Consider the following 53,379-nt stretch of genomic DNA (forward strand, 5'->3'; position numbering starts at 1 on the left):
AGAAGATTGAAAGAAATCAAAGAAGAAAAAAAAGACCTAATGGACTCCAGGTCACCTGCCCCGCCCACCAATGGGGTAGAAATGAAGGCCTGGATGCTTCAGCAACTAGGGATGCTCGGAACAGGAGAACAAAAGGTTTTGGACAAGAAACTCAACAAGATGTGGCAGAAATGGCAGGACCAGGGATTCATCACCAAGACCCCAGATGGCCCTCTACCAAGTCCCCAAGACATCACCAGTATTGTTATAGTAATGAAAGGGTTACACAAAGAAGCAAAAACAGTTTGGGAGGATGTTGGTTGGCATTTTTGGGGTCATTGAAGAAGGCAATGGAGAAAGAAACGGCCAGGGCTGAACTGAACATGTCCATCTGCATCCTCATGACAAAAGTAAAGAAAGCTCATTCCAAACCAGTAGGTTTTACCCCCTACAAGAAAACACAAGGTGAAGACGCCATTCACATCGAGGCAGAAAAACCAGAAACCCCACCTCATTCATCAGGGCCGGGGGCTTATCCACTTCTGCTTCCACCCTACAGCACAGAAAACTCCACCGTCAAAGATCCCGGCAGCGATCCTTCCATCATGGCCGCTGAGGATTCCTGGATGTAGAAGAGGAGTGAGATGAACAGATGAGGAGACAGGTCAACAATCCGACCTCAAGGGCATTGGAGGAAATTGAACGGCGACTCTTCCTGGACCCTCAGAACCTTTCATTGACATACTCACAGGAAAAAAAAAAGGAACTATTGTAGATTGTAGGCGGAGGCTCCTGGGGCCTCATTTATCAACTGTGCGTAGAAAAGGTTCTAAATTCTGTCGTAGGAATGAAATTTAGAATGCGTGTAAGTACAAAAAAATCTGAATTTATCAAACGTGCGGACACCGGTCGTACGCACACTAGTAAGTAGTCAGTGAGTATAAATCCCACCTGTTCTTAACTGCCGTGCTCGTGCATGGTTAGCGTAATTTGCATTCAGAAACGCCTCCAATTGACCATATATGGAGCAACAACAGCTCCTGCTAGGAGGTTGTTTTTTTTTCAAACTTTATTGAACAAAATTCTGTAGGGTTTACAATAAAAGGCACATAGAAAACGACGTGGCCTTTATTGACAATTGGGAAACGTTCTGGGGAAAGCCCGGTCTGATTAGAAGAGACGGCATTCATCCCACCCGGGATGGTGCTGCTCTTGTCTCTAGTAATTTGGCCTGTTTCATTAGACCCTCTCCCTGACATCGCAGGGTCCAGGCCAGGATGCAGAGCTGTAGTTTAACACACTTCTCTGCTGCTTCTCGAGGACCAACGCCTGCCAACAAAACTATAAGATTACGTGATGTAACTGGTAACTCTAACCAGGTGCCTAGCAAAATAGAAGTAGTTGCAGTTCCCCGCCCTCCACTAGTTCACCAGGTGCGGCGTTATAGAGGCGTTAACCAAAATAATCTTGTAAAAATTAAAACCAATGCACATTTGGTACCAATAAGAGACCAAAAAATTAGATGCGGACTACTAAATATACGATCGTTAAGCTCCAAGTCTCTGTTAGTAAACGATATAATTACAGAGAGCAGGAGTGATGTTTTCTGCTTAACAGAAACATGGCTACAGGATGAAGAGTATGTTAGTTTGAATGAATCAACTCCGCCCGGCTACTTTAATCATCACATTCCTAGAAACACGGGCCGGGGCGGAGGAGTCGCAGCAATTTATAACTCCAGTCTCCAAACAAAAATTGAACCTAAGTGCAATCATAATACGTTTGAAAGCCTCACGCTTAGTCTGAAATTTCCGAGCTGGAAATCAGAGAAGCCAGTTGTGTTAGTGGTAGTGTATCGGCCCCCTGCTGGCGCTTATCTAGAGTTTTTGTCTGAATTTTCAGATTTCCTTTCTGGATTATTGATCAGTACAGATAAATTCATCATAGTGGGTGATTTTAATATTCATATGGATGTTGAAAGCGATAATCTTAAATTAGCTTTCAATTCTCTTCTAGAATCAATGGGTATCTCACAAAAAGTGGACGGGCCGACGCACTGTTTTAATCATACTCTCGATCTCGTTCTCACCTACGGTGTTGAAACTGATGGTCTGTTGGTGTCACCTGTTAACTCCCTTTTATCCGACCATTACTTAATAACGTTGGAATTGAATGTTGTTGATGTTGAAGTGCAGGGCAGGAGGTATTATTTTAGCAGATGTTTGTCTGATGAAGCTATTGCTAAATTTAAGGAGACCATTGCTCGTCTTGCGACAGTGGAAAATAGTGAAGCCTCTACTGAAGCAATAGAGGCCAGTGACCTGGGTTCTACCTCTGATGTTGATGTTGATTTTCTTGTTAGTAACACTGCTGATCTGTTGCACTCAGCTTTAGATGAAGTTGCTCCTTTGAAAAGGAGGGTTTCTAGCCACAGGAGCTTAACTCCCTGGTACAATTCAGATATTCGCATGTTGAAACAAAGCGTGCGTAAAATAGAAAGGAAGTGGTACTCTTGTAAGTCTGTAGACTCTTATCGTGAATGGAAAGATATTCTAATAGTATATAAAAAAGCCATTCGCAAAGCAAGAACAGCTTATTATTCAACGTTGATAGAGGATAACAAAAGTAACCCACGTTTTCTGTTCAGCACTGTAGCCAGGCTGACAAAGAGTCACAACTCTGTTGAGCCGTGCATTCCTGCAGCTCTCAGTAGTGAAGACTTTATGAGCTTCTTTAACAGTAAAATCACGAGAATTAGAGAAGAAATCAACCAGCCGGTTGTAGGCGTTTCTTCAGCTTTAGCGACTTCCCTAGGCTCTGACTTGTCTCTAGACTGTTTTGATCCTATAGACCTCCCTGAGCTGACTTCACTCGTTAATAGAGCTAAGTCAACCACATGTATGTTAGACCCCATCCCGACTCGACTATTCAAAAATGTTTTTTCTCTTATTGGTGTGACAATACTGGACCAAATCAACCTATCCCTAAGCTTAGGATATGTACCACAGGTTTTCAAAGTGGCAGTAATTAAACCTTTACTTAAAAAACCTTCCCTTGACCCAGACACCTTAGCTAATTATAGGCCAATTTCTAACCTTCCATTTGTATCTAAAATTCTGGAAAAGGCAGTTTCAAGCCAGTTATGTGACTATTTGTATAGAAATGATCTGTTTGAAGTCTTTCAGTCAGGGTTCAGAATGCATCATAGCACAGAGACAGCACTGGTTCGAGTTACGAATGACCTTCTTATGGCCTCAGATAAGGGATTAGTGTCCATATTGGTTTTACTGGACCTAAGTGCTGCTTTTGACACTGTAGATCATGGCATTTTACTGCACAGGTTAGAGCATGTTGTTGGGATTAAAGGGACAGCTCTACGTTGGTTTAAATCATATCTATCTGACAGGTTCCAGTTTGTTCATGTACATGAGGTTTCTTCAGAACAGTCGAGGGTCTGTTATGGTGTTCCGCAGGGTTCAGTGCTAGGGCCAATCTTGTTCAGTTTATACATGCAGCCATTGGGAAGTATAATCCAGAATCACGGCAGACACTTTCATTGTTATGCTGATGATACGCAGCTCTATTTGTCTATGAAGCCGGATGAAACAGAACCGTTAGTTAAACTTCAGGCATGTCTTAGGGACATCAAGGACTGGATGTCCAGAAATTTCTTGCTTCTAAATTCAGATAAAACAGAGGTTATCATTCTTGGTCCAGAGCATCTTAGGAAGGGATTAGATGGTGTTGCGATGGCTTCCAGTGCAACTGTGAGAAACCTTGGTGTTGTTTTCGATCAGGATTTGTCGTTTAAACCATATGTTAATCAGGTTTGTAAAATAGCGTTTTTCCATCTCCGTAATATTGCAAAAATTAGGAAAATCCTCTCGCAGAGGGATGCAGAGAAACTAGTTCATGCGTTTGTATCTTCTAGACTGGATTACTGTAATGTGTTGTTAGCAGGATGTCCAAGTAATTTGCTGAATAGGCTCCAGCTGATCCAGAATGCAGCAGCACGAGTGCTGACAGGAATCAGCAGGAGAGACCACGTCTCTCCAGTGTTAGCGTCGCTCCATTGGCTACCTGTAAAATTCAGAATTCAATTTAAAATTTTATTACTTGCATATAAAGCCCAAAACGGCTTAGCTCCGCAGTATTTACAAGATTTGATAGTGCCTTATGTTCCTGGCCGAGCTCTCCGCTCCCAGGGTGCAGGTTTACTCGTAGTTCCTAGAGTATCTAAATGTAGATTTGGAGGGCGGGCGTTCTGCTATCAGGCACCACTACTATGGAACCAACTTCCAATCTGGGTTAAGGAGGCTGACACCACCTCCACCTTTAAAACTAAACTTAAAACCTTTCTGTTTAGTAAAGCTTATAGTTAGTGTTTAGTAAACCTCTAGCTGGTGTTGGTAAATCTCTAGGTAGTGTAAACTTTAGTGTGTTAGAGTCAGTAGTCATAGTCGCAGCTATAGAACAAAACTATAATAGTTAGTCTCAAATATAGCTTCGCGGTAGATATGCTGCTATAGGCCTATGCTGCAGGGGGCACCGACATGATCCGCTGGGCGGTGCCTCTCACCCTTCTTCTCCTCTCCTTTTCCCTGCCTCTCTTCTCCATTACCATTTTTATTTATTATAAATATCTCATAGCTATCATTTTTGTCCATCGTTCCTGTAGTTTCTTGTGCCGGCCCCCCTTTTCTCTCTTTTGTGTATGTTTGCAGGCCGGAGCCTCAGGAGCTGCGTTCTGGCCTGTGTTCCCGGCCCTCCCCCCCCTCTGGTCATCCCATTGCTTCTTCCACCTGCCTACGTGGATGTCTGCTGTTGCTGCTTCCACCTGCCTGCTGTGTGCTGTCGATGTCCCTGACTCCCCCAGTCTGGCCTTCGGCAGGAGGGTCCCCCCTTATGAGCCTGGTCCTGCTCAAGGTTTCTTCCCTCCTAAAGGGGAGTTTTTCTTGCCACTGTTTGGCTTAAGGCTTTTCTCCCACTAAGGGAGTTTTTACCTGCCATTGTTTATATAATAATTGCTCGGGGGTTTATGTTTATGTTTATGTTTATGTTTATGTTTATGTTCATGTTCTGGATCTCTGGAAAGCGTCTAGAGACAACATCTGTTGTATTAGACGCTATATAAATAAAATTGAATTGAATTGAATTGAATAGAGCGAAACAATCAATTATCTACAGATATTCAACATTTGGGGGGGTTGAGAGCAAAAAAAAAAGATACATTTACTGACAAGCTATGGGAAGTGTATTAATAAAAATGAAGAAACATAGACATCGTTTCATATAAGCTTTTGGCAATATCGTTTTTTTCACACATCAGATTTAGAGACGCTAAGTACAGTTTACATTTATTTTTCAGATGTACAATGGAGGGTTTGCTGTTATTCCATTTGCATTTATGTATGTAGTAAAATAGTACTAGTACTAGTAAAATAATTATGTTGACCATGTTTGATATATTTCTTGGAAGATTATCCATATAAATTAAGATTTGGTTGGAGTCAAAAGCTCCTGCTTGGAGGTGCAAACACCAACAGAGCTGTTCTGCAGAATAAATGAGTGTTGCGTTCCTCCAGGCCACCAGGCAACAACGTTTGACAGAGACAGATTATTTGTGCATTGATTGAATGAAATCCTTTCATGTTCACGTAACTGAATTCGTTGTGTGATGGTGCTTTTATTGCGATTTGGGTGCAATCTATAGCTCCAATTATGTTTGGGAATCCGACGATGGCATGAAATCCTCGTTTAATTTCGACTTGGTGATGTGTGGATGGAAACTGGGTGTACATTAGGTCTAGAGAAATTATTGCATCCAACACTGCCGGCATGATTCTGCTTAGTGTCGGCTGCGAAATGTTGCATATGTCAAAATGTTCCGGTGGCAAAAAATCCCAGGGTGGACAGGAGCTGGATGTGCACTGGGATGGCTTTGGTGCATTTGATCTCTCGCTCCAACATACGGTAGGTTGTAAATCACGGCATAGACCCATCAGAATGTTTTTGTGGAAGCGGTTCCTGCTGAGCAGCCACTCTGTCTCTCACTGAACAGATCAGCTCTTTGAAAAACGCGCTCTCTGCGGAACGTGTTTTTGCGGAGCGCACAGATCTCCAAATCCTCCAACAGTGCAAGATAAGCCATGGTACTTGTATTTTCTTTTCAGGTCGTCCTGCCACACCTGTCTTTTATAGCTATCACACCAATTATTCAAATGTCTGCTAAATTACTAATGGAGTATTTTTATTAATTAGAGGAAACGGGGAACATGTGTGAAGTTTGAGATCGCTGAACACTTTGACTCTTTTAATGGGTTCTATTTGTAGTTTCACTGTTCTACCACTAGGTTTTGTATGTACGCATGGTCATAGTTGTGCTTAAATTTACACACGTTCCTACGCACAAGTACAGGTTGATAAATTCCATACTTTGCGTGGGAATGTTCTTACGCACACATTACTCACATATCTGTGCGTACGCACGGTTGATAAATGAGGCCCCTGGACTGAGAGCCCAATGCCATCTGCTCAAGAAACCCACACCATCAACTTACAAGGACAAGACACCAGTTTTGGTGGACCCAGGAAGTCCACCATCCACATCTCTTTTGGATTGTGGCCTTCATGGTGTTTTTAAAGGACATTTCCAGCCTTCTCCCAAACAAAAGCCTTCAGGAGATGATGGCCCGGCTAGACCACCAAGGCACCACCTTGTGGAGCTGACCTTGGAGCAAGAGGCAGATTTCCTCTAAGAACAACTGGAATTGGAGACAAAATGTAGGTCCCTTTTGGATATCGAGACATAGGAAGACTGGTATAGCGTTTACCGCCACTTATATCTGGAGCCGACCTTTGGACCTCTGCATTTGAAGATTCCACTGCAGGGCAGGTAAAGCACTTTGAATTACCTTGTGTTGAATTGTGCTATACAAATAAACTTGCCTTGCCTTTGTGTCTTGGAGACATTTGAGCATTGCTGTCCAGAGCCGAAGGGCGCAGACTGAGCAAAAGGATCCTGAGCAACGTTGGAATTTCTGAGGCTCAATCAGACACTGAAGAGGAAGATAACCGAGATCTGCTACGAAAACAAGAATCTTACCTGGCTGGATGCCCTACCATTGGCACTGATGGAATGTCAATTAGGAATTCCACTAGTGACAAAACTAACTTGATTGGGACTGGATATGCAGATAGAAATACCTGGTCAACAGAGTAATAACATCAGCTTTGTCTAAGGGTCAGCAGGGTCCCCCTCCCTATCAACTGCCTTTCTCAGATGCTGATGGGATAAGAAACGGTGCAGGAATTGAGGAAGGATGAGAAGAGGAGACCTGTTCAATCTGCGACCATAGCATATCCTTTAAGATTGGTTTTCACACCTATTACTGAGAGGTGCCCATCACCCCTCCTTCTCTCCTCTTCTTCTCTTCTATTTTAATTTATTAATTATAAGTATCTCATAACCATAATTTTTGTGCATCGATCTTGTAGTTTGTTGTGCTGGCCTGCCCCCCCCCCCCCCCCCCTTTTCTCTTTTGTGTATGTCTGCAGGCCAGAGCATCAGGAGCTGTATGCTGACCTGCAGTCCCCCCCTCTGATCATCCCACTGCTTGCTTCCACCTGTCTATGTGGATGTCTGCTGACATCCTGACCCCATTGAATTGAATTGAATAGATATACATTGACAGATAAAGAGTAATATTTTCTTTTATTTAAAATTTTGAACATACATTTTCTGGTAGCAGGTGAATTAAAAAGCCAAATCTCTCTTCTATCATCTAAACATTGCTTAAAATCATCTGTTAACGAGTATTTGCAGTTATGAGGAACACACTTTATTGTTTTCCAGCTGTTGTTGAAATCTCACTCAGGCTGGTCCTCCAGTGTTTCCAGGAACTTCTGGATTTCTTCCGACCTCCAGAAACCACGTCGCTTGCTGATCTTCCTCAGCACACTGATGCTGTTCTGCCTGGAGGAGGACTCCAGAGGGACCTCTGCTGTCTTCATGTGGTAATCGATGGACTTATTCGGCTCCTGCTGGACGAAGTGTAAGTAAAAGGCGTAGCTGTTGTAGACCAGTTGCTTGTCTGCAGGTCCCAGGTCCCATTTCATCAGATGCTGGTAAATCTTATCTGCTCTCTCTTGATCCCCGCTTTTTTCACATATTTCTGCAAGGTCAATCCTCTTCCTGATGAAACGGCGATTGGGGTAAAGTTTAATCACCTGCTCATGCAGGCTGATGGCTCGTTCCATCATGCTTCTAGATGGGTTTGGACGTCTGTCCCATAGGACAAGGATTCTCCATTTGTAGCAGAGTGCGGCGCACACCTTCAAGTATCGATTATCAGGATGATTCTTCAGGACCTTCTCTGCCAAATCGATTGCCTGGTCGATGTCGCCCAGCTGTCTGTACACATTGAGCAGGACATTGATGCCGCTGTAACTGCTGACAGGATTCAGTAAAATCTTTTCCTCCAACTCACGAGCTTCATCCTTGACTTTGTCTACTGTCTTGAGCAGCTCCATGGCAGCGAGGTACGTGTTATCTTTGATAACTGTCTTCAATTAAATTCAGACAAGACAGAAGCCCTTATAGTTGCTCCTGAAAATCATATCCCAAACATAAAACAATATATGGGGTCTTTAAGTGCCTGTGCTCAGCATAAGCTAAGAAACTTAGGTGTCATCTTGGACCAATCTCTGTCACTCGACAATCATGTCAGTCATCTGGTGAGTTCATGCTTTTTCCAATTAAGGAATATAGCTAAATTAAGATCCGTGGTTACCAAGGTTGAGATGGAGATGGTTGTTCATGCTTTTATTTCTTCTCGCTTAGATTATTGTAATTCTCTTTTTACCTGTTTAAATCAGACCTCCTTAAATCGTCTCCAAATTGTCCAGAATGCAGCAGCCCGGCTTCTAACTAGTAGTAGTAAGAGAACACACATCACTCCAATTTTATCCTCTCTTCACTGGCTTCCCATTAAATTTCGCATCCATTTTAAAATACTGGTGCTAACTTTCAGAGCTTTGCATGGCCAAACACCACAATACATCACTGACCTCCTCCTACCTTATGCGCCAAATCGGGCTCTTAGATCAGCACACCAATCGTTACTGTCTGTCCCTCAAACCCATTATAAATCCAGAGGTGACCGTGCTTTTCAATCTGTTGCGCCTAAACTATGGAATGCTCTCCCTTCACAACTGCGTTTTTTAGAATCATGTGAAGGCTTCATGAAGCAGCTGAAAACGTTTTTATTCAGACAGGCTTTTGGTTAACCGTTTATTTATTGTGTCTCTGCGTTGCTGCTATGTTTTTAATGTGCGTTGCGACTATGTTTTTAACATGCCAGCCCAGTGCTGTTTTCTGTACCTTGTTAATTTTATCTAGGTTTTTATATATATGTATACTATTGGTATCTTTTCTTTTTAATCTCTTTTAATTTGTGTGCCTTCTTTTAATGTAAAGCACTTTGTGATTTTATATCTGTGAAAGGTGCTATATAAATAAACTTTACTTACTTACTTACTTACTTATCTGGATCCAGCTCCCTGGCCCCTCTCACCTCCTCCCAGATGTCCTGATCCAGGTCTTTGTTGCTGTGCTTGTGAGCGCTCACCCTCCCAATCACACGGCTGGTCCTCCAGTGCACCATGTCCGGCTGCATCTCCACTGCCCTCTGGAAGTAATTTGCAGCCTGCTGCTGTCCGTCAAACTTCATCAGGGTCCAGGCCTTCTCTGCACAGATCTCTGGGTGGAGCTCGTCCTGGGATGGAGACGGGTGTTCCCTCAGCAGAGCGTCAACCTTTGACAGGTAATCCTGACTCTGTTCGTCGTCTCCCAGAAGGTGGTGCAGCCAGGCCAGATTCCCAAAGTTCACCACCAAACAGGGACCTTCATCCGTGTTCTTCAGCTGTTGGAAGGTCCCGGTGGCCCTGGTGAGGAAACGCTGGGCCTTTTCTTCATCACCGAGCTGATACCAGATGAAACCCTGCAGGTTGTAAATATGACCCAGCCAGAGATTTCCCTCTTCAGTGCCGATGTCTTCCAGCATGTCCCTGCTACAGAACAGTTTGGAACGGCTGGAATCCAGGTCCCAGGTGAAGTGGCACTCCAGGTCCTTCAGTCTGGACTCCAACGTGGACGGGTCCTGAGCAGCACTGAAGGGTAGATGTTTAAAAATGTTAAACACCAGGCAGAGTCACACAATCTGTTCAGAAACCTTGAGAGAAAAATTGAGGAACGAGCCTCAAAGACAGAAAAGGCAGGGCGAAGGAAGGAAGGAAGGATGGCGGAAACAGTGAAGCAAGGAGGGATGAATGAACGGGTGGGTGCTGACCAGGGCACCATCAGTGCTGTGTACAGATTTACAGTGGTGAATTACTGTATTACTGTCATGATGACAACAGAAAGCCACATCCAGGATCAACACTGTTCATACACCACAGTGTCATGGTTTGTTTAGGTTCCTGTTTTATTGTGAAACCTGTGTCTTTGGCCGTTTCCGAATTCGCATACTGTACTACAAGTATACACTGATTCGGCCAAAATTTAGTAAGTAGTATGCTGTATGTGAACAGAAGGAAATCTGCAGTGTGCGAAAAATACCCGGATGTTTTACTGATTTGGAAAAAAATCCGCAGCATGCATCAGACCAGTCTAGCTCGCCTACTATATCCCAGAATGCAATGCGGCCTCGGCCGGGCAGCGCTTTTTTCTTTTTTTTCTCAAAGCTTTATTGAGAAAACAGCTGCAACCGGACAGTGATGTGATGTGATGGCAGAAAAGACTAGTTGCACCGTGGAGAGGGAGAAGGAGGAATATAAATGTAAGTAACTTTAATATATAACCTTTTTAATTCAATTTAGTGTAAGGACAACGATTAAAAATTGTGACAAAGCTACATTGACTATTTGTAATGAATGTAGAACTTGGCATATTTGTCCTAATAACGTTAATACAAAGCGATAACGTAACGTTAAGTATGTTAAGTTTCTGTTAGTTATCTTAGCGTGCTTGCTAGGTAAATAAAAGTGATTTAAGTGTTATGACAACGTTATATATCGGCAGTTCGTTGTATTTTCATGAAATAACTACTTTTCATTGCTGTGTTTTGACAGAGAATTTGTCTGGGAGCTGAAATAAATAAGAAGATGCAGAGAGAGCGACTCGACAGAGAGAAGAACTTTGTTAATAATAAAATAAAATGAAATTCAATAGACTGATATGTTCATTTTAATACATTTATTAAAATCCCTTTCCATCCCTTATGTCATTTCATCAATGAATGCGGTTTTACTGCTATTTCAACATTTAAGTGTTGAGACACTTTGAAATACTTTCAACCACTTTGAGATATTTTCAAACACTTTGCTGGATTTTTTAAACACTTTGCCGGATTTTAAGACAGAATGGCCGGTTTTCAGTGCAGCCCCTCCAGAGCTTCCAGCGTGCCTCCAGCCACATGTGTCCGCTCCCCAGGCCTCGTTCTCGGCTCCGGGGGTCCCGGTGTGACCCCCCCCCCCCCCCCCCCCCGCTCCGCTCCTCCCATCCTCCATTCCTCCTGACTGACTGGCAACCGCGGCCTGAAATCGGAGGGCCCCCCACGCTCCCGGCTTCAATGCCGGCTCGCGGTGGGGCGGTTCCTCCGGAGCCCGCTGGTTGAACCCAGCCGCGGCTCCAGCGACCCCCAACCACCCAGAACGGTGCGTCGGTGAATGGGGGGTCCGGTCGGTCCGCGGTTCCCTGGTCTCGCTTCCCCAACGCCCTCGCCAGAAAAATAACTTATTTGACAATTTTCACCTGTTTCAAATAAATTTTCACTTGAAATAAGTAGGAAAAATCTGCCAGTGAGACAAGATTCATCTTCTCATTACAAGCAAAGAAATCTTGTTCCACTGGCAGATTTTCTACTTATTTTAAGTGAAAATCTATTTGAAACAGGTGAAAATTGTTGTTTTTTCCAGTGATGAGTCTTGTTTTAAGTGTAATGAGATTTTTTTACTAAAATAAGACATTTTAACTAGAAATAAGATAAATATTCTTGTTAAGATTTTGAGTTTTTGCAGTGATCCATTTTACTTATCCTGTGAAGGACAGAGTCATATTGATAAGTTCAGAAAACTGTTTTTTTTTGTTGTGTTTTGATGTATTTGATGTAAGCCCAGTGGATATTTAAAGCTTACAGAAGGCTGCATTTAACTGCTGCTATGTCATTCCTGCAGTATTTCTGCAGGTGTTTTGGTCAGTGGTATTATTAGTGCCACGGCTGCAGCAAGAGGCACTCCCCCTCCAAAGCTATGCAATAGCAAGGAGGAGGAATGCTCCCATTAATGTTATCCTGCGGGTTTATTATTATTCCTCATTTTCCGGACAGATTTCGGTTCGCTACTCCTCCTACAGCTTTGAGAAAACGCGAAAAGTAAAAACGTAGAAACGTGCGCCTTAAGCGGGAATCGTGTGCTATGACTTTTATTAGCGATTGGCGTGCACGTTTTTGCGCAACGTGCACAAACGTGCGCTTTTAGCGCCATCCGGAATGCATTGGGAGAACTATGGGGCCTCACCACTCGAATTTAACTACAGTCCTGTGGATTTTCAGAGCGATGGCACAAATAGTTTTTGCACGAAGTGCAAAAACATTTCCAAATTTCCAAACTAATGGGGAACTCATTTCCCCATGTATTTCTATGGCGCCATTCAAAGCGGGTGGGAAAATGTCGAGAAAAAAGACAAAATTCACCTTTTTTCGGAGTCACGTATCTTTCTCATACTTGCACGTAGAACTGTCATTCAAACTTCAAAACGGAGGAAAACTTCTCTTCTCTCTCCAAACCTGAAACAGTTTTTTCCTTAAATGTACACTTTTCAAGATATGAGCGCTCAAGCGAGGACTGGAAATCACTTTTTTGTCAAATCTAGAGTGAAGTTCTAATTGTTTAGAGTGAGCGAAACATTCAAAAAATGACCATAATTTTTATTTGTAACTCAAGCTCACGGCCGAACCGTAAAAACTGGACAAATAATTTCTGGTCAAAATGTAGACATAGGTGTTAGGATTCATATAATGTGACTTTGACAGGCGGGGTATGCACAAAATTTAAACCGGGGGGCTAACAGCTACGCAAATTCCTTCATCTGTCTCCATTGACTGCAATGTAAAAAAAAGTTTTCTTCAAAAAAATCTCACTTTGTTTTCAAACTGCCGTTACTAACACATTATAAGGAATATCTTAATAAAAATAAGATTGACAGAATCTGCCGGGTTCTCTGTCTCTCACAATGTTTTCATTTTTCTGCTAAGAGCTACGGTTTGATCACAAAGTGGAGTGATTTGAGGCTTGTCACAATGCACAAATCTGGGGTTTTCTCACAGCCAACCCAGAACCTTACTCATGTCGAGGTTCTTGTTGCCGGGGCAACCAGAGCTCAGCTGCTGAGTCATTCAGCCAGAACTGGTCACATGACTCAATCAGAACAGACTTCATATACTTGGAACCTGGAAAATGGAGAAATCTGAACCCTGATCTTTTGACCTTAGCTGATCCCCAGTCCTGCTGGGAACAGGTTCATGGTATATATATTTATATGTATATATATATTAATTATTATATATAAATATTTTATATATATTAAATACTCCCCCCTTATACACACACACACACACACACCGCAGACACACACACACACACACACACACACACACACACACCGTTAGCAGTCCCGTTAGCGGTTCTGTTAGCAGTTCTGTTAGCGGTCCCGTTAGCGGTTCTGTTAGCGGTCCCATTAGCGGTTCTGTTAGCGATACTGTTAGCGGTCCCGTTAGCTGTTCCGTTAGCGGTTCTGTTAGCGGTTCTGTTAGCGATACTGTTAGCGGCCCCGTTAGCGGTCCCGTTAGCTGTTCCATTAGCGGTTCTGTTAGCGGTTCTGTTAGCGGTCCCATTAGTGGTCCCGTTAGCGGTCCCGTTAGCGGTTCCGTTAGCGGTCCCGTTAGCGGTTCCGTTAGCGGTTCCGTTAGCGGTCCCATTAGCGGTCCCGTTAGCGGTCCCGTTAGCGGTCCCGTTAGCGGTTCAGTTAGCGATCCTGTTAGCGATCCCATTAGCGGTCCCGTTAGCGGTTCCATTAGCGGTTCTGTTAGCGGTTCTGTTAGCGGTCCCGTTAGCGGTCCCATTAGCGGTCCCGTTAGCGGTCCCATTAGCGGTTTTGTTAGCGGTCCCATTAGCAGTTTCTGTTAGCGATCCCGTTAGCGGTCCCGTTAGCAGTTCCGTTAGCGGTTCTGTTAGCGGTCCCGTTAGCGGTTCCGTTATCGGTCCCGTTAGCGGTCCCGTTAGCGGTTCAGTTAGCGATCCTGTTAGCGGTCCCATTAGCGGTCCCGTTAGCGGTCCCATTAGCGGTTTTGTTAGCGGTCCCATTAGCAGTTTCTGTTAGCGATCCCGTTAGCGGTCCCGTTAGCAGTTCCGTTAGCGGTTCTGTTAGCGGTCCCGTTAGCGGTTCTGTTAGCGGTCCCGTTAGCGGTTCTGTTAGCAGTTCATTTAGCCTATTACCTATTTTCTGCAATAACTTTTGAATGGTTTGACATAGAGAGTCATGGGTGGTGTCATTGGACTTAGTTTTGAGTCCTTCACCTTTATTGCTTTCAAAATGCAATAATGTACACAAATGTGCAGCAGCCCGCCGTGGCACTCTCGAAATTTCTGCGAGGAAATTGTCTAGTTTGTAATATATTATATTATTTGTAATCAGCACAAAATATATATCCATCTAGTAAAAACATGAAGCTTCACTTTATATTCATTAAACTAACGTGACAGATACAACTGTTAGATTTAATCTATTAAACCAACATTTATCTTCCTAAACGGTTTATTTCAGCCAGCGGTGATGCTCCACAGGGCTGCAGGTTTCTCCCCGGGATGACGCCGTAGTTTGACCCAGCGATCGCGTCTGTTCTCCGGCCGTGAGCTGCTGATGCGGCCGGACCGGCGGCTCTTTTGATCCCCGGAACATCGGATCAAATTTCTTAACAGGCGTCATTTGGATAAACTGAGCCCAGGGTGGGGATCTTAACGGTTACTTTTACGCCTGAAGAGATGTAAACGTAATAAAGTGGCATATTAACAGCGCTACAGCTGGAATTACAACAGCTTCTAGTCTGCTTTTAAATCTCATCTTTCGCTGACGTTTTGGTGCGAAATGCATTCTGGGATACACTGTAGCACACTGCTGTGTGAACGGTCTGCTGGAGCAGCGTACTGAATCCTTCATTTAGTCGGCAGTATACAGTGCATACTTTGCAGTATGTAGCATATAGTGCGGTAGTGTCCGAATTCGGAAACGGCCATTGTGTTTCAGTTTGGTCTTTACTTCCCTGGTTCCCATCTGCCCTGATTGTCTGCACCTGTGTCTGGTCAACCCTTCTGTGTATATCTGGTCTTGTCTTTCCCTGTTCCCAGCTGCTCTGTACTGTTTCCTTCCTCCGTGAGTCCTGTCAAGGTTTTTTGATTTTTGCTCTTGTGTTTTGTTAACCCTGTTCAGCAGCGCTTTTGGTTTGTTTTGGGAGTAATAAATCACCATCTTTTGGAACTCCATGGAGTTCATCCAAGATTGTCATATCCACTTGTTCAAAAATGGAAGCTTCATTAAATGCACAAATTTTGGGTCAGATTGGACAAAGCACATGCAAATTAGAACAACTTTTAGATTCATGGTGAGACATTGAACTTTGACGCCCACTCACAGGTGGCTCTACAACCGTTCCTGAATATTCCACTGTAGATGTGTTCAGAGTCATACTACAATCATACACATCAGTTTAGGACCAGATCAGGCCTGGAAATGACCAAAATACATGAAAATAACATATTCTACTCAAAATGTGACACTTCCTGTATGAGTAAGAGCATGGGTCCAAGAGACTGTTTTCTAGGTCTTAAGGCTGGGACTCACCAACCCGACGGCTGACCATCGGCAGAAAGGCAGTTGGACTGAAAGGCAGTCGGACTTAAAGTCGGCTCTCGTCGCCCCGAGGCGGTCAAAAAAATACTCCTGAACACACCAACCCGACGTCGGTTGGAGCGTACGTTCTGCGCGTAGGTGAGGCGTAATATGTCCCTATGACCGTCGCTAATCTGTGACGTCGCCCAGAAAGAAAAGGAAAGAACCGGAATGACGGATCGCTCTAGTCTAGAGTTCTGAACACTGTCATCAGTCAGTGTTTTTACTTCTGATAGAATGATGGTATGTGATTAGTAATTTATCAGCTGACGTTTGCTGAACAATGCGAAGCATGACTCACCTGTCAAATTATACAGGTGAGAAAAAAAATCATAAAACTGAAGCCCGGATATCTCTAAGACCATAGACTGTACTGTATGTCAATGTGGTACCCCTTAATAAATCTGAGTAATAGCAATAAGGGACTTGACAACCTTTTTTTAGTTTTATTTAGGGTCAGGGTCATGTCAATGTTTTACCCCTTGGGCCATGTTTTTCACATTTCCACCCCTTCCTACATCCGAGTGATAGCAGTAAGGCTGTGCCAATTTACATTGCCACCCTTAAAAAACATTATAGATACATAGAGTCCTTGCACCCTCGTGCTTGGTCCCTAATAAGCAATATAGTGAAAGAGAAGAGACACAAGAAAGAGGATGGGGAGTAAATAAATGAGACAAAAAGGGAATAAATCCTGAGGAAGGACCTGAAGGATGATAAAAGGGTTGAAAGGTAGAGAACGGAGAAAATCCAGATACTCACCTCATGATCTGAATGTTTTCCTCAAATCAGAAGTCTCTTGTAAGGTTTGATTTGTTGTCCCCCCTGGAATCACAGCTGGAAACTCTCCTCTCCGCGCGCTCACACACGCTTTTAAAGGTGCGCACCGTAGTGTCAGCCCATGTCCACTCCCAGTTCACAGGAATGAAAACTTAAATCCTGAGTAAGTCAGAGCTAAGTTTCACTTTTACCAAGCATTTATGAATAACCTGCTACAATTGCTGGAATTTCTGGTTTGGTTTCTGGCTGTCAGCTAACTATGGCTGAATGTCATTGTTAGCCTAGCTGAATAGTGTAACTAATGTAACTACTGTTTCTAGTGGAACTACTGTGACTAGTTTAATGTAACTATTGTAACTAGTGTAACTTGCTTAACTAGTGTAACTAATGTTTTATTCATTCAGTGGGTAATTTATTGATAGTCCCTCATTAGCATGTTTTTATGTAAAGGTTTGGGCAAGGCCACAAGGTTAAAGTGATACTTAGCTCTGAGTTGTTGATGTGGATTACCGCAGTGAAGTTAATTTTAGGTTGGATATTCAATGGATGTTCACTACGGAGCCGACGCTCTCTCTGAGGGACTATCAATAAATTACCCACTGAATGAATAAAACACTAGTTACATTAGTTAAGCAAGTTACACAATTTCCATTAGTTACAGTAGTTTCGCTAGTAACAGTAATTAGACTAGTTACATTAGTTACAGTAGTTACATTAGTTATAGTAGTTACATTAGTTACACAAGTTATGCTAGTTAAGTAGGTTACACTGGTTACAAAAGTTACATTAGATATGCTTGTTACAGTAGTTACATTAGTTACACTAGTTATGCTAGGCTAACAATGACAATCAGCCATAGTTAGCTGACAGCCAGAAACCAAACCAGAAATTCCAGAAATTGTAGCAGGGTATTATGTAAATGTTTGGTAAAAGTGAAACTAAGCTCGGACTTGTTAATCAGGTTTTAAGTTTTCATTCCTGTGAACTGGAAGTGGAGTTGGGCTGACACTACGGTGCGCACCTTTAAAAGCGTGTGTGAGCGCGCGGAGAGGAGTTTCCAGCTGTGATCCCAGAGGGGACAACGAATCAAACCTTACAAGAGACTTCTGATTTGCGGAAAACATTCAGATCATGAGGTGAGTATCCGGATTTTCTCCATTCTCTACCTTTCAACCCTTTCATCATCTGTCAGGTCCTCAGGATTTCTTCCCTTCTTGTATCATTTATTTACTACCCATCCTGTTTGTTGTGTCTCTTCTCTTTTACTATATTGCTCATTAGGGCCCAAGTATGAGGGTCTGAGGACCCTATTGTATCTGTAATGTTTAGTAAGGTGTGCCAATATAAATTGGCATTACTGCTATCGCTCGGATGTAGGAAAGGGTGGGAATGTAAAAAACATGGCCCTAGGGGTAAAACATTAAACAGGACCCTAGAGTCATGTAAAACATGACCCTGACCCTAAATAAACCTAAAAAAACCCTTGCTTATAATTAACTTTGCTGTTTCTTTTATCTCAGACAAGGTTTTTAGGTTATTGTTTACCTGACATGTTTCGGTGGAAAACTGCTGCTGTTATCAGAGTTTCACATAGGGCGTGACTCATGCTTTGCATTGTTCAGTGAACATCAGCTGATAAATGACGAATCACACACCATCATTTAATTTATTTGTGTTCTCTATATTTGCATTATTCAAATACTCTTTTTTTCTTCTTCAGCTCTTCCCTTCTTCCTCGTCTCCTTCTTGTCTCAGCCATTAAGTTCAAAATGATCCGATATTTTAAAATTTCCCCTAACTCCTGTATCAGAGTTTTCCTGCACGTTTACAGGCTGGACACATGAACATCCTTCACACCCTTTTACCTGTCCAGGTGGCAAGTATGGCAAGCCAAAAGGGACACAAAACTGAATATTATTTAATGAAACAGAGTTTAAAACACCAAATGATGATGAAACGCCATAAAAACCTTGTTTTACACAACTAAAACACATGTAAAAAACAGTTCTGAAAAATATTAAAGCATGGTTATTTCTGAGCTGACATGAAGAATAGGAGCAGACCAACTAACCCATCGAGAGGACCCGCCCCTTAACCACAGGTGGCTGCTGAGTATCAGTTCCACAGGGACCAGGAGATAGATCTGAACTCGTGTCTCCATCCATCCATTTTCTTCCCCTCATTCCGTGAATGGGTCACAGGGGTAGTAGTCTTAGTATATTTGCCCAGACTTCCCTCACCCCAGACAGTTCCCCCAGCTCTTCCGAGGGGAGTCCGAGACATTCCCAGGCCAGCCGAGAGACATAGGGCCAAATATAGCTAATAGCGCAAATAGCGCTGTGAATTGCGCCGCATTTGCGCCCGCAATTTGCCCCCGCAATTTGCCCCGCTTTAAGGTCCTATTCACAAAAGATTTTGCTCTAATGATATACCGGCGCAAACACGCCCATAAAGTTTTGGAGCTGAGTGCAATTTGCCCTTGTCTGAGTAAGTGAGCGGAGCTGTTTCTAGTGTTATCCATATTTCAGCACACAGATTGGTCCATAATGAAAACTGCAGAAATAAAAAATAAAGCGAGTGAAAATAAAACGCCGTGAGGCGCAAGGGCGCAATTTCCCCCCCGTTTTTTTTTTACAGTTTAAAGAACTAACGGTAGGCTTAGCCTGTAAATCCTGGAGCCCCGTTCCCTCTCCTCTCTCCTCCCTCAGTGCCGTTCAAGGCTGATTTATGGTTCCGCGTTAAATCGGCGCAGAGCATACGGCGTAGGTTACGCGGCCCGCGCATCGTACAGTGCGCGTCGCCGCATCTTTCAGGCCCTTTTTGTGCGCAAGCAAGCTTTATAGATGAGGTCCCAGATCAGGATCTGACGGTAATTCATGTAACTGTGTTTTGCTACACACATCTACAGGTCAGCTGTTAAACACACACTTTCTAGATTTATATGTTTATATGGTGGAATTGTTTGTAATAAAGCAGCCCCTACTGTATGGATGAATCCTGAGCTCCGTCCTGTTATTTTTATTTTTAAATCCGAGATAAGTCCACAACCCCACTTGATCTGACTGTGTACAGTCATATCTGACTGTAGATTTCTCCCTTAATATCATTCAGTATCACACAGGCTTGAATGATATTGAAGAGAGAGAGAAACAGAGACAGAGCGGGAGTGAGGAGTGAGTTTGCGCGCAGTTAATACAAGCTTCGAAAAGACGGTATTTGCTCCACTATTTTTGCGTGTGGCAAATAGCGCTGGCCTTTGGGAATTAGACGGTTTTTGCAATGCATAGAAAGGGGGCAATTTTGCGCCGAATGTATGAATATTACCTAATTTACATGCATGCAAATGGCACAGGCACACAATGCCACTATTTGCTTGGCAGCGCAGTTTGTGGTGCAATTCGCCCTTTGCGGGTGCTTTGTGAATTAGACGCTCTCTTTTTGTGTCATTTGCACCGGTTTAGCGGCCGCAAAAGCTGCGCAATCCTTTTGTGGATTTGGCCCATAGTCTCTCCAGCGTGTCCTGGGTCTTCCCCGGGGTCTCCTCCCAGTGGGACATGCCTGGAACAGCTCCCTAGGGAGGCATCCAGGAGGATCCGATACAGATGCCCAAGCCACCTCAGATGACTCCTTTCAATGTGAAAGAGCAGCGGCTCAACTCAGAGCTCCTCCTGAGTGACTGATCTCCTCACCCTATCTGTAAGGGAGCGTCCAGCAACTCTGTGGAGGAAACTCATCTCGGCCGCTTGTATCCGCAATCTTTTCCTTTCGGTTATTACCCAAAGTTCATGACTGTTGGGAACGTCTGGCTGAGCCCTCTGTCAGGGAAGTCTTCAACTATCATCTTTGAGAGAACTTCTCACAGATTCCGAGGGAGGCTGGGGACATTGAGTCCAAGTGGACTCTGCCTCCATTGTCGACGCGGCAGCTCAAAGTTGTGGACGCAAAGTCTCTGGTCTCTGTCGAGGCAGCAACCCCTGAATCCGGTGGTGGACACCAGAAGTAAGGGATGCTGTCAGGCTGAAGAAGGAGTCTTACCAGGCAATATTGGCCTGTGAGACTCCTAACGCAATAGATGGGTACTGACAGGCCAAGCAAGTGTCACAAGGGTGGTTCAAGTCCCCAATTAAATACTTTCGAGGGTGAGCAGCGCTTAGTAACCCACAACAAAAAGCAGGAGTGCAGCAACAGACATTTATTGCTCCAAGACGGTTATAAAATCAGGGGTGGGGGAGTCACTAAAAATAGAACTGTTTCTAAAATGGCCAATCCATAAAAGGTTAAAAAGGTTAAAGATGAACAGTCTCAGTCATTCTGGGCTCACTGTCCTCCAGTGCCCTCTCAGTGCCCCCTCCCTGTTGGCCCACGCCAACAGGGATCCCCGGTCCGAGTCCGCCGGGGGCTCCCCAACCACCTGGGCCCCCATGGGCCTCTGTACGTCAGTCTATCCTCCTCAGCTCTGCCCATCCACAGTCCATCCACTCTTGTTCATCAACTCTCGTTTCAACTCTGCAGCTCCCTTGAATATCAAGGGGGGAAGGGAACCCTCCCCTGGTCCACCATTGGTCTGGGGGGGCCAGCCTGCAGTGGTTTATTGGCCACTGCAGCTGTCTGTTAGGATTCAGTTGCTGCTTGATTGTGTTCAGCTGTGTCTAATCAACTCAAACAAAAGGTAATTGCATGTCAACTCAAAACACAGAAAAGGTTACATTTCAAACAGTAACTAACAAAACAAAAACATGCAAATAAAATGGTTAACACAACAATTCCAAAACAACAAACAACAATTAGACACAGCCTGGCACTCAGCATGACACAAGCCGCAGCTCGGGTGTACCGGAGGCAAAAACTCGGGTCTGGGAGGAGTTTGGTGAGGCCATGGAAGAAGATTTCGGTCGGCCTTGAAGAAATTCTGGCAAACCGTCCAACGCTTCAGAAAGAGGAAACAGTACTGCCAACACCATTTACGGTGCAGTTGGGGGACTGTTGACCTCGACTGGGGACATTCTCGGACGGTGGAAGAAATCCAACTGACATGCCTTCCATTGAGGAAGCAAAGGGTGTGGACTCTGGGATGTACTCACCCATCACCCAAGCCAAGGTCACTGAAGTAGTTCGTAAACTCCTCAGTGGCAGGGCACCGGGGGCGGATGAGATCCACCCTGAGTACCTCAAGTCTCTGGATGTTGTAGGGCAGTCTTGGTTGGCACCAACAGGCAACATTGCATGAAGAAGGGGACAGTGCCCCTTTTTAAGAAGGGGTCCGGAGAATGTGTTCCAACTAAAAGGGGATCACATTTCTCAGTTTCCGGACCAGCTCTAGACCCTCTGCAAGGTGCTTGAGGGTTCATGGGATTTTGCCCAATCAGTCCACATGTGCTTTGTTGATCTGGAGAAGTTATTTGACCGTGTCCCTCGTGCAATTCTGTGTGGGGGCTGTTAAGGGCTGTTCGGTCTCTATATGATCGAAGCAGGGGTTTGGTTCGCATTGCCGGCAGTAAGTCAGACTTGTTCCCGGTGCATGTTAGACTTCGGCAGGGCTGCCTTTTGTCACCGGTTCTGTTCATAATTTTTATGTACAGGATTTCTAGGCGTAGCCAGGGCTGGAGGGGATCCGGTTTGGGAACCAGAGGATTTCATCTCTGCTTTTTGCTGATTATGTTGTCCTGTAGGCTTTATCAAACCGGGACTTTCAGCATGTCATGGGGTGGCTTGAAGCCGAGTGCGAAGCGGTGGGGATTAGAATCACATGTGAGGGAAAGATGGAGCGTGACTAATTAAAGTAAATTAATTTGATCTTCCCCTGTGGTGCATGAACAGTGTTGATCCTGGATATTGCCTGTTGTCATGACGACAGTGAGATTCCCTTTCTGTAAACCCCCACTTCCAAACATTCAGTCACCACTGTAAATCTGTACACAACACTGGTGGTGCCCTGGTCAGCACCCACCCATTCATTCTTCCCCCATTGATTCACTGTTTCCTCCATCCTTCCTTCCTTCGCCCCTGCCTTGCTTTTCTTTGGAGCCCCTTCCTCTATTTTCCACTTGAGGTTTCAGAACAGATTGTGTGACTCTGCCTGATATTTGACATTTTTAAATGTTTACCCTTCAGTGCTGCTCAGGATCCGCCCACGTTGGAGTCCAGACTGAACCTGGAGTGCCACTTCACCTGGGGCCTGGATTCCAGACGTTCCTGTCTGATCCGCAGCAGGTACATGCTGGAGGACATCGGCACCGAGGAGGGAAACCTCTGGCTGGGTCATATTTACAACCTGCAGGGTTTCATCTGGTATCAGCTCGGTGATAAAGAAGAGGCCCGGCGTTTCCTCAGCAAGGCCACCGAGGCCTTCCGACAGCTGAAGAATATGTATCAAGGTCCCTGGTTGGTAGTGAACTTTGGGAATCTGGCCTGGCTGCACCACCTTCTGGGAGAAGACAAACAGAGTCAGGATTACCTGTCAAAGGTTGACGCTCTGCTGAGGGAACACCCGTCTCCATCCCAGGACGAGCTCCACCCGGAGATCTGTGCAGAGAAGGCCTGGACCCTGACGATGTTTGACAAAGACAAGAAGCATGCTGCAGATTACTTCCAGAAGGCAGTGGAGATGCAGCCGGACACGGTGCACTGGAGGACCAGCCGTGTGATTGGAAGGGTGAACGCTCACAAGCACAGTGACAAGGACCTGGATCAGGACATCTGGAAGGAGATGAGGGAGGCCAGGGAGCGGGATCCAGATAACACGTACCTCGCTGCCCTGGAGCTGCTCATAAGAGCCAAGAGAGGAGACCAAGTCAAGGATGAAGCTCACAAGCTGGAGGAAAAGATTTTACTGAACCCTGTCAGCAGTTACAGTGGCATCAGTGTCCTGCTCAATGTGTACCGACAACTGAGCGACATCGACCAGGCCATCGATTTAGCAGAGAGGGTCCTGAGGAATCATCCCACTAATCGATACCCGAAGAGGTGCGCCGCACTCTGCTACAAATGGAGAATCCTTTCCTTCAGGGACAGTCGTCCAAACCCATCTAAAGGCATGATGGAACGAGCTATCAGTCTGCAGGAGCAGGTGATTGCTCTTTACCCCGATCGTTGTTCCCTCAGGAAGAGGATTGACCTCGCAAACATATGTGCAAAAACAAGCGGGGATCCGCCGAGAGCATATCAGATTTACCAGGAGCTGCTAACTCTGGACCTGGAACCTGCAGACATGCAGCTGGTCTACAACAGCTACGCCAAATACTTAAACTTCGAACGGCGGGAGCCGAACAAGTCCATCACCTACCACATGAAGACAGCAGAGATCCCTCTGAAGTCCTACTACAGGCAGAACAGCATCAGAGAGCTGAAGAGGATCCGCAAGCGAGGGAAGAACTGGAGGTGTGGAGAAATCCAGAAGTTCCTGGAAACACTGCAGGAGGACCAGCCTGAGTGAGCTTTCAACAACAGCTGGAAAACAATAAAGTATATTCCTCATAACTGCAAATACTCGTCAACAGAGGAGTTCAATTAATGTTCAGATTAGAGAAGAGAGATTTGTTTTTTTAAGTCACCTGCTACAAGAAAATGAAAATGAAATGAAATGAAAATGGGGGTATGTGTGTGGGTATGAGGGTGGGTGGATGTGTTTGTGAGTGTAGGTAGCTGTGTGTGGGTGTGTAGATGAGAATCCTCTTACACAGGATTGCTAGCATATATAGGTAGGATAGTTAGGCTATATGCTGGAATAATTGTAGCAGTAGAGATGTGTGTGCAGATAGGCCTAGGTAAGCAAAGCTAGCTCTTATTATGTGTGTAATTTTGTATGTTTTTAATGTTTGTATTGTGTATGTTTTTAATGTTTGTAGGGGCATGTCAAGTATGAGTACTTTTCTAACTCCTTTCTTTTAATTGTGATGTGAGCCCTGTTAGGGACGAGTGTTGCAAATAAGCATTCGCTATAAACGCTATGATACAGGCATCAGATAGCCATTTATGTCAGTCTATGTTTTCTGTATCTGTCCCTGTCCCTGTATCTGTCCAAATAAAAAAATGAAATCAAAATGAAGAAAATGCATATAGTGCATAAAAGTATGTTTCAGGAACTTAAAAATGTTTGAATAAAGTTTATAAACTCACAAGTAACAGCTCGTTTCTTTGATAACTCGATCGATTGATAGATATGTTGTGCCACTGCCCATGTGATTATGAAGTCATATGTGATTAGGAATTCATGTGTGATTATGGACTCATGGGGAATTATGAATTTATATGAACTCATATGAAAAGTGTGATTATGTGAACAGTCAGGCTTTGACCAGCTCAAGGCCCAGTTTTGGGCCTTCGACCGAAGCCACCCTAAAGTTTTACGACACCGTGGCCACACGGCTTGGAACAACGGAAAAACCCCATGGACACAGAGCTCAGCCAGGATTTGCATATGTGGCCCCTTGGTGATAAGGGACCACACTCTGATTGGACAAGGACCTCAAGCTGCAGGATGGCGCTTTGACTTCCTGGGAGCAGCTATAAAGGAGCAAGGCCCCCCCTCTCTTGACCTCTTCTCTCTTCTCTGCCTTTCCTCTCCCCTACAGGTCTGCTGTAGCACCAGGAGTGACCAGCCAAGGGCCGGCTTTCTCCTTTCGTGACCAAAGGAGCGTCCATTTTGCAGCGCTGCACGAGTGACCCACGAGGTTGCGAGCCCAGACAGCCGAACCGGGGACCCTGCATTGCCTCGATGTGAATGCTTTCAGACCGATCCGAAGCTGAAGGAAGCCAAGCTGCTGTGCCCAGTTGCTGTCCCCTCATCCGCCGCACGGATAACAGGAGGGAGTGAGAGCCGCCTATCAGGATCACCTGCTGAGCATAACCACCCAGCTGTTCCCCAAGGAACGCTGACCGGCCAGACCAAACCACTTTTTTTCTTCAACTACAAAGATCCACGTAAGAGGCTGTTTTGTTTCTGGGCAGAGAAAACTTTGTAACACACTTTAAAAGTTAGTTTACGTTGTGAGCTGGATGGCTGATCCCTTCACAACTGTGTTATAAGCTTATGTGTTTTTGTTTATCTTCTTATTTGTCTAATGCTGCATCCACACCACTGGATCGTGATGGCATGTTCCTCCACAACAGAAAACAAAGCCCTTCCCCATTTCCTAGTTGAATGACCAGAGCGCAGGTGTGAAGTTTAGTTTCACAGTGGTGCATTTCTGTGTGGGAAAGATCAGAAGGTCTTGGGTTTCTGGTAGCGAGAAATTATTTAAGATTGTCTGTTATTTTACTTTTCTTCTCTATTTCTCTTTGCCTCTCCTACTAATCCCCACACACACATACAGACGCTTATCTCGGTCATAGATTCCCGAGCCATCCTGAGCTACCGACACACACACACACACACACACACACACACACACACACACACACACACACACACACACACACACACACACACACACACACACACACACACACACACACACACACACACACACACACACACACACACACACGATCGGAAGATTTGCATTATATGATTTCTTGTCCCTGTTAATGTAGTGAGCTGTTGGAATTTATCTGAAGTGTTGTTTTACCATCTGCTTGACACTGGTGTAAATAAATTCTGATTGAAAGAAGTCGTCTTTGTTTATTATACGCACATTTGCCGCTAATGTTGGGTGCCGGAGCCTGTGTTCGGATTTCATCCTTCAATTGTATTCTGTAGAATAATTAATCTTGAGACTGATTCTGCTGTTAAAGTTATCATTTTCCTGGTTAGAGCCCCGTTGATTAAGTCATTTTGAATAATTCAATTTGATAAGTAATCTTCTTTATTAATTATTAATTGTTGAAGGACAATTATTATCAACTCTTGATAACTGAACAGCATTACATGTTGCACAACAGATAGTACATAAATGTTACTGCCGGGCCCAAATAATCACAACAGGTAATGTTGCATTGGAGCCAACTAAACATATAAAATAAAATAAAATATTACTCTATATCTGTCAGTATTTATCTCATGAAACACGCTGAAATTAGTTCTCTGCTTTTAGGCCATCATGAATTATGCTACACTAGTTGCATTAGTTACGCTAGTTACATGCGTAACCCTACACTGTCAAGGAGGTTGTGTTGAGGACCCAGATGCAGGAGAGCAGGAGGCAGGACTTCTCAAAACTGTGATTTATTAACAAAAAACAAAAACGCTGCTGAGCAGGATCCAAAAAACAGAACATGAATCAAAAAACTATGAAACCTGACAAGGAGAACATGGAGGGAGTAAACACTACGGACCAGCAGGGAGCAAGGGAAAGACAGGACTAGATATACACAAGGAATAACGAGACACAGGGGCAGACGATCGGGGCAGATGGGAAACAGGAAGGTCAAACCAGAACTAAAACACAAGGACACAGGCTTCAAAATAAAACAGGAAGGGTGAAACCCTGACACATCACAGCTGATGGCTCCCATCCTCTCTCCAGAGAGTTTGTGCTTCTGAACTCTGTAGGCGCTACAGAGTTCCTCTGGCAAGCAAAAATATTTATAAGTCTTTTGTCCCCAGAGCAGTCAACATTCTTAATTTGACAGAATGACCAACTGCATGACGGTGATGGTGTTGGTGGTGGTGGTGATGATGATGGTGATGATGATGATGATGATGATGATGATGATGATGATGATGATGATGATGATGATGATGATTATGAAACAGGTTTTTTAATGTTGGTATATTTCTTCTTAGTGCAGTTTTATCTTCTGTACGATGGGATCCTCACTGCTGTATTGCACCCCACATATCTTGTCTGTATTTATCTTGGTGAGCCAAAGATGAATTTCCACCCCGGTGGACAGTAAAGATTTATTATTATGATTTTTATTATCTGACTGGTATGTTTGATCTATATTTACAGGTTGTTATGTAAAGGTTTGGGCGTGTCAGGCTGGTTAAAGTGAAGCTTATCTCTAAATCATTGATGTGGATTACTGCAGTGAAGTTAGTTTTAGGTTGGATATCCGACGGTCAGCTCCTGGTGAACGTCAACCGGATATCCAACCTAAAACTAACTTCACCACAGTATCAGAATTTAAATTTTCATTCCTGGGAACTGGAAGTTAAGTGGGGCTGACGTGACGGTGCGCATCTTTAAAAGCGTGTGTGAAGAGTGTTGCTCGCAAAGGAGACTTTCCAGGTGCGATCCAGAGGTGACGGAGGAACGAAACGACAAATCAAACCTTATAAGAGACTTTTGATTTGCGGAAAACATTCAAATCATGAGGCGAGTATCTGGATTTTCTCCTTTATCTACCTCTCAACCCTTTTATCATCCTTCAGGTGCTTCCTCTGGATTATTTCACTTTTTGTCTCTTTTATTTACTCCCCATCCTCTTTTTCATCCCTCTTCTCTTTTAATATATTGCTTTTTAATTTGAGTGGTCTTAATATTTTGTTTGTTTTCCTTATTGTTCATTTCATCTTCACCTCTTCCCTCCCTCATCATCTCCTCGTTGTCTCTGCCAGTAAGTTAAAAATGAACCGATATATATTATATTTATCCTAAATGTTTCAAAAATATTTTGTTTCAAGTTTAATACTGGTTTTAAATTCTACATCTTTCTTTATTTCCTAGTTAAAAGTTCCTGTTTTACTGCTCGTTTACAGTCTGGACAGGTGATCCTCTTACCTGTCCATGGTGATGAAAAAAGAATTTGCATACAGCAAAAATAACTTTGCCATTTCCCACAAGACTCTGCTACCTGCGTCAGTTAACAGATTATTTGCATCCTTTTTTGCAGCGTTCACTGAGTTTGTGTAAAAACTGCTGCGGCTTGTTAGAACACCATAAAAACCATGTTATGCAACAAATGTAAACCATTTTTTTTTTTGTTACAGCAGGATTATTTCTGAGCTGGCAGTGAAGAATAAGAGCAGACCAACTGAACTGTCAATAGAACCCGCCCCTTAACGACAGATCAGCCAATGGCTGCTGAGTATCCGTTCCACAGGGACCAGAAGTTAGATCTGAACTTCTGTCTTTCCAAATTAAACTGATTAAAGTAAATTAATGTAATCTTCCCCTGTGATGCATGAACAGTGTTGATGTTGCCATCTGTCGTCATGGCGACGGCAAGATGCAGCTTCTGTAAACCCTCACCTCCAAACATCCAGTCACCACTGTAAATCTGTAACAACACTGGTGGTGTCCTGGTCAGCACCCACCCATTCATTCATCCTTCCTTCCTTTGCCCCTGCCTTTCTTCTCTTTTGAGCTCCCTCCTCCATTCTTCTCTTGAGGTTTCAGAACAGATTGTGTGACTCTGCCCGATGTTTGACATTTTTAAACGTCTACCCTTCAGTGCTGCTCAGGACCCGCCCACGTTGGAGTCCAGACTGAAGGACCTGGAGTGCCACTTCACCTGGGACCTGGATTCCAGCCGTTCCAAACTGATCCACAGCAGGTACATGCTGGAAGACATCGGCACCGAGGAGGGAAATCTCTGGCTGGGTCATATTTACAACCTGCAGGGTTTCATCTGGTATCAGCTCGGTGATAAAGAAAAGGCCCGGCGTTTCCTCAGAAAGGCCACCGAGGCCTTCCGACAGCTGAAGAACACGGATGAAGGTCCCTGGTTGGTAGTGAACTTTGGGAATCTGGCCTGGCTGCACCACCTTCTGGGAGAAGACGAACAGAGTCAGGATTACCTGTCAAAGGTTGACGCTCTGCTGAGGGAACACCCGTCTCCATCCCAGGACGAGCTCCACCCAGAGATCTGTGCAGAGAAGGCCTGGACCCTGATGAAGTTTGACAAAGACAAGCAGCAGCAGGCTGCAGATTACTTCCAGAGGGCAGTGGAGATGCAGCTGGACATGGTGCACTGGAGGACCAGCCGTGTGATTGGGAGGGTGATCGCTCACAAGCACGACACTGACATGGATCAGGACATCTGGAAGGAGATGAGGGAGGCCAGGGAGCTGGATCCAGATAACACGAACCTCGCTGCCCTGGAGCTGCTCATAAGAGCCAAGAGAGGAGACCAAGTCAAGGAGGAAGTTCGTGAGCTGGAGGAAAAGATTTTACTGAATCCTGTCAGCAGTTACAGCGGCATCAATCTCCTGCTTAAGGTGTACAGACAGCTGGGCGACAACGACCAGGCCATCGATTTGGCAGAGAGGGTCCTGAAGAATCATCCTGATAATCGATACCTGAAAGTGTGCGCCGCACACTGCTACAGATGGAGAATCTTTTCTTTCAGACACAATCGTCCAAACCCATCTAGAAGCATGGTGGAACGAGCCATCAGCCTGCATGAGCAGGCGATCGCTCTTTACCCCGATCGCTGTCCCCTCAGGAAGAAGCTCGACCTTGCAGACATATGTGCAAAAACAGGCAGGGATCCACCGAGAGCAGATCAGATTTACCAGGAGCTGCTAACTCTGGACCTGGAACCTGCAGACAAGCAGCAGCTTTACAACCGCTACGCCAATTACTTACACTTCAACCGGCGGGAGCCGAACAAGTCCATCACCTACCACATGAAGACAGCAGAGATCCCTCTTAAGTCCTACTTCCGTTGGAAAAGCATCAGAGAGCTGAAGAGGATCGGCGAGCGAGGCAACAACTGGAGGTGTGGAGAAATACGGAAGTTCCTGGAAACACTGCAGGAGGAGCAGCCTGAGTGAGATTTCAACAACAGCTGTTGTTTATTCCTCATAACTGCAAATACTCATCAACAGAGGAGTTCAATTAATGTTCAGATTAGAGAAGAGAGGTTTGTTTTTTTAATTCACCTGCTACCAGAAAATGCATATGGTGCATAAAAGTATGTTTCAGTGACTTAAAAATGTTTGAATAAAGTTTATAAACTCACAAGTAACAGCTTGTTTCTTTGATAACTCGATCGATTGATAGATATGTTGCACCACTGCCCATGTGATTATGAAATCATATGTGATTATGAATTCATGTGTGATTATGGGCTCATGGGGAATTATGAATTTATATGAACTCATATGAAATGTATGATTATGTGAACAGTCAGGCTTTGACCAGCTCAAGGCCCGGTTTTGGGCCTTCGACCGGAGCCACCATAAAGTTTTACGACACCGTGGCCACACGGCTTGGAACAACAGAAAAACCCCATGGACACAGGATTTGCATATGTGGCCCCTTGGTGATAAGGGACCACACTGTGATTGGACAAAACCCCAAGCTGCAGGAAGGAGCATGGACTTCCTGGGTGCAGCTATAAAAGAGCAAGGCTCCCCTCTCTCGACCTCTTCTCTCTTCTCTGCCTTTCCTCTCCCCTACAGGTCTGCTGTAGCACCAGGACCAGCCAAGGGCCGGCTTTCTCCTTTCGTGACCGAAGGAGCGTCCGTTTTGCAGCGCTGCACGAGTGACCCCGAGGTTCCGAGCTCAGAAAGCCGAACCGGGGACCCTGCATTGCCTCGACGTGAACGTCTTCGGACCGACCCGAAGCTGAAAGAAGCCAAGCTGCTTTGCCCAGCTGCTGTCCCCTCATCCAGCTACTGTCGCCTCATCCGCCGCACAGATAACAGGAGGGAGTGAGAGCCGCTTATCAGGATCCCCTGCTGAGCGTAACCACCCAGCTGTTCCCCAAGGAACGCTGACCGGCCAGACCAAACCACTTTTTTTCTTCAACTACAAAGATCCACGTAAGAGGCTGTTTTGTTTTTGGGCAGAGAAAACTTAGTAACACACTTTAAAAGTTAGTTTACGTTGTGAGCTGGATTGCTGATCCCTTCACAACTGTGTTATTAGCTTAAGTGTTTTTGTTTATCTTCTTATTTGTCTAATGCTGCATCCACACCGCTGGATCGTGATGACATGTTCCTCCACAACAGAAAACAAAGTCCTTCCCCATTTCCTAGTCGAATGACCAGAGCGCACGTGTGAAGTTTAGTTTCACAGTGGTGCATTTCTGTGTGGGAAAGATCAGAAGGTCTTGGGTTTCTGGTAGCGAGAAATTATTTAAGAGTGTCTGTTATTTTACTTTTCTTCTCTATTTCTCTTTTCCTCTCCTACTAATCCCCACACACACAGATCCAGACGCTTATCTCGGTCATAAATGTGGTCATATTTCCCGAGCCATCCTGAGCTACCGACACACACCCACACACACCCAGACACACACACACCCACACACACTTATGATCGGAAGATTTGCATTATATGATTTCTTGTCCCTGTTAATGTAGTGAGCCATCAGAATTTATCGGAAGTGTTGTTTTACCATCTGCTTGACACTGGTGTAAATAAATTCTGATTGAAAGAATTCGTCTTTGTGGTGAGGACCCAGATGCAGGAGAGCAGGAGGCAGGACTTCTCAAAAACTGTGATTTATTAACAAAAACGCTGCTGAGCAGGATCCAAAAAACAGAACATGAATCAAAAAACTATGAAAATCTGACAAGGAGAACATGGAGGGAGCAAACAGCACGGACCAGCAGGGAGCAAGGGAAAGACAGGACTAGATATACACAAAGGATAACGAGACACAGGGGCAGATGATCAGGGCAGATGGGAAACAGGAAGGTCAAACCAGAACTAAAACACAAGGACACGGGCTTCAAAATAAAACAGGAAGGGTGAAACCCTGACATATCACAGCTGATGGCTCCCATCCTCTCTACAGAGAGTTTGTGCTTCTGAACTCTGTAGGCGCTACAGAGTTCCTCAAAGTCTTTTGTTCCAAGAGCAGTCAACATTCTTAATTTGAACAATTTGACCAATTTGACCAACTGCATGACGGTGATGGTGTTGGTGGTGGTGGTGGTGATGATGATGATGATGATGATGATGATGATGATGATGATGATGATGATGATGATGATGATGATGATGATGGTGATTATGAAACAGGTTTTTTTAATGTTGGTATATTTCTTCTTAGTGCAGTTTTATCTTCTCTACGATGTGATCCTCACTGCTGTATTGCACCCCACATACAGTATCTTGCCTGTATTTATCTTGGTGAGCCAAAGATGAATTTCCACCCCGGTGGACAGTAAAGATTTATTATTATGATTATTATTATCTGACTGGTATTTATGTGTGATCTATATTTACAGGTTGTTACGTAAAGGTTTGGGCGTGTCAGGCTGGTTAAAGTGAAGCTTATCTCTAAATTGTTGATGTGGATTACTGCAGTAAAGTTAGTGTTAGGTTGGATATCCGACGGTCAGCTCCTGGTGAATGTCAGCCAGATATCCAACCTAAAACTAACTTCAACGCAGTATCAGAATTTAAGTTTTCATTCCTGGGAACTGGAAGTTAGGTGGGGCTGACGCGACAGTGCGCACCTTTAAAAGCGTGTGTGAAGTGTGTTGCGCGCAAAGGAGACTTTCCAGGTGTGATCCAGAGGTGACTGAGGAACGAAACGACAAATCAAACCTTACAAGAGACTTTTGATTCGCAGAAAACATTCAGATCATGAGGCGAGTATAAGGATTTTCTCCTTTATCTACCTCTCAACCCTTTTATCATCCTTCAGGTGCTTCCTCTGGATTATTTCACTTTTTGTCTCTTTTATTTACTCCCCATCCTCTTTTTCATCCCTCTTCTCTTTTAATATATTGCTTATTAATTTGAGTGGTCTCAATATTTTCGTTCTTTTTTCCTTATTGTTCATTTCATCTTCACCTCTTCCCTCCCTCATCATCTCCTCGTTGTCTCTGCCAGTAAGTTAAAAATGATCCGATATATATTATATTCATCCTAAATGTTTCAAAATGTTTTGTTTCGAGTTTAATACTGGTTTTAAATTCTACATCCTTCTTTATTTGACAGTTAAACGTTCCTGTTTTATTGCTCGTTTACAGTCTGGACACGTGATCCTCTTACCTGTCCAGCTGGACCCAAAGGTGGAGTATGGCAAGCCAAAAGGGACGGAAAAACGCAATATTTTGGGATGAAATTAAATTCAAAGCAAATGATGATGAAAAAAGCATTCGCTTACAACAAAAATAATTTTGCCATTTCCCACAAGACTCTGCTACCTGCGTCAGTTAACAGATTATTTGCATCCTTTTTTGCAGCGTTCACTGAGTGTGTGTAAAAACTGAACCATTAGAACACCAAAAAAACGATGTTATGCACTAAATGTAAAACAGTTTTTTCTTGTTACAGCAGGATAATTTCTGAGCTGGCAGTGAAGAATAAGAACAGACCAACTGACCTGTCAATAGAACCCGGCCCTTAACCACAGATGAGTCAATGGCTGCTGATTATCCGTTCCACAGGGACCAGAAGTTTATTGTTCGTTTATTGTTTATTGAGATCCCCATTAGCTGCAGCAGAATCTGAGACTATTCTTCCTGGGGTCTTAACAAAATAATGCAATACAAAGAAAACAAATAGAGAAAAGAACTTGAAAAAAAACAAAAAAATACAGAACAAGAGCAAAAAAAAACATATTATATAATAGCCTATCATATCTAATATTCCAAGTAAATTCTATATTATATTCACACACACACACACACTATTATGCAATAATACCATTATATCTCACGTACCAAAACAATCATATTACATACACAACTCTATTACATACCGAAACCATTACTTGCTGTTAAAACCGTGAGGCGGGGAGTGGGGGCCACGCGGGACAATGCCCCCCACGACCCGGACCCCCCGCCCCTGCCTATGGGCATATGAATCGTGTAGGGGGGGAAGGAGGGGGAGCGGAGGCCGAAGCCAGGAGGCAGGACCAGCAAAGCCGGCCCTGATAAGACACCCGCGCCCCCCCCACCGGCGGGGATGCTGTTTAAGTAGTATTCTGAATTGATTATTGTTAACAGAGAGTTTTACATGATTGGATAAATAATTCCATTCTTTCATTCCTCTATACAGGACTGTACGTTTGATGGCATTAGATCTAACCTTAGGTATTGTAAAATTTCCAACAGTTGCATGTCTAGTGTTGTGACAGTGATTTTCTGCACTAAAAGAGAGGTTTTTAAACAAATCATATGGCTTTTTTAAAACAGATATGTTTCTTATCACAATCAACAGTGAGTATATGAGTCTGTCTTTGACCAATAACCAGTTGAGTTTCTTGTGCATTGAGATGATATTTTTCCTATTGTCGCACTTGAGAATAGTGCGGGCAGCTCTGTTTTGTATATAAGCATTCAACATTTCACCATTAGCACTGGACCAAACTGCTGGGAAATAGTCAAGGTTTGATAATATAAGTGATTGAATAGCTGTTTTTAAAATCCTATGATTCATATAGGATTCATGTCTTCTTACAATAAATATACCCCTCCCCATCTTTGCAATGATATTAGAAATATGTTTTTTCCATGAAAGTTTGTTGTCTACTGTTACTCCAGAAGTTTGCTTTCATGCACTTGTTTTATCGTGATGTCATTGACCTTGATATACAAAACCGGATTCTTATCAATATTATGATTTGACCCCATAATCATACAGTTGGACTTTGATAAATTTAGGGCTAGCTTGTTTGCAGATTGCTCAAAGCCATAACAAGCCAGTTTTTCTAGTAATATGTTATGATCTATAATGTCAAAAGCCGCTGAAAAGTCTAGAAATACAGCACCAATCATGTTTTTCATTTCAATTTCCCTAAGCCAATCATCAGACATGACCGTGGAGTGAGCCTTTCTATATGGATGTTGTGAAGTAGTGATTATTTCATTATCTGATAAATAGTTATTGATTTGTTCATACGCAATTTTTTCCATCATCTTTCAAAGTATCGGTAGCAGACTTATTGGACGACTATTTGAGCCAGAAAAAGGTAGTCTCTTATTTTTTGTTAGTGGAACTATTTTTGCTTGCTTCCAGGCAAGAGGACATGTGCCGCATGTAAAACTTAAGTTTATGCTGTGAACCAACGCTGGAGCAATGTCATCAGCAACCACCCTCAGAAGCCTGCTGTCTAGGCCATCAAGACCAGGTGGTTTTTCTTTGCCCTTTTTCAATAGTTCAATTACCTTGTCCGTGTTAACATTTACCAGTTTGAACTTAGAATTTCTATTTTTCATAATTTTATTTCTTATTAATAGATGAGATATATCATTACCTAGATTAGTCATACTTTCTTTTAGATTCACTACTTTGCTTATAAAATAATCATTCCAATTTGGCAATGTCACTGGGCTTAGTAATGAACTCACCATCCTTTTCCAGAAAAGCTGGATTGTTTTTATCTTTCCTACCTGTCAGTTCATTTAATACCTTCCATAGTTTTTTACTATCATTTCCCACTTCCTTTACTCGATTCTCAAAATATAATTTCCTCTTTTTCCTGTTTAGTTTGGTAACACAGTTTCTTTTTTTCTTATATAGATCACAGTCAAATTTGCTACCTGTTATAATTGCAGTTTTTTTCATTAGATCTCTCATTTTCATAGCCTCTTTGAGTTCATTGTCTAACCAATGTGTGATTGTATTCCTGACAGTGAACCTTTTTAATGGTGCATGTTTTTCCACAAGTGGAAAAAATAATTTATTAAACTTAGTCAGGGCCATTTCTGGATTATTGGCTTCAAATACTTCCAACCAGCATACTTCTTTCACCTCTTTAACAAATACCTCTTGATAAAACATACTGTATGATCTTTTCAGCACCGTTTTGGGTCCAGGTTTACCTACTTTAATGTTTCTCACCATTATAACTAGATTATGGTCGCTATGGGCAGAGACAAAATACTACTGCATAGCTCTGGGGAATTTGTAAAGATATGATCTATGCATTTGGCTGTTTTAGAACCATCTTGTTTTACACATATTCTAGTACGTTTATTCATGACTTGAGTTAGTCCACAAGTTGTAGAGGCAATTTGTAATGTTGAAAAATATTATCAAAACCAGTTCAGAAGTCCGCTGTGGTGTAGTGAGTTTTATTCAGTAAGCCAGTGGTGAGAAGACCTACACAGATCAGGGCAGGAATAAACAAGCCAAGTGAGAGACAAAAACCATTTACAGTCAGATGTGATCTGTGGCCAAATGCCGTAATCGGGCATTTGGCATGACTGTCACTAAGTTGTAAATTACCCCATAGGGTGTTCTTGTGATTCAAGTCTGTGGCCAAATGAGTTGGTATTAACATATCAGTCAGTCAGGAACTTCATCACATGGCATTCCCGTGGTTCAAGTCTGTGTTGAAGCTACTTCCAAGGTGTCGCCCCTGCAGGGGGTAGGAAGCTGGAGTTTCAGGTCAGCCACGGTGTCACAATGCCTCATCAATTCACAATTTGTTTTTTGAGTTACAGTGGAGTACATAATTTTAGTGGTAGTTTGAGTGATACATATTTTGCAAGTGAACCTGAGACATGTGATCAGAAGCCAAATAACAGTTAGGAATCCAAACCCAAGCAAAGCAAATCCTAACTGTTCTTTAAACCAGTCAAACAAACCAGTGGTGACAAGGGTATGTAATGTTTTGGCACACATTTTGATGTTCCTAGGTGAATGGTTAAGTTTATCACAGTATAATTGTCTCGTTTGTGGTATTTGTAGGTTTCTCTGTCTTGTTCCTGTGACAGATGTGAGTGTCTTGGCGTGTACAATGCGTCTGCTTCTGGGCCTCTGCGGCCTGCGCTACTCCTTTCAATGGCTCAGACGGTGGTGAGGACGAGGATCCACCGGAAGAAGAGGGAATCGGCTGATTTCTGGTGCATGGCGGAGGAGTTGTTTTCTTACAGTGGGATGCGTGGATCCAGGTTTGGCGCCCCTCATACTTGACTGCAGTGTTGGTGGTGAGCAGGACGTGTTGAGGTTTGGACCAGCGAGGTTTCAGGGCGTTTTTCTGTCAGAACTCTCTGACTCAGACCCAGTCCCCGAGTCGGATGTTATGGCATGGTTTGCCACTAGGACGAGACTGGACAGCTTTTACTTTTCTGTGGATTGACTGAACGGCAGAGGTTAGAGCAGAGCAAAATGATATCATGGATTCATCCATGGCATCGAGGTCCATCTTCTTCATACATAGAACTGAATTGCTTGGTATAGACATAGGTCTCATTTCATGAGGTTTGAGTTTGTGCTTCCTAATGGGTGTTGACCTCATTGACATTAGGACCAAAGGCAACAACATTGTCAATTTAAGTCCAGTTTAAAAAAATTATCTACACATACAAGAACATTTTCATATCCCTCACATATTGGCATATGTATAAAGTCTATTTGTAGAGCTTCAAAAGGTCCCCGTGGGGGGGATGTGTTGACAATGTTCGCAATATTTTTTGCATAGGATGTAAATCTTGGAGCATACCAGTCTTTCAACACTATCTGACACATTCCCCCTTTGCTCACATGTGACAAACTATGTGACATGCGTGCTAGTCACGGGAATAAGGATGTGGGTGTCACAATGCAGCCGTCATTGCTGACCCACAAATTATTCACATTTTTACAACCATGGGAAAGCCCCAATCTGTGCTTCTTCACATCAGTAGTCTCTTGTAAGAGGGCTACATCATTAGGAAAAGCCAGGTCGTTAGAAGGTTAGAGCTTTACATGGACAGGTAAGCCAAATTTGGCGGCTTCTGTGAAACAGGATCTTTGGATTTGGTGTGGGCTTCACATTTAACAACAGCAATAGATGAAGGTAGTTGACATGCTTCTAACAGTTCACCAATCAATTTACCACGTTTAACGGGTGTCCCCGAGGATGTGATAAATCCTCGGTTTGCCCACAATATATAAAGTCGTGTACACAACCAAAAGCATATCTGGAATCTGTATCGATTGTAACAGTTTTACCTTTTCCTAGTTGACAGGCTCTCATCAGTGCATACAATTCAGCTACTTGGGCAGAGCTGGAGGAGGGCAAGGCGGCGCTTTCAACAATTAAGAATTATCACAAATTGCATAACCTGCGTATGGTATTCCATTTTCTCTATAAGCAAAGCCGTCAGTGAAAAAACAAGATCAGAGTTAGGGAGAGGAGTTTCAGAAAGGGTTAAGGATTAGTTTGACATGCTTTCAGTAAAGGGCCTATAAACCCTATAGTAGGCTCAGAGACAGGTAAACACATGTTTGTTGGATTTCCATGTGCTTACATGATGGGGTTACCGTAGGCAGGATAAGATTAGGTTGGGATGCTCTGATTTGGCTCACCACAATAGGAGCAGTTCCCATTGTCTTTGATTGAGAAGTGTGACGTGTGGCCTTTGTTGTGGTATGAATGATTCATTGGCCGGCGTCTTTGGTTGGTTCCTCTATCTCTGCGTCCTCCTCTCTGCGCTCAACCTGTGTAGTGAGACACTAATTCTAGTGCGCTATTTTTTCTGTAATTAATTAATCGAAATTAAGGTGCTAAAGTCCCAGCCTTATTATTTATTTAATTTTAGTTGTTAAATTTCTGGAAAAGAAAAAAAGTCAAATCATACATGAGAGAAACTATTCAGTTTGTGGCAAAATATTTGTACTTGTCTGAAACTGAAGATGCATAATGCAAACCTGACATTTACTTTTAGTTCAGTTAGTGGAAAATGGTTGGCCTGGCTTTCTCTTTAAAACTTAAACAGTTATAAAGCATTACAAACTGTAACACTAGGGCAAACGCACAGTATTGTTTTGTACTTAGTGTCTTTCAAATAAAAGACAATTTTTTCCAGTCATATGTTCTTCATTTAAGGTTGTTAAAAAATACTGCTATAATATTGTATCGTATCGTTATCGTGACCTCAAGATCGTGTATCGTATCGTATCGAGGAGAGATTTAAGGATCAGATCTCTGTCACAAAGGCAGAATTGTCATACACTGCAACATAGGGTCTAATAAGAACTTTATCACTCTATATTTTTGAAAATATGAAATCATAACCGTTGATCATATTTCTGTTATACTTTGTCCAATCAACATCAAAAACATCACAAATAGTGTCAACTCTGAGCTTATACAATCCAGGGAGTTTACTTCCGATCAAACAGTGACATTTTAGATTTTTGGACACTAAACATATTTTTCCATCCATCCATCCATTTTCTATACCCACTTTATCCTTGGCAGAGTCATGGGGAGAGGTGGAAAACTGGCGCGATCTCTCACCACTGGTACTTTTATGGTTCCCTTGTTTCCCACTCAGGAGCGAGTGTGAGGAACAAAAGCCACTACACTTGCTTTAAGTTTTTGACGGGGAAACAGGAGCACGAACCACTTCGGTAATGAGTTCGGTAGGCCACAAGCCTTTTACTTTGAGATGCCCTGGAGGTAGTCGGCGGTGTCCTGGTGGTTCCTGAACTCGTGGTCCTGGTCCCGGTCCACAGGTTGCTGATTTTTTACGCTGTGCCGGTTGTTCAGCTGTGAGCGGCTCCCTTGTCCTCTCTCTCTCTCCCTGTGTCTCTCGGAGACGGAGAAAGCAGCGTCACTGGCAGCCGGGCTGTCCCCTTTTTCCTGGTCGTCGTAGCCTAGGCACTTCGTCTCGTTGCGCATGGGTCCCCGTTCCGCTCATCCAAACGTCGGAGCTTTTGCAGGTATATCCATTGTAACGCGGGTGTTGACTTTTGGTAACCAGTGGGCTTTCACAAGTGCAGGTTGCAGGATGGATCCTCGGCTGATGCTAGTCACACTGATCGGAGATGAAGTGTCATCCTTACAAAACGTAAAGACCATGGACGTTTCTCTTGTAGTGAAGAAAGTCGGAGAGAGTGAGATTTGTTGCAGACCAGCGTTCCTTGGTGAACAGCTGGATAGTTACGCTCCACAGGGGGTCCTGGTGAAAAGCGTCTCTTTTCCCTGTTCTCCTTGTCTCTGTGATGACGAGCATGTAGCATTTGGAGCTCACAGAGAGGTCCGTGGAAGGCCTTGGAAGGTTGGAAGATAAGAGAGCGAGGTTCAGGAAGCCCCTGTTATTTAACCACCAGCAGTTCACGTAGGACTGTGGCCCAACACAGAGGAGCCAATGGCTGCTGAGTATCAGTTTCACATGGACCAGAAATTAGATCTGAACTCATGTGTTTCCATCCATCCATCCATCCATCCATCCATCCATCCATCCATCCATCCATCCATCCATCCATCCATCCATCCATCCATCCATCTTCTTCCGCTTATCCGTTCCCGGGTCGCGGGGGCAGCAGCCTTATTAGGGATGCCCTGACTTCCTTCACCCCAGACACTTCCTCCAGCTCTTCCTCCAGCTCCTCCGGGGGGAGTCAGAGACGTTCCCAGGCCAGCCGAGAGACATAGTCTCTCCAGCGTGTCCTGGGTCTTCCCCGGGGTCTCCTCCCGGTGGGACATGCCTGGAACACCTCCCTTGGGAGGCGTCCAGGAGGATCCGGTACAGATGCCCAAGCCACCTCAGCTGACTCCTCTCAATGTGAAGGAGCAGCGGTTCGACTCTGAGCTCCTCCGGGGTGTTCGAACTCCTCACCCTATCTCTAAGGGAGCGTCCAGCCACCCTGCGGAGGAAACTCATCTCGGCCGCTTGTATCCACCTGAGGCAGGACTTCTCCACCCACCCGGAGAAGGCATGCCACCCTTTTCCGGTGGAGAACCATGGCCTCGGTTTTGGAGGTGCTGATTCTCACCCATGCCGCGTCGCACTCGGCCTCAAACGGCCCCAGCACATGCTGGAGGTTCCGGTCTGATGAAGCCAACAGGACAACATCATCTGCAAAAAGCAGAGATAAAATCCTGTGGTTCCCAAACCGGATCCCCTCCGGCCCCTGGCTGCGCCTAGAAATCCTGTCCATAAAAATGATGAACAGGACCAAAGGGCAGCCCTGCCGGAGTCCAACATGCACCGGGAACAAGTCTGATCTACTGCCGGCAATGCGAACCAAACTCCTGCTCCGATCATACAGAGACCGGACAGCCCTTAATAGAGGGCCCCGGACTCCATACTCACCGAGCACCCCCCACAGAATGGCACGAGGGACACGGTCAAATGCCTTCTCCAGATCCACAAAACACATGTAGACTGGTTGGGCAAATTCCCATGAACCCTCGAGCACTCTGCGGAGGGTATAGAGCTGGTCCAGTGTTCCACGACCGGGACGAAAAAAACGCATTGTTCCTCCTGAATCCGAGGTTCAACTATCGTCCGTATTCTCCTCTCCAGTACCCTGGCGTAGACTTTCCCGGGGAGGCTGAGAAGTGTGATCCCCCTGTAGTTGGAACACACTCTCCGGTCCCCCTTTTTAAACAGAGGGACCACCACCCCGGTTTGCCACTCCAGCGGTACTGTCCCCTTCCTCCATGCAATGTCGCAGAGGCGTGTCAACCAAGGCAGCCCTACGACATCCAGAGACTTGAGGTACTCAGGGCGAATCTCATCCACCCCTGGTGCCACTGAGGAGCTTATGAACCACCTCAGTGACCTCGGCTTGTGTTTGCATGTGTGTGCATGTGTTTCCAGATGAAACTAATTAAATTACATGGATGTAATCTTCTCCTTTTGTGCTTGAACAGTGTTGATCCTGGATGTTGCTTTCTGTTGTCATGACGACAGTAAGATGCCGCTTCTGTAAACCCTCACCTCCAAACATTCAGTCACCACTGTAAATCTGTACACAACACTGGTGGTGCCCTGGTCAGCACCCACCCGTTCATTCATCCCTCCTTACTTCACTGTTTCCTCCATGCATCCTTATTTCACCCCTGCCTTGCTTCTCTTTTAAGCTCCTTCTTCCATTCTTCTCTCGAGGTTTCAGAACAGATTGTGTGACTCTGCCTGATGTTTGACATTTTTAAATGTCTACCCTTCAGTGCTGCTCAGGACCCGTCCACGTTGGAGTCCAGACTGAAGGATCTGGAGTGCCACTTCACCTGGGACCTGGACTCCAACCGTTCCAGACTGATCACTAAAAGGGACATGCTGGAGGACATCGGCACCGAGGAGGGAAACCTCTGGCTGGGTCATATTTACAACCTGCAGGGTTTCATCTGGTATAAGCTTGGTGATGAAGAAAAGGCCCAGCGTTTCCTCACCAGGGCCACCGGGACCTTCCGACAGCTGAAGAACGTGGATGAAGGTCTCTGGTTGGTGGTGAACTTTGGGAATCTGGCCTGGCTGCACCACCTTCTGGGAGAAGACGAACAGAGTCAGGATTACCTGTCAAAAGTTGATGCTCTGCTGAGGGAACAACCGTCTCCATCCCAGGACGAGCTCCACCCGGAGATCTGTGCAGAGAAGGCCTGGACCCTGATGAAGTTTGACAAAGACAAGAGGCGGCAGGCTGCAAATTACTTCCAGAGGGCATTGGAGATGCAGCCGAACATGGTGCACTGGAGGACCAGCTGTGTTATTGGGAGGGTGAACGCTCACAAGTACAGCAACACGGACCTGGATCAGGACATCTGGGAGGAGATGAGGGAGGCCAGGGAGCTGGATCCAGATAACACGTACCTCGCTGCCCTGGAGCTGCTCATAAGAGCCAAAAGAGGAGACCAAGTCAACGATGAAGCTCACAAGCTGGAGGAAAAGATCTTACTGAACCCTGTCAGCAGAAACAGCGGCATCAATGTTCTGCTCAAGGTGTACAGACAGCTGGGCGACCTTGACCAGGCCATCGATTTGGCAGAGAGGGTCCTGAGGAATCATCCTGATAATCGACACCTGAAAGTGTGTGCCGCACACTGCTACAGATGGAGAATCCTTTCCTTCATGGAGAGTCGTCCAAACCCATCTAAAAGCATGATGGAAAGAGCTATAAGCCTGCATGAGCAGGCGATCGCTCTTTATCCTGATGGCCGTTCCCTCGAGAAGAAGCTCGACCTTGCAAACATATGTGCAAAAATAAGCGGGGATCCACCGAGAGCATATCAGATTTACCAGGAGCTGCTAAATCTGGACCTGGAACCTGCAGATAAGCAGCTGGTCTACAACCGCTATGCCAGTTACTTACACTTTAACCGGCGGGAGCCGAACAAGTCCATCGACTACCACATGAAGACAGCAGAGATCCCTGTGGAATCCTCCATCAGGCAGAGCAGCATCAGTAAGCTGAAGAGGATCAGCAAGCAAGGCAACAACTGGAGGTGTGGAGAAATACGGAAGTTCCTGGAAACACTGCAGGGGGACCAGCCTGAGTGAGCTTTCAACAACAGCTGGAAAACAATAACGTGTGTTTCTCATAATTGCAAATACTCGTTAAAAGATGAGTTTAATTAATGTTCAGATTAGAGAAGAGATATTTGGCTTTTTAATTCACCTGCTACCAGAAAATGCATTTGTTGCATAAAAGTATGTTTCAGTGATTTAAACATGTTTGAATAAAGTTTTTAAACTCACAAGTAAGAGCTCATTTTTTTGATAATTCGATCGATCGATAAATAGTACATAAATGTTACTGCCATGTCCAAATAATCACCACACAAAATGGTGCATTTGAGCCACAACTAAACACATTAAATAAAAGAAAATATTACTCTTTATTTGTCAGTATATGTCTCACGAAACACACTGAAATTAGTTCTCTGCTTTTAAGCCATCATGAATTATGCTACGCTAGTTACATGAGTTACCCTACACTAGTTACATTAGTTATACAAAGTACGCTACACTAGTTACACGAGTTATGCTATGCTAGTTACATTAGTTACACAAGTTATGCTACCACCAGTGGGCTGCACCCGAGGAGCAGTTTAGGGGCCCATGGTGGTTCACCTGTTGTCATGCCGGGGGCTTGAACCTGGTGCCCGCCAGCCCAAGCCCACCTCTGTAACCACTTGGTGACATCTCCCACCAGATGATCGTCGGGTTACCGTTGGTTACCATTAAATCCATCATTAAGAAATACAACTTCAGAACTCCAGAGGTGGATGGATTTACCATTGTCATTAATTGGAAGAGTCAGTACAATCAAAATGAGCGTACTACCTAAATTAATTTATTTATTTCATTGTATTCCTTTCAAAATCCCCATAGATTTTTTCAAACATATTAACAAAGCTATATCCTCATATCTATGGAAAAAGAAAACCCCAAGGGTTAAACTTCTTACCCTTCAGGCTCCATATGCTAAAGGTGGATTAAATCTTCCAAATTTTAGACTGTATTACCTAGCATCTCAGGCTCGTCCACTGTGGATTTGGCTGCACTCAAACAACAGTGATTTGAGATGGGTCTCAATAGAGAAAAATGAAATGAAAACTATCCCATTAACGTCTATCCCCTACTTGGGCTCCATGAAGAAACTGGCTAAGATCACAACAAATTAAATTATTTCTAGCACATTTGGCGCATGGCAGGACTCTCACACATTATTGAACTTAAATACATGTTTACTTTTGAATACTCCTCTTATCAACAATCCTAACATTTCAAGTCATATTGCTGACAGAACTCTACAAAGTTGGACTGAAAAAGGTATCAAAACAATTGATGATTTATATATTAATGATTTATTCGCCAGCTTTTCTCAACTATCTGAATTATTTGACTTATCAACACATAATTTGTTTAAGCATTTTCAAATAAGAGACTGGATCAAAAATCAATCGCTTGACACATTCCCCAATAAACCTGTAACATCTCCATTGGAAAAGCAATTGCTTGATAACAAAATCACATCTATAAAAGGAATAACATCTGTAATCTATAATATTCTTATCAATAACCTACCACTATATCACAGACCTCCAATGAAACAAAAATGGGAAACAGACCTGGAATGTTCATATGAGGACAAGGATTGGTATACTCTTTTAGAAAAAACACACACTATGTTAATATCCACCAAACACAGACAAATTCAATTCAATATTTTACATCAAATTTACTACACTCCCTACAAATTAAATAAATTTAATAGTGCGGTCTCTGCCATGTGCCAAAGATGCAAAATAAATACTGGAAATCTGCTCCATATGCTCTGGAACTGTCCGATTATAGATGCTTTCTGGAAATACGTCATCAAAACAATTTCTGACATTTTAAAATCCCATATTCTTGATCCTAAAGTTTGGATACTGGGAGATATTAGTTCATTAAATATAACCTATCATAAAAAGTATTTCATTCTGCTTGCAGGCACCGCAGCAAAAAATTGTATTTTAAAAAACTGGAAATCGGAAAACCCCCCAGGACCCAAACAGTGGATCAATGAACTTGGATCATACTGTACTCCAGAAAAAATATTGTATTCCGTTAGAAAAAAAACTAGAGACTTTGACCTTATTTGGGGACCTTTTTTGGATTTTTTGCTTTTAATGGACTAATGATCTGAATCATCTACTATGTTAATGAATTTGTTTTCACAGGACTTGATTATTTAATTTATTATTCATTTTTGTTCTAGTATTGATAGACATATGTTAAATAATTTTGAATGATGTAATCTATTGACCATATGAGGGAGGGAAGGGGAGAGGGGTGTGTTGTTGTTTTTTATTTACATTTTTTATTTTTTTTTATTATTATTATTATTTATTTATTTTGGTTTAATTAATGTTATGAAAAGTAAAAAAAAAAGGGAGAGAAATATTGATAATTATATTGTTATTGTAAATATTAATTTTTTTTTTATGCCCTCAATAAAGATATCTATACAAAAAAGAAATACCACTTCCGTAGTTCCAGTTTGTTAGTCAGAATCAAACCCGGAAATCAAGAATCATTTCAGTTCCTCTGCCGACCTCCAGTGCTGGTTCAGTTATTACAATAGTTATTAATAATCAATAAAGAAAATGGCTTATAAAAATGAATCAATCAAAATGGGGCACCAACTGACTTTATCAGGAAATAATAACTAAACAGCAAAATCACTTTCAAAGTAGCTGTTCTTCCATACGTGCCAGCCTCTTGCCAGGGGTGGCGTTACAGTGAAGGAAGGAGTCCGAGCACAGACCTTAGCAACCGGCAGCTGTGACAAATATGTATAAAATAAACACAAAAAACTTCTCGCATTCAAATGAATCAGAATTTATTTACACAAGTGTTAAAAGATAATGAAACATAACTTGGGATAAATTCCAGTGCCTAAACTACACATAAACAACAACTAACTAACATTAAACACAAATTCAGTGTGTGTCAGTGTGTATGTGTGTGTGTGTGTGTGTGTGTGTGTGTGTGTGTGTGTGTGTGTGTGTGTGTGTGTGTGTGTGTGTGTGTGTGTGTGTGTGTGTGTGTGTGTCAAGACAACATCACGTAACATGGACCAAAATGAAAATGGCGGACAACGGCGCGTCACCTAAGACCTCAAAGAGAGATAGTGGATGCACACTCTTCAAAACTGCGGGGGGGAAGTTTCCTCCAACCATCAGTAAATGAAAGTATTGGAGGCTTGATGGCCGGGATACTAACTTGTCCGTGTGGGTTAGTAAGGAGGGAAGGAAATTGGCATGATCTCTGACCACCGGTACCTTTATTGTTCTGTCTTTGTCTTTATTGTTTCCTACTCAGGAGCCAATGTGAGGAGCAAAATCCACAACACTCGCGCTAAGCTTTTGACGGGGAAACAGGAGCACGAACCGCTTTGGTAGTGAGGAAACATGTTATATTGGTCCACTTACAAGGGCCCGTAACAACATAATAATAAAAACGTAAAAACCGTCTGTGCGCTTCAGAGACCTTCGGTGCATTACACAGTAATAAGCAAACAAAACAACAGCAAACACACTCAACGCTAATCACTTAAAACTAACTCTGCCCAGACACAAGCCTTTTACGTTGAGATGCCCTGGAGGTAGTCGGCGGCATCCTGGTGGTTGTGGAACTCGTGGTTCTGGCCGCGGCCCACAGGTTGCTGATTTTTACGCTCCACCGGTGGTTCAGCTGTGAGCGGCTCCCCTGTCCTCTCACTGTCACGGCTCAAAAGACAGAGAACCCAAAAGCACAACACCAAACAGAGTATCAGAGTCCAAAAGGCTTTAATCAGGTCAAACGTTGGCAGGAGTCAAAAACCGGGCAGACAGGCAGATCAGGCAGACAAATCCAAAGGGGGCAGGCAAAAATCCAAAAACCGGGAATCAGGCAAAGTAGCAGGCAGGCAGAAACAGACAGACTCAGGTACGCTGGAAAGCTAGGCATGAACACTAGACAATCTGGCAGCCGGCATGTGGAAGTGGGCCGGTATATAAATGGGAACTGATGACCATGGAAACTGTGTGTGGAGATGGGCGGGGTAGCACAGGTGAGGAGAATGAGTAAATTGTCTGGCTGATGAGGGTGGCAGGATCTGGAATGACAGGACAGTGAGTGATCATGTAAAAAACATATCCCCAACTGAGAAACCATGACACTCTCTCTCCCTGTGTCTCACAGAGATGGAGAAAGCAGAGTCGCTGGCAATCGGACTGTGCCCCATTTCCTGGGGTAGTTGCCTGGTCACGTCGTCTCGTTGCGCACAGGTCCCCGTTCCGCTCGTCGAAGCGTTGGAACTTTTGCAGGTCAATCTGTTGTAACGCAGGAAAACGTAAGGACCGTGGATGTTTCCCTTGCGGTGAAGAAAGTCAGAGAGAGTGAGATTTGTTGCAGACCGGCGTTCCTTGGTGAACAGCTGGATGGTTACACTCCGCAGGGGGTCCTGGTGAAGAGCGGCTCTTTTCCCTGCTCTTCTTGTGTACGTGTTGATGAGCATGTAGCATTTGTAGCTCACAGAGAGCTCCGTGGAAGAGCTTGGAAGCTTGGTAGAAATGAGCGCGAGGTTCGGGAGGCCACTGCTATTTAACCACCAGCGGAGCTGACCAATGCACTGTCCTCGCGTCACTTTCATACTACCCCTTTTATTGCCCCGAAGTGCAATAACCCCCAAAGCCCAGCAAGCAAGTCATTCTTTATATTCCTTTGTTTTAAGACCATGCAGTCAACAATTGAGACAATGCGGTCTTAAAATTGAGACTGGTCTCAGAGTTAGGCCTCAAAGTTGAAACTGAGGTCTCCCATGTTCACAGAGGACTGTGGCCCAACACTCTGATGGGGGTTGGCTCTGTAATACAGGTTGATTTTTTGACGAAAACATTTGTGGATACCAACACCACCTTTAGTGCATATTTCTCTCTCCTCCTGTGCCAACTGAATTGGCTTTTCCACAGTGTCAGCACTTGTGACTCCATCATCCACATAAAAGTCCTTTGCAACGAATTGAGTTCTTACTGGATGTGAATGGTCATGTTCTCTGGCTAGATATTTTAGTCCATAGTTTGCATACCCAGGGTACGACACAGCACCGAAAAGGTGTACTTTCATACGGTATCAAATAGAAGAGCATTGGGATATTGTCTGAAGTTTATGAGAATGCCTGTTAGGTTAGTGATCATGTCTGGCTCTGGAAACAGGTGTTCATTTAGGCTTGTGCCGCAGTATTTTGCAGAGCAGTCGAACACGACAAGCAGTTTGTTGGCGTCTGAGGGTGATGGATGCTATGATGTGGAATATACCATTGTTCACCTCTAGCTCCATCTGTAGGCATCTCTTCCACGTCAGCCCTCTTTATGATTTAATTTATGTACTTTGTGTAGTCCCCTTTGTATTTCTCATCCCTGCTGAACTTCCGCCGTAGATGACTGAGCCTGATTTCAGCGAGCCTTTAGTTGTCAGGTAGGGATGGTCTTTTTTAAAATGGGAAGAGGCATCTCATAATTTCCCTGAGCATTTTTCTGTAAAGCATCTCTGAGTTTGTCCAAGAACATAAGATCCTCCTGTGAGACAGTTTTGCCATCTCCTTTGGTGTCATTAAAGTCTGACTCCAGGATGCTTATCACATTCATTGGTGTTACTGAAAGGGAGTTCCTTTACTGTAACTTTGTGATACTGGCTGGATTGTCTTTCATTAGGGCAAGGGGTTGAGTAGCCCACAATGGTCCACCCTAAATCTGTAACAACAGCGTTGGACTTATTGTCTGTTCCATCAATTATTTGTCTGGGTTTTACAGCTCAGGGACAGTTAAACCAAATGAGGAGTCCTACATCACAGTTATATATATCACATAGAAGAGCAATGGGATGTTGTCTGAACCTTATGAGAATGCCTGTTAGGTTATTGATCATGTCTGGCCCTGGAAACAGGTGTTCATTTATGCTTGTGCCTTGTGACTGATTTCAACTAGCCTTTAGTTGTCAGGTAAATCTGTAACCACGTTGTTGGGCCAATTGTCCGTTCCATCAATCACTTTATGGGTTTTATAGCTCTGGGACAATTAAACCCAATTAGGAGTCCTACATCACAGCTCAGAAGAGTTGGCATCTGGTATGCGATTGCTGCTAGGTGAGGCCATTGCTGTGCTGTTTGATGGGTAGGTATGTGATCACGGTTCGAAGGTATGCAGTTTTTTGTTTATGAGGGAAGAAGGTCAATACAAACACCTGAATTATAGCCTCTGACACGGAGTCCATCTACTCTTTAACTTTTCATTATCACGCTCTCTCCCATCACAGTCGTGAGTTTCAGTTGTACAGGGAAAGTGTTTAGTTGTAATTCATCACTTACTTCTCACTCAATGAAGTGCTGTCACTCTGGGTGATGTCATCTTTTCCATTTTCAATGGTGTCTGCCATTTTAGCCAGTTCCATATCTGATGCGTTTTTCTTCTCAAGTTTCCCTTGATTGATCCAATTTGAACTTTCCATTGTTCATAAACACTAAGCAGTCTCTTTTCCTTTTTACTCTGTTCTTACCTTTGATGGACAAGACATTTCTCTCTGGGTACACCTTTGCATTCTGAATGATGTAATGTCTTTAATTCCTCAGTGTCATCCATTTTGTGTTGAAGCTCAACTAGTTCTTTTCTTTTGGTTTCAGTTAGCTCCTTTAATTCCTGACTTGACGAGCCTTCTTCAGCTCTTTGTTTTAGCGAGCCTCTATTTTCTTCAATTTCTGCCTGTAGGTTATTTATTTGATCCCTTAAGGTATCCATTTTGACTGTAGTTATGTTCTTTACCGTACCTTGACCATCACTTTACCATACATACGATGCTGCAGCGCCATTGTGTGCCTCGCCGTGCCCTTAGATTGTGGAGTTCACAGGCAGAGTGATGTTCCATGTGGTAAAGTTGTCAATGGTACCTTGCTGGGCGAAATTCTCACTGTAGCATACTGTAGCAGGGTGAGTGCTACGGGGGCCCGACCGACAGGATAGAGGAGGACACGGAGTTTAGTGCAGAAACTGTTTATTCTCACCAAACACTCTCACACGTGCAAGCACCTTCTCCCAGCAGCAGACCAGCAGTATCAGCAGCAGCTTCCCCTTCGCAGCAGCTGTGCAGCCCTGCCTTATCAAGGCAGGCAGGGTGGAGAGGTTGATGGGACACACCTGTGACCTGTGTGATTGCTGCTCCTCCACCCTGCCACACATACCCTCCGAAAGATGGTGAGAAACTCAACTGATGATTTTAATATTTATTGCTGTTCCAGAAAAATCAGCTCCATAAACCAATGTGAAAACTTGTAAAATAAAGAAAACAAAAACAATCATATTCATGTTTCCATTTTACAAATCAATAAACAGATGGGCAACAGTTAACTCCATAAGCGTACAACACACACCAACCTTGTTTCTCCACGGAGGGATCGCCAAAATATACAACTCTTTGTTGCTGTTACCATTTTATTTCCCTTTTTATGGTAAACCTTTACCGTCTCTACCACTAGCTCATTCATACCATAGCGGCCTTTTCCCCCCGCAATGCAACAAAGGAAGGAAGGAACAAATTGTGCCTGTCAAAATAAAATCTCACGATAAATGGAATCACTTGCTCCAAAATGGGCACAAATATACACACAGAAGCAGGTGAAATTACGTTGTCATATAATAGGGAAATCTTGTCAAATGTGTATAAATTGGACATTAGCTTAACCCGTAAAACAAAACAGCAAGCAAAAAAACAAATGAGTTGGCTACAAAATTAGTCACACTATTTAAAAGGCAAATTTTTATTTTCCTTCCAATGTATATACTGTTTATATTTCATAATTATATATTTTTTACTTTTTTAACCCCTCCCGTGCAATGAGTGTGTTAAGTGAACTGCTGCTGCACAAAGTGAGTTTCCCCATTGAGGGAGAAATAAAGGATAATCTAATAGCTAATCTAATCTCTAACAATGGCAATAAATCATTGTTAACTGACAGCCCGAAACAAACCATAAATTCCAGCAATTGTAGCAGGGTATTACGTAAAGGCTTGGTAAAAGAGAAACTTAGCTCTGACTTGTTATTCATGATTTAAGTTTTCATTCCTGTGAACTGGAAGTGGAGTTTGGCTGACACTTCAGTGCGCAAAAATAGAAGCAAGAGATCCAGGCACTCGAGACGAGGTGGATTAAAAAGATAAAAAAGCCTTTATCAGAAGACGGCTGCCAACATGTTTCGGCCTATCTGGCCATCATCAGGGCAAAAAAGGTGTGCACCTTTAAAAGCCTGTGTGAGCGCACGGAGAGGAGAGTTTCCAGCTGGGATCCCAGAGGGGAAAACAAATCAAACCTTACAAGAGACTTCTGATTTGAGGAAAACATTCAGATCATGAGGCGAGTATCCGGATTTTCTCCGTTCTCTACCTTTCAACCCTTTTATCATCCTTAAGTCCTTCCTCAGGATTTCTTCCCTTCTTGTCTAATTTATTAACTCCCCATCTTCTTTCTTGTTTCTCCTCTCTTTTACTATATTGCTTATTAGGGCCCAAGCACGATGGTGCGAGGACCCTATTGTATCTGTAATGTTTAGTGAGGGTGGCAATGTAAATTGGCATTACTGCATACTACTGACCATAAATAACCCTAAAAAAAGGGTTGGCAAGCCCCCGATTGCTATTACTCAGATTTATGAAGGGGTGCCGATGTAAATACAGTACAGTCTACGGTCTTTGAGATATTTTAGGTTATTGTTTACCTGACTTGTTTCGGTGGAAAACTTCCGCCTTCATCAGAGTGTCACATGATGACACCTAAAAACCTTGTCTGAGATAAAAGAAGCAGTGGAGTTAATTATAAACCAAGACAAAATGTACTTAAGTGAATTATAATTTATGTTGGTTGAATGGAAGGTGGGGATGATACAGAAATTTGTTTCAGAATTTTAAAGTTTATTGGTCAACCCCAGAACGTTAGAGTGGATGACATCATCACGTAGAGTGGAGAGGTATGAGAAAAAAAAAATCACAAAACTTAAGCCGCAATATCTCATAGACCGTAGATTGTACTGAATTTACATTGGCACCCCTTAACATCATGCTTACATGTACATTTTCTACCATAATTTGGATATTGACGATAAACCTTAAATGCTAATCTTGCATCACCCTAGCATGAACTTATATAGTTGCATGCTCATTTGCCTGATGCTAACAGGTTAATATAATGATTTTGGGGGATCATTATGCTGGCTGTTACAGTATTTGAGAAATTGAACTATACATTCACGATCATTTTAAAACTAACAACTGAGATGCTGATGAAAAATATGCATACTAGTTTATAATGAGCTGGGATAGGCTCCAGCAGACCCCAGTGACCCTGCAAAAGGATAAAACAGGTATAGAAAATGGATGGATTGACATGCTGATTTCTGAGGCTTGTTTCTCTACAACATGTTATCATAGAGACATCATACAAACGTTCAAAGACTTGGGACGCTTTGGACCACAACATAGGCTATTTAAGCCTCATAATGCTAGTTATTACAGTTTTTGAGCAATCGAAATTCTACTTCATGATATTTATGATGCTAACTAATGGACATCTTTTGTCATAAACTGCAAAC

General features: G+C 43.6%; 3 protein-coding genes and 1 pseudogene across 3 annotated transcripts; 3 read left to right on the plus strand and 1 right to left on the minus strand.

The window, feature by feature from the left end:
• Positions 1–7,848: 7,848 nt before the first annotated feature.
• On the minus strand, positions 7,849–16,749 carry LOC133458814 (interferon-induced protein with tetratricopeptide repeats 1-like; annotated as a pseudogene).
• Positions 16,750–17,837: 1,088 nt separating this feature from the next.
• On the plus strand, positions 17,838–24,299 carry LOC133457930 (interferon-induced protein with tetratricopeptide repeats 3-like). Its single transcript, XM_061737317.1, has 2 exons — positions 17,838–17,898; positions 22,874–24,299. Exons 1-2 carry the CDS (start codon positions 17,894–17,896, stop codon positions 24,192–24,194), a joined length of 1,326 nt encoding a protein of 441 aa, XP_061593301.1. The 5' UTR covers positions 17,838–17,893; the 3' UTR covers positions 24,195–24,299.
• A 4,767-nt stretch (positions 24,300–29,066) lies between these two features.
• LOC133458815 (interferon-induced protein with tetratricopeptide repeats 5-like) lies at positions 29,067–31,308 on the plus strand. Its single transcript, XM_061739016.1, has 2 exons — positions 29,067–30,418; positions 31,053–31,308. The coding sequence occupies exons 1-2, from the start codon at positions 29,067–29,069 to the stop codon at positions 31,306–31,308; spliced, it is 1,608 nt and encodes a 535-aa protein (XP_061595000.1).
• Positions 31,309–42,416: 11,108 nt separating this feature from the next.
• On the plus strand, positions 42,417–43,775 carry LOC133458816 (interferon-induced protein with tetratricopeptide repeats 3-like). The gene has a single exon (XM_061739017.1). It carries the CDS (start codon positions 42,417–42,419, stop codon positions 43,773–43,775), a length of 1,359 nt encoding a protein of 452 aa, XP_061595001.1.
• Positions 43,776–53,379: the final 9,604 nt, after the last annotated feature.

This window comes from Cololabis saira, chromosome 13, assembly GCF_033807715.1.
Source record: "Cololabis saira isolate AMF1-May2022 chromosome 13, fColSai1.1, whole genome shotgun sequence".
In the NCBI taxonomy this organism is placed as follows: Eukaryota; Metazoa; Chordata; class Actinopteri; order Beloniformes; family Belonidae; genus Cololabis; species Cololabis saira.

What these genes read in the sequence shown, in the direction of transcription:
- LOC133458815 (XM_061739016.1), top strand. Translation starts at nt 29,067, where the DNA reads ATGTTTGACATTTTTAAACGTCTACCCTTCAGTGCTGCTCAGGACCCG. An exon ending in CTGCAGGAGGAGCAGCCTGA is followed by an intron (nt 30,419 to 31,052) that starts GTGAGATTTCAA and finishes TCTCCCCTACAG; the next exon opens with GTCTGCTGTAGCACCAGGAC.
- LOC133458816 (XM_061739017.1), top strand. Translation starts at nt 42,417, where the DNA reads ATGTTTGACATTTTTAAATGTCTACCCTTCAGTGCTGCTCAGGACCCG.